This window comes from Lissotriton helveticus, chromosome 8 (assembly GCF_964261635.1).
Source record: "Lissotriton helveticus chromosome 8, aLisHel1.1, whole genome shotgun sequence".
In the NCBI taxonomy this organism is placed as follows: domain Eukaryota; kingdom Metazoa; phylum Chordata; class Amphibia; order Caudata; family Salamandridae; genus Lissotriton; species Lissotriton helveticus.
In genome coordinates this window covers 453,251,902-453,323,990 of record NC_136069.1, presented here as the reverse complement: position 1 = coordinate 453,323,990, position 72,089 = coordinate 453,251,902, and positions in this window count along the sequence as shown.

Below are 72,089 nucleotides of genomic sequence, written 5' to 3'. Positions count from 1 at the left end.
ACCTTAAGCGTACCAAAACTTCGCTTAGCTAAGCTGATTGGCTCTCCGGTGTCTGTCAACATTCCAAACAGTCCGGAGCGGCCGCCATCTTGTCTCTCGGTAGGATTGAGAGACAAGAGGAGGCCAAAACAAAGGCGAAAATGACCATAAGGGGGCATACTAGAACCTCCCTGACCCCCTAGGTTTAATGTGGAGGTTTTAAAAGGGCCCCGCGGGGCAAAAAAAACAAAAAGATTTTTTTTTTTTTTTTGCGTGGGGAGCGCCCGGTCCGCGAACCGGGAAGCGTTCTGGGCAGCGTACTGCAATGAAAAATGAATGATAGACTTTTCAAATGCTGTATGTTAATTGATTGTTGTTTTTGTTGATTATTTTTTATTTTCTTTAATTTTTAAGCATTTTTTTTAATGTGATTGTGTTTCATAATTTATTAAACTTTCTAACATTTCATTGTCAGAAATTTCATAATTATCATGGAATATACATTGTAGTCTCTGAGGGTGTAAAATGTCCTCATTTGCAAGGAGGTTATCTACTGCTTGTACACATTGCAGTAGTTCATTGTCCCAAGTTTCATCGAAAAATTCAATATCAATTTGATCAATTGTATCAATCAATTCTTGGCTGCTGTCTTGCAGGTCCATTTCAAAAGAAACTTGGTTTTCGCCTTCCTTTTTGCCTGAAATTTGAATTAAAAAAATATATATTAGTAGAGATAGGGCAATGTTGGGAATAATTTTAGATAGGCATTTTTTATCAGTGAATTTATCTTTGGGCAGTGTATAGTATCAGAGTGGAAGTAGGAATATAAAAATGTGTATGTGATTTAACGTAAGTAAATTCATAATTATACAAGAGAAGCCTAACTCCATCATTAACTATAACAGAGAAGTCTCTCTAAATCTATAACTACTACAGAGGGATAGTATATATCTATCAGAAAAAGTTTACCATATTAACTTATAGTGCACAATATACTTCAGTTTTTAAAATAAAAACTTACCTTTAGAAAGAAGTTGAAGGAATTAGTGAAAATACTATTGAAATGTACAGCAAGAAGTAGTAGTCAAAATGGCTGTGTTTTCTTCTCTTCCTTTATATATATTCAGGTATATAACCAATGAAATGTCAGGTAAAAAAAGTAGAAAATGAAAGTAACATTTTCATTGGTTGTCAATTCCAACACTTCAGATGTGTTTTGTGAAGTAATTTACCTCAGGGTATTTAGAGAGGTCTACAGGCTAAATGACTAAATGGAATTCCAATCAAATTTGTGAAAATGGTAGGGATTGGTATGTAGTATGAGCTAATCTATATTTGGTGAAATTGTCTCCAGTGGCTTTTCTGTGAACTACTTTCCCACCTTTTTTGATGGTGCGCTTCCCAGGGAGCGACCCGGTACGCGAACCGTTGAGCGCCCCGGTTCGCGAACCTTAAGCGTTCCGGGAGTCCACCATTTTGTGTTTCGGTCGAATTTAGATACAAGATGGAGGGCAAATAATGTTCAGAATGGGTAGAAGGGGGCACGGTAGACTTATCTTGACCCCCTAGGTTTTGTGAGGGTGGCTGAGGAGGCCCATATGTGCGAAAAAAAAACATTTTTTAAAAAAATTTCGCGAGGTTAGCTCCCGGTTCGCGTACCGGGTAGCGCCCCGGGGAGCGTACTTTGTTGAAAATTAGTGAAAATGTTAGAGTAAAATAATAATTGTGAGTGATTAGATGTAGGGTAGCTCTGAGAAGAGCTTTTGGGTTTATGGTACATTTAGGTACTTATAAGTAGGTACCAATGCACATTCTTAAATTCAGAGTGAAAACTCTGTTGCCCTCATCTGAGAAGTGAACTCCATCTCCTCTGTAGATATCTTGCATGTAGTACTGCAAGTTATTGTTGTACAGGGAGCCCATTCCATGGTCTCTCATGTAAGCTGAAACAGATTTGTTTACATGCTTCCTCGACTTCTCAATTTGTGGACAAAATTGGTTTGACCATCTCCATTTCTGTCTTTGGCATATATTTGAATATACCAAGGCAGTCTGAGGAAAAAGTGCCATTAATTGCTCAAAGGTGTCCTTTAAAAGCATTTCCAGACCTACACCAGTCAAAGTGCCCAAGTCATTACCTCCACAGTGCACAATTAACAGGTCAGGTTTGGGCAAATGCATAAAGGTTTTCACCAATGGTATCAATTGGTGACATTTTAATCCTCTGTGGCCAAACCACTTAATTTCCACATCTTGTAAATTAAGGTTAGGTAATTTCCTGTTTTCAACGTACCTTTGAGCCCAGTGAATATAACTATGTCCAACAATCCAGACAGAAAACATGGTGAGAGAAGGTTCTCCTGCAGTCAGATGAAGTGTGGCAATGAAATGGCAGTTGAAAAAATGAGAGTTTAAAATGAAAAAAACTGTGGAGTTTCTGTGTTCATGAAGCAGTAACAGTGATTGGTGGATTTTGATTGCTGAAAACAGAAAGTTAGGGTGCACGGATGTGTTCTTTGAAAGATGTATTTTGAATGGTCAATAAAAAATCATTAAATGAAAGAATGCACTGGATATGCAGGTGCACTGAGAGTTCAGAGTTCAATTGCAACAAAGTTGTGTGAACTTGCAAACACCAGAAGTCTTCCAATGAGGTGGTTGCCATGCAGAAAAGACAGAAAGGGCAGAGGGGGGAAGGGTTTTCATTTGAAAAAAAGTGAGGGAAGAGTTTTGATTGGGTGACATGAGAAATATGTGTGAAGAATTACAGCATTTCTGTGCTTTTGATAGCTGCAGACTCTGGAGTGCATACCTTTTGCTCTGCTGAAGACAAATTGGTGTGTTTCTGAGACTGTTTTCAAACTCAAAGTATTTGCTAAGGTGAGAAAATATTTCTTTAACTTAGATAGAGAATAGTGTGCTTTAAGGAGAAAATTATGAATTATGTGGCGCAAATTGCTTGTAAATATGCTCCCACCTGTGCATGGAAAATTTAGATTTTGAATGTTTGTGTTACATAGCCATGTTAAAAGTGACCCAACCATGCAGGAAAGGCAATCAAAAAACGCTTTTATGTGTCTTAAGGACATTTTAAGTAATTTTCCCATGTGCAGTGTTTTGAAATTATGAATTGAAAATCGTTTTTGAGGTAAAGGAATTGTTTTTAAATTTATGACAAGGACATAATGGTGTATGCTTCTTTATAAGGCAATTGACTGTCCCTGATGTTATTTTTCCCATTTTAATGTAAGACTTTTCTCTGTGGCGCAAATTGCTTGTAAATATGCTCCCACCTGTGCATGGTAATTTTAAATTTTAAATGTTTGTGTTACATAGCCATGTTAAAAGTGACCCAACCATGCTGGAAAGGCAATCAAAAAACGCTTTCATGTGTCTTAATGACATTTTAAGTCATTTTCCCATGTGCAGAGTTTTGAAATTATGATTTGAAAATCGTTTTTGGGGTAAAGGAATTGTTTTTAAATTCATGACAAGGACATAATGGTGTATGCTTCTTTATAAGGCAATTGACTGTCCCTGATGTTATTTTTCTCATTTTAGTGTAAGACCTTTCTCTGTGGCGCAAATTGCTTGTAAATATGCTCCCACATGTGAATGGAAAATTTAGATTTTGAATGTTTGTGTTACATAGCCATGTTAAAAGTGACCCAACCATGCAGGAAAGGCAATCAAAAAACGCTTTTATGTGTCTTAAGGACTTTTTAAGTAATTTTCCCATGTGTAGTGTTTTGAAATTATGATTTGAAAATCGTTTTTGAGGTAAAGGAATGTTGTTAAAATTTATGTGCGCCATATGCCCCCAAATTTCTTTTTCAGGGGTGCAGCAGGGTGTTATTGAGACACCCCTGCAGCTTTGGAAAAATTCCTAATTTGTGATGAGCACATTGTTAATCGCAAATTGCACCTTCATTTATATGAGCCTCCTAGCCCATGGAAATGAATGGGTAATTTGCAATTAGCAATTTTCTCATCGCAAATTTGGAATGGTAAAGAATCGCTATTTATTCCTTAAAATTTGCTTTTTTGGAAATGCAATATAGTTATATGATACATATGGCGGTTGATGTCTAACAAGATAAGAAGCTTAGGCATACATTTATGATGACTGGCGCAATGAAGTAGAAATCACTTACTTCATTGGTAGAGCTTTACATGTATTATCTCCTCTTTATTCTTCATCAAGCGTAACTTTAATCTGCAATCCTGAGTAGGCCTCACTTTAAACAAACCTCTGGATAGGCCACATCTTGTTGTTATCTTGATTTAATCATTTAAAATGCTAGGGACAGATTTATGATAGGTGTATGCCTCTTTTGCGCCACTTAGAAAACATTGTCCATGGGGAAATGACTTAAAATGTCCTTAAGACACATGAATGTGTTTTTTTAAAACGTTTGCAATTTTTTTGGGTCACTTTTAACATGGCTATGTGACTCAAACAGTCAAAATCTAAATTCGCCATGCACAGGTGGGAGCATATTTACAAGGAATGTGCTCCATGGGGAAAGGTCTTATAATGTAATATGGGAAAAATGACATCAGAGACACTGAAATGCCTTATAGAGAAGCATACACCATTATGTCCTTGTCATAAATTTGCAAACCATTACTTTTCCCCAAAAACGATTTTCAAATCATAATTTGAAAACACTGCACATGTGGAAATGACTTAAAATGTCCTTAATTCAAAATGTGCGATTCCTTAAATGCAATGTATCAAACAAAAAATATGTAAAAAATGATATTAAGGATTTGGAAACTACCACCAACTTCTAGTTTGTGGTAATTTGCGAATTCTTTTCAAAAAGCATTTTTTTCCAAAAAACAAAAGGTCCCATATGACGCCCATACATGCCCTTAGGGCATGTAGGTGTGCCATATGCCCCCAAATTTATTTTTCAGGGGTGCAGCAGGGTGTTCTTGAGATACCCCTGCACGCTTGAAAAAATTCCTATTTTGTGATGAGCTAATTGCTAATCGCAAATTGCAACCTTCATTCCTATGAGCCTCCTAGCCCATGGAAATGAATGGGTAATTTGCAATTAGCAATTTGCTCATTGCAAATTAGGAATAGTAAAGAATTCCTATTTATTCCTTAAAATTTGCTATTTAGGAAATGCAAAATAGTTTGATGGTAGATATGGTGGTTGATCTGTAACAAGATAAGAAGCTTAGGGATACATTTATGATGACTGGCGCAATAAAGTGCACATTACTTACTTCATTGGTAGGCCTTTACATGTATTATCTCCTCTGTATTCTTCATCAAGCGTAACTTTAATCTGCAATCCTGAGTAGGCCTCACCTTAAACAAACCTCTGGATAGGCCACACTTTATCGTCATCCTGGATTAATCATTTAAAATGCTAGGGACAGATTTATGATAGGTTTATGCCTCTTTTGTGCCACTGTGCGTCACTTTTATGATGCAGCGGTGGTGCAAAAGATTTGCCATGAGGCGACAACATTACAAATTGATGCATTTAGGCAGATATGTCATGGTGTAAAAAAAACGTACCACATGAAACCGATGCAGCAGTGATGCAAAAGATGCACCATGTCGTAAGACAAGCCTCACTTGGGGCCATATGTATCAAGCTAATTAGCATTCGCAAAGATCAAAATTCTACGAATTTTGGACTTTGCGAATGTTAATTAGACAAATGGTATGTATCAAACAAGTTTGATGCAAAATAAGGAGTAGCAAAATTTGCTATTCCTTATTTTACAATTGCACTGAAGGATTTGCAAATTTTGTGACTACTTAAATGCAATGTATCAAACAAAAAATATGTAAAAAATGACATTAAGGATTTGGAAACTATTGTGGTAAATTGGTGGTAATTTGTGAATTCTTTTCAAAAAGCTTTTTTTAAAAAAAACAAAAGGTCCCATATGACGCCAACACATGCCCTTAGGGCATGTATGTGTGCCATATGCCCCCAAATTTCTTTTTCAGGGGTGCAGCAGGGTGTTCTTGAGACACCCCTGCACCCTTGGAAAAATTCCTAATTTGTGATGAGCAAATTGCTAATCGCAAATTAAACCTTCATTCCTATGAGCCTCCTAGCCCATGGAAATGAATGGGTAACTTGCAATTAGCAATTTGCTCATCGCAAATTAGGAATGGTAAAGAATCGCTATTTATTCCTTAAAATTCGCTATTTAGGAAATGCAAAATATTTTGATGATACATATGGCAGTTCATATCTAACAAGATAAGAAGCTTAGGGATAGATTTATGATGACTGGTGCATCACCAGGGATGTGCCAGTCATCTTGCGCCGCTGTTCCGCCACCCATGGTGTGCTGCATTTACAATGCGGCGCAGCATGGGGCAAAAACGGCACAGATGCTTGACGCATCTGTGCCGTTAAGGTGGCGCATTGCTGGAGTTGTATCGCAAGTGCGATGCAGCTCCAGCAAGGCTCAGGGGTGCACCATCTCCACAATGTTGCGTCAAGACCTATGCCTGCTTCAAGCAGGTGCAGGGTTTTGACACAGGTTTCTCCTATCTGATTGTAAATGCGGCACACCATGGGTGGCAGAGCAGTGGTGCACGTTAACTGGTGCATGCCTGGGGATGTGCCATTTAACATAAATCTGCCCCTTTACATTTAAGTATGTGCAGGGGACACAGAGTCGGTGAGGCTTATCCAAGGTTAAGAACAGATGAGTCCTGTTCAGTGAAAAATTAGACATAGGCTTCACCTGCTCAGCATCGCTGGACATGGCTAAATAATAGCTGCAAAATGTTACTCTTGTTAAACAATTTTACTATTATAATCTGTGAGATTTGTCTCTTACTCTGCAACATCTCATTGTTGTTATCTTTCTTTAAAGATAAAGACAACCTCAACATGAGCGACAATCTGCAATCAGTTGATTTTGACCTCATCATTGAACTTGTAATTGAAACATCAGTGGATGTTGATCCATTGGATGATTTAAATCCTGAGGATGAAGAAGAGCGTGATGAGGATGCAGATTTGTCCGAATTATATGATATAGGATGGGAAGCTGACCTGCTTGAGCCTTTGGAAATATAAACATTTATTTTTAAAATTTATAATTAATAAAAAGTAAAAAGGAAACCGTTTAATTTAAAAATAAAGACACCTTCAAAAGCAGGTTATGTGTAGTGTCTTCAATAAAATATTAAAATATGCTCATAAAATTAGATCAGATTCACATATAAAATAGCATAGGTAACATAAATATAAATGTCATTTCTTTTCTGGTATTTCTGTATTGTAAATTTGCCAACGACTAAAAAATCTTCTAATTAAAATGTCAAGTAGTGTGTTAAGTTTTTTATCACTGTTACTGATTTACTGTTTGGTAATAATGGTTAATAACATTATTTATTATATTTTTCCACAGATTCAACTGCAGATCATTTCAAGATTTCACCATGCCTACAATAGAAAGACAGAGAAAGGCTGCAAAACGTCAAAGACAGCAGGTGAAAAATAATACGCAGCAGTCCTCTAACAAAAAGATTTGTCAAGTCACGAAGAAAGCACCGGGTAAGAGCACAAAACACTTTATAAGAAATATGTGTAATAAAAAAAATATTACTACAGAAAATGTTTCAGTCCATAAAACGAGAAGGAAATCAAATGGAAAAGAAAGGCCAATGAAAAATGTTACTGCTAGAGCAAGAGATAACTCTGTGCATGATAGTAGAAGGAAACAACAGTTTAGGGAGATTCGTAAACGAATGTTCCGGAACAGGATAATTGGCAATTTGTTAAAAAATATTAAGAAAGGTCAACATAAACTAGTTTTTTATAAGACAAAAAAAAAAGTTGAGAAAGTTATTGATCAGGCATTTGAAATTAAACGTAAGTTATTTATTTTGATAATCAATAGAATTAGGAAGCTAAACAAGGCAATTTTTGATTTCAAAAGAAATAGTAGATGGAAGAGAATAGTTAATCGTAGTAATTTTTGTGAAGTTTTTTCTGGAGAATGGATGCATAGTTCAAGCTGTGAGGCATTTTTTAATGAGGAGAGTTATTTCCAGGATAATGATTTGGTGCATGCAGTTGACACCAGTGGTCGTGCTTATGAAGTGAAAGATGGTTGTCCAGTTGAAAAAGAAAAACTTGTGACAACAGAGGCAGAAGAGGTGTTAGGTAATGAGGTTTTAGGAAGACGTGCTAAGGGTCCTGTGTACACCTGGAAGTGTAGTAGTATTTGCAGTGTGCGACAGGATTCCATCAATTTGCTTTGTGATTTTGTACGGTCATTTAATAAGAAAAGTTTGAAGCAGAAAATGATGTTGTTGCAAGAATTAGATCCTTGCAGAGTAAGAGAAGTGACAGGTTTGCATGGACATTCACTGGCTTGTCTTTCCAGGAGAGTATGCCAGAGTGTTTTTCATCATTTCAGGATGCTAGCAGTGCATCATAACAAAGTGAGGAAATTAGTTAGAATGTTGTATTATGCTAAGAGTCCAGCAATTATGCTTAAACAATTATGCGCTGCTCTTTTGCATGGTTCTGAAATAGATGTGAAGAATATATGTGAAGAAATTGAGTTTTGTTACTTTGGAAGTAAAGAGGAGAATGTTGAAATTGACCAAGAAGAAGAGGGTCTTGTGGAAGATAGTGTACATGTTTCCAGTACAGATAATTTCCAGAGGGAAATTGCGACGTTTGAGGTGAAATCAAGTGAGAGGCCGAATTTCACTTGTGTGTGTTGTCGACGCACTTATTATAAGAATCAGACTAAGTTAGTGGATTTATATGCAAAAAGTGAAAGGGAAAATAATAGTGAATGGAAGGATTTTGCAACATACTTGATGGTAGAAAATTGTTTTGATTTGGGATTGGATCAACGTGTGTGTACTTATTGTTCTTGCAAATTAAATCAAAACCAGATGCCTGCTAGAGCAGTTCATAATAATCTGGAATTGGTTGAGATTCCTTCTGAATTGAAGGATTTAAATACTTATGAATCTATTTTGATTCAAAGTATCCATCCCTTTCAGGCTATTGTAAGAATGGAGCCAAAGACAGGGAAATTGCCTCCATCAGATTTACAGAGAGGATTAAAGGGAAGAGTTGTTTATTTGCCTCTAGATTTGAAGAAAAACATTAACACAATTGGAGTAGAAAAAGTGGAAGAGGAACCTCTGGTTATCTTAGTTAATGGGGTTCCGACAAAGAATAAGAAAATATGGCAAGATTTAGTAGATGTTAGGAAAGTTAAAAAGGCAACATTGTATTTGAAAAAAAATAATAAATACTATAAGAATGTATATGTTGCAGAAGAGGAAGTAAGTGAGGAAGAGGATAGCGATTTGTGTGCTGGTCAAATTGAGAAAGTAGAACCCTCTACTAGTGAAGAAATATATGAACATTATAGTGTTCATCCTTTGCATTCCAAGGAAGTCATGGGGAATGCTATTGAGTTGTTTCAAATGAAACAAGCCAAAGGGAGTCCCATTAGTGTTTGGGAGGAAAGTTTGGAAGCTCGGTGTTTCCCACAGCTTTTTCCAACAGGTCAGGGAGGAAGATATGATGAGCGACCTCATCAAATTCCTGCTTCTGAATACCGGACTTTGCGATTGTATGCAGGAGATGCTAGGTTTCGACAATGCATTCCTTATTTGTTTCATCTCCTGTTTGAAAGCGATCTGTCTGAACTGTCATATGCAGTGAACCACATCTTGAAAAGTGGTATACACATGCAAAACATCTCGGCAAGTGACTTTATGGATAAAGTCAATGTCCAAGACAGTATTTTGGATTCTCACCTGATTAATCTCATGGCGTGTCAGCGTGGTACTAATGAGTACTGGTACCGTCGTCATGGTGATTTAAAATGTATGCTGAGGAACTTAGGTACTCCCACATGGTTCCTCACTCTGAGCTGTGCCGAGTATGGCTGGGAAGACTTACTTGAATTTCTACGAGAGGCAAATGCTAACGTAGATAACATCGAATTCAAGACACCCGGAGAACTGTGCTCTTTGGATCCAGTCAATGTATGTAGGTACTTCAATCATAGATTTGAAGCTATGATGTCTTTCATCATGAATAAGAAGAATCCACCTCTTGGAGAGGTGTTGGATTTCTTCTGGAGAAAAGAGTACCAAGCAAGAGGTGCTCCTCATATACATATGTTGCTGTGGATCAAGGATGCACCTAAATTTGGAACGGATCCAGAAGACTCAGTGATGAGTTTCATCCAACAGTATTCTACGTGTGCTGTTCCAAATGCAAAGGAGAAGAAAAGCCTAAGAGAAAAAGTTCTGCGTTTCCAAAGCCATCGATGTGGAAAGTACTGCCGTCGTAAATTCCGAAACAAGGACAAGTTCTACACTAAATGTCGTTTCGGCTTTCCACGACCGGTGATTTATAAAGGAAGAGTAAACAGTTTGATGTCTTCGCTGCGACACAATGTCATGAAGAAATCACCTAAAAACACTTACAATTTGAAGAGGAACGAAGAGTCCAAGTACATCAACGACTACAACCCGGTGATTTTGTCCATGTGGAATGCTAACATGGATATACAGTTTGTGGCTGATAACTGTATGGCTGTGGCTCGGTATGTGACGTCTTACATCACCAAAAAAGAGAAGACAGAATTGAAGGATATGTGGGAGGACATTTCCCATGAAAAGAGCCTCAGCAAGAAGTTGTACAGTTTCAGTCTGAAGATGTTGTCGCATCGAGAAATCGGAGCGTACGAATGTTCTGACCGGTTGTCTTCAGCAAGTCTCTATGCCAAGTCCAGGAGTATCGTTTGGGCGAGTCTTGGTCTTGCTGCAACGCGTAATCGAGTTCTCAAACCTGTGCGGGAAATTGAGTATTTGGCGGAAAAGGAGCCAAACAGTACCGACATTTTGAAGACAAACATGTTGGATACATATTATCCAAATCGAAGCAGTCACCTCGAGAATGTTTGTCTGTATGAGGTTCTGCAAAATTACATATTCAAGAGGAACATCAAAGAAGATACTGAGAAAGGAGTGTATGCTGTAATAGGAAGTGAGGGATGTCTGGTCAAGCAAAGAAAATGCCACTTGGTAAACCATCGAAAATTGAGTGGCGAATCTCCTGAAAAAAAGGAGTTTTTCTATTTAGCACTTTTGCAACTTTTCAAGCCTTGGCGTGCAGAAGAGGAACTGCTTGGAGATTTCCTCTGTTACGAAGACTCTTTCAATGCCGCCAAGGAGACCATAGAATGTCCTGCTTTTCCCAAATATGTAGAAATGTTGAATGCGGAAATTGAGCAGGAAGCAACGATTGCAGCCGAGATTGCCAGAGACAGTTCTCAGGACAGTCAGAGTTCTGCTTCATTGAGTCAGGATCCACTAGGAGGACCTGTTATTGAAAATGAAGCTGCCACTGCTATGAATGAAGTGGAAAGAGCCATGGCACATGCTCAGGAGGATGCGGTTAACTTAGAAGAGTTGGAAAGACAACTTAACGTTGAGCAGAGGAAAATATATGACGAAGTTACCATGCAAATTGATCATGGATTAAGTCATGATAAGAAAGAGTGCTCATGTACGTCGTTGAAGCCTGTCCGACTGTACGTGAGTGGAGAAGCGGGAACTGGAAAAAGTTTCCTCATTAAAGCAATTTCATGCTATTTGCAGGAAAGGACAGAGTCATCGCTGTCTTGTGTTGTCACTGCTCCAACTGGACTGGCAGCACATAATATTAAAGGGATTACTTTACATCGTTTACTGATGCTGCCAGTGGAGCATGACAACAAATTACAATATCACAAGCTATCTGGAGATGCTTGTTTTGAAGTTTCAAGAATCTTGAGGAAAATGAAACTTCTTATCATTGACGAAGTAAGCATGGTTTCCAATGTCATGCTTGCTTTTGTGCATTTGAGGATGCAAGAAGTTCTCAAAGCAGAGTATGATGTGTTATTTGGTGGCAAACACATCATTGTTTTCGGAGATCTTTTGCAGCTGACACCAGTGAAAGGGCAACCTGTGTTCAAAATGCTCACGCATGAAGATACCAGGAAGTGCCTAGGCAGCATTGGCAATGTCAATATATGGTTAAACTTCAATTATGCTGAACTGCATGAAAATATGCGTCAGGCGAAGGATGAAGTTTACAAGACTATTCTACAAGATGTTAGAATTGGAAAAGTGTCCGAGCATGGGAAAGAAGCTTTACATGCACGATTACTGTCAAATTTATATCCAGAACAAGATGTTGTGCCTGAGAATATTTTTCAGAAAATTACTGAGAAGAAATCTGGAATATGTTTGATGCCAACTCTTGCAGAATGTGCCAAATTTAACAACAAAATGTTGCATTTAGAAAAGCAAGAGATTGTGAAACTGGAAGCTATTGATAGAGTAGAGCATATGGGATCAACAATTATTTTGTCTGAGAATCTGAAAACAAAATTGGATTCATTAGAGAAGAGTATATCTAAAACTGCAGGTTTTGAAAAGACTCTGAATGTGTGCTTGAACTGCCGTATAATTTTAAGAAGGAATTTACATGTTGAAAGAGGTCTGGTAAATGGATCAATGGGTAATGTTGTTGATTTTGTGAAATACAGAAATAGAGATGGAATTGAATTTTTAAAAATTAAATTCGATGGCATTGAGGAAGTACAGCTAATTGCTCGTTGTTCTGCTAGATTTTTGCTTGTAAAAGACTTATATGTTCGCCGTAAGCAGTTTCCTGTTTGCTTGGCATATGCGGTGACAATTCATAAATCGCAAGGTTTAAGCGTAGACAGTGCATTGGTGAATATTGGCAGTTCTGTGTTCAAGGAGGGTATGGCATATGTGGCATTGTCACGAGTTAGAACTTTATCGGGATTGTACTTGATTGAGTGTGATGTCACAAACATTTGTGCGGATCTAGATTGTGTTAAGGAGAGAGTATGCGCCACATTTGCCTCAGTATCCTTTGTTTGAGAAACGTGTGGTAGGCCGGAAACGAAGAAATGAGAACAATACTGGGGAGGTTGTAGCAAAAAGACAAAAAGTCAATGAACCTAAAATTACAAGCAGAAACAAAAAGGATTCTGTTGAAGATGTTGTTGGTTTTCAGTTTGAAAACAGTTCTGGTGTCAACTGCTATGCTAATGTAGTGGTAAATGTTTTATTTTCTCTAAAAAATGTAAAAGAAGAGATTGTGGTCAATTCTGATCAAAGATTTTGCAGTTTGTTAAATTCTGTGTTAGAGAAATGTACCACTGATAGAAGAAACATAGAAAGTGTGTCTGAAATTCGAAATCTGTTAGACAGATGTTCAGGCCAAACACAATTCTCTCAAAATATTCAGCAAGATTGTCAGGAGTTTTTAATGTATATGCTTGATGTATTACATGCTGAAGGTGTAGATGTAGATCAGCTGTTTGGGCTTTCTTATCAATGGCAGCATGACTGCAAGAACTGTATGGTATCAAGTACTACTAGTGTAGACTCAGAAAGATTTATATATTTAACTTTGCCAGACAGTAAATCAGTCTCTTTTAATAAGCTAGTAAAAGCAGCTGATCACAACATGGAGTGTAGCCAATGTAAATCTGAAATGATGTCCACATTATTTATACGAACATATGGCCAGTATGTCATTTTAATGTTCCAACGATGTAGGCCTGATGGAACAAAATTGACAACTTTAATAAAAAAATTTGTGGCTTCACAGTTGTCAATATCAGGAAGGACTTTTGTAACTGCAGCAATTATATATCATGACGGTCCTTCAACAACATCAGGACATTACACAGCTTATTTAAAGTCTAGAAATGGCTGGTCATTTTGCAATGATTCTGTTTTAATTTTCCAAAAAAAATTGCCGTATGACCTTAAAAACTCTTACCTGGTGTTTTTAAAACCAAAATTTTAGGGAAAGAATCTCGGGATGTGCTCTGTGGAATTTCAATAAGTTCTAATGGCTCCTACACAATTTGGCCTTGAGGATAAGTGTAGTTCAGAGACATAACTTCTAACCATAGGACTGGACATTATGGAGAAATACGTGCACTTTGAATGAGTTCAGAAAAACTGTTTCTTTTTATAAACTAATTGAAGCAGCCAATCAAAACATGGAGTAGAGGGAATGTAAGTCTGCAATGCTGTCTACTGTTTTACATTGCTTTGTGATTAAAAGTGATGTAGAGAATTAAATAATTGTAGTAGTCATAGGGGTAGTGTAAGTCTGCTTGTATCAGTGTCATAGGAAAAGTAGAACATGACTGAGCAAGAAGGGGAAGATATTACTATTCCAGGATTGTGAAAATGATCTTCAACATTTTAATTCTGAAAGTTGCGGAAATGCCAAATGACGGGATTGGCTTACAAGAAATCCAAGAGTTATCAATGGCTCTGACAAGATTTGGCCTTGTGGAAAATTGTGGTAGAGAGCAAGAAGTCATTTATTGCATGTAACGTGTTTTTAAAAACGATGGAGATTTTCTTTCAGAAAGTGGCGGGCTGAAAGTAATAACAGCACAAAAGAGTGTAAGCTGTTCATAGGACATCCTTGGACGTCATGGAAAGTAAGTTAACTTTAAGGAGTTCTGAATTTTGATTTCTGATGTTGTATAGGTTTTTTAAACACAATCATTTTGATTGTGTTTTTTTTTCCCCGCTGTTACATGATGAATACCTTCAAGTCACTGTTTTTAGTGAATTTTGATACATTCTGAGAACAGCAAAAATAAACCATTTAACATGTATAATTAATTCTGTACTGTTTGCATTTATGATGTATATGTAGAACTGAGTAGGAGGCATGGAGAAGGTGAGGCTTCTGTAAGTGTCAAAGTTGTTGCATGCAGTGCTGCACTTCTGCGTATTCTTTCATATGCTAGACTACATCTGCACAATGAGATACCTAAGCAAAGGAAACGCAAGTGATGTGATTGAGAAATGAGCAAAATAAATTGCACGTATTTCAATTACATCACCTGTGTTTCCTATCATTACGAATCACATTGTGCAGATCAAGTTTAGGTCTGTCCAGGGAAACATAGGAGGTTTCTACTTTGTTGAAGAGTGCAGTGGACATGACTCACTTCATTGGTAGACTTTCACAGATATTATCTCCTCTGTACACTTCAACAAGTGTAAATCTCATTTTGAACTCTGAGTAGGCCTCACCTCAAACAAACCTCTGGATAGGAGACATGTTATTGGAATCCTGAAGCGACACTTTTCTGAAACAAGAGCAATGAAAAAGATGCACCATGTTTTAAGATAGGCCTCACTTCATCTGTATCAAGATACTGTTAGTTTAAAATGTATATCTTTAGGACTGTGTAGGGGACCTGGAGAAGCAGAAGCTTCTGTCAGTGTCAAAGTTGTTGAAAAACTATTTGTCCTTCAATCTTTTCCCTTGTCTTTTGTAATTTTTAAATACATGTTTTAATATTTTTCAAATGTTGGTTCTCTCTTTCACAGATTGAAAGTATAAAAATAAAAAGTGAGTAATTTAACGGCAATTATAAGGTAAATAGTTGTACTCTTTTCGTTACATTTCTATCACATTCACCTACTATTAGATCCACTGCTTCACTTCTTTAACCCTCAGTTTCCTGCCTTTGCTACTTTCCTCATTCCTTTCTCTATTACCTACTTACTCAACTCCTTCCACTCTTTTTCTCAGTCCCTCTGTTCTCATAGTTCCTCAGTCTTGTTCACTCACTCCGTCTCTATTACTCTTAGTGTCTGTGAATTACTTTCCCACCTTTTTTTTTGGACCGCTTCCCGGGAAGTGGCCCGGTTCGCAAACCAGCAGCGTTACGGGAGTCCACCATTTTGTGTTTCGGTCGAATCAAGATACAAGATGGAGGGCAAATAATGTTCAGAATGGGTAGAAGGGGGCACGGTAGATGTATCTTGACCCCCTTGGTTTTCTGAGGGTGGCTGAGGAGGACCATAGTTCTTCACTCTTGTTCACTCTCTCTGTTTCTATTAATGTCACTGTTTCTGACTGATCAAAAAAAAATTTAAAAAAAAGAACAGTAACTATAAGGGAAGGAAACAGACAGTTATATTAAAAGAAAGACAGCTATAGGGAGTAAACTAAGGATACTGTTACCCGCAATCCACTGCTGATGATGTTACTGACCATGTCATGAATGATGTAATATGTGACATCATCAGCAGTGGATTGTAGGTAACAGTATCTCTTGTTTACTCCCTAGAGCTGTCTTTCTTTTCACATAACTGTCTGTTTGCTTACCTTATACTTACTGTTCTTTTTTTTAAAAAATATTTTTTTTGGTTAGCTTCCGGTACGCGTACCGGGTAGCGCTCCGGGGAGCGAACTAAGAGAAATAGAGGTTGGCAGAGTTCCAAATATTCTACCAATTTTTTTATAACGGGGAGGTAGTTCTGAAAAGAACTTTTTTTTTATGTTTTTGTTGTTTTATATTTTTTTTAGTATTTTTTGAACATTTTTTTACTTTTTTTGTATTTTCTGAACGTTTTTATATTTTTTTGGTTTTTTTTTGGGGGGGGGAAACAAAAACGATCCATTGTAAAGGGCTCAACAGGAGCAACAAAAAAAAAAGAATTTATTTTTTGGGGCGTCTCGGACAAACATTAACATGATTCTGAATAGCTCTCATAATCAAAATGATGCCACTTTCCCTGTAGCAGATGAAATCGCCGCAGTGCACGCACACTTGCTTCACGTGCCCAAACAACATTTGAATGTTTGGGATCATCTCCCTCGCCTCTGGTCCCGACACCTCTGGAACAACCGATCTTCTTGCCATTGGGAGGGGATTTTGTTGCTCATCACGTAGCTGGGCAGCACTATAATTATTTGGGTGCCACCTACTCATATGCCGATGCATAGTGTGATTGCCGTAACTGTATTTTTTTTCAGTTCCCCTTGACAATCTATCACCGCATATACGGCAAAACACGTAGCGTGCATTCACTTTTTTTTGCCCCTCAGGAAATCTATAGAATTGTCAAATGTAATTCTCTTTTCGATTGTACCTCCTGGGCTCCTCTGGCAAAAACCTTGGCTCTTCCTCCTCTTCCTCCTCTTCCTGTTCTTCCTCTTCTTGCAAAATTACTTCAGCAGGTGGTCCTCTCTTCTTTGGATTTGGTGGAGGTGGTGGGTTAGAACCAGCTGAAGCTACTAATGAAGCCATGTCAAAGTGTAAATAAAGGGTCTTTCTCTCACCAAGATGAAAGTCAGAGTGAGGAAAGAAGGAGGGGTTTTCATCATTTGGGAAAAGCAAAAGTTCTAAACCAATGAAAAGTGTTCATTTTAGATCACATGACCTAGTATTACATCATTAGGAAACCAAAAGTGAAATGAACCAATGAAAAGTGTTATTACCGAGTCACATGACCTGCTGTGTTTACGTTACGCAGTCGGCGCCGCGCCGCGGATCGCTTCCGGTTCGCGTACCGCTGCGCTTCCGGGTACGCGAACGTAGCACGTCATATGACGTATCACGCGAGAACGCGAAACGTCATGCTGACGCGACGCGTCACGATGTTGTTTTCTAACGCGAGAGGTGCGCAAACGGAACGTTTACCGGTTCGCGGACCGGGTCGCGGCTCCGAATTGAGCTAACGGGAAGCTAACCGGTTCGCGTACCGGGAGCGAAACAATAAAAATAATTTAAAAAAATTGTATTAAAAACATGTAAAAAATATTTTTCGATTTAAAGAAGAATACATTGTAAAGGTTTTGATATTTGCTATTAAAAAACCATTGAAATTCACTGAAAAAACCATAGGTTATAGACCATATATAGTTAGGAATTAGCATTTACAAAACCTTGAAAATTCACTGAAAAAACCATAGGTTATAGACCATATATAGTTAGGGATTAGCATTTACAAAACCTTATTTTACTCACACAAAACCATTGAAATTCCATATATAGTTAGTTGTACTAACTATATATCGCGCACCCGCAATCCACTGCTGATCATGTCACATATTACATCATTCATGACATGGTCAGTGACATCACTGATGACATCACTGATGACATCTCAAATGACATCACTGATGACATCACTGATGACATCTCAATGACATGACTGATGACATCACTGATGACATCTCAAATGACATCACTGATGACATCTCAAATGTCTTACATATTGAAGAATGAGTGGATGTATAAGTGTCTGGATGAAGGATTTAGTAGGTGTGTGACTGACTGTATGAGTGAGTGATTAAATGTGTGTCACTGAGTGCATGGGTTAGTCAGTAAACTGTCTTAATTTGTGCATCATTATGTCTGTTGTTCTGTAAACTGCTGCATGTGTTGATCAGTAGCTATATGAGTAAGTATATGGGTTATTGATTGGTTGCCCAGTATTTGTATGGGAGACTGAGTGTGTGTGTGGGTGGCTGGGAGGTGTATGACTCTGTGCATAGATGTGTAAGCAGTTGATTCACTAGATATATGGATTCAAAAGTGCATGTGGAAACAGGTGTATGGGCGGTTGACTGAGTGCATTGGTGAGTGAATGGATATCTGAGTGCTACATGTCAAAGTAAGAACATATGTAAAACACAGTACATGTGAGAGTTGACATATATAAATAACTGTGCATAAGAGTCCGTGAATGTGTGAGTGGCTGTATTGATCATTGTGAACTTGTATCAGGGATTGTAAAAGAGAGTAAATATGTGTTAGTATATGTTTGAATAAGTAAGGTATGTATAACTGTATAGTTGAGGAAATGGAGGTGTAATTGATTCTTTGCATGACTGAGTAGGTGTGTGAGTAACTCCATGGATGAGTGACAGTCTGTGAGTGTCTGTTTACACTGAGTGTATCTAAGGTTATTTTAGAGTCTGAAGAAGTTCATCGTATTATCACATGAATGATGTCATCAGTGATGTCATCAGTAATGTCAAATGAGATGTCATCAGTGATGTCATCAGTGATGTCATTTGAGATGCCATCAGTGATGTCATCAGTCATGTCATTGAGATGTCATCAGTGATGTCATCAGTGATGTCATTTGAGATGTCATCAGTGATGTCATCAGTGATGTCACTGACCATGTCATGAATGATGTAATATGTGACATGATCAGCAGTGGATTGCGGGTGCGCGATATATAGTTAGTACAACTAACTATATATGGAATTTCAATGGTTTTGTGTGAGTAAAATAAGGTTTTGTAAATGCTAATCCCTAACTATATATGGTCTATAACCTATGGTTTTTTCAGTGAATTTTCAAGGTTTTGTAAATGCTAATTCCTAACTATATATGGTCTATAACCTATGGTTTTTTCAGTGAATATATATATATATATATATATATATATATATATATATATATATATATATATATAATTCTCCGTGGAGGAGCAGCCGTGGTAGCCCCGGGGCAGCGGAAGTGCAACAAACTATGTAGGAGTGACGAGGTCGAGAGGGGTCGGAGGTCGGCTGACCGGGGATCCTATACTCTGCCGTAATTACTCTTTGTGGTTCGTGTCCCGCTGATAGCCTCATTGAGAAGTGTGCGAGATTGGGGCTGACAATACAGATTTTCGGCCCGAGTCGAATAAAAACATTTGGATTGCCCATTGGATGACACCATGATTGCCGACATGTTGAGAAATCGGGAGGAGGCAGCGAATGATATGTTCACAGATTCCTCGGCTGGGGAATCAACATCATGAGGGAGACCGAGCAGTCCTTAGGGCATACAGCCCCAGCTAAAATAACTTTTTAAAGCCCTAGAGAAAGCGAGCACATCAGAGCAAGCTTAATGGTGGGAACATCACTCATTGAGTAAATACCTGGAGGTAGGAAGAATACCTCGAGGATTGCGTATCATGGTGGCACCATCATATGAGGATCCAGACCCCGATATGCTTTTATAGTGGGCGGAGTGCAACCTGGAGCCCTCTCGGCGATTAGTGGAGATTTTAGTAAAATACGTCGAGAGTGACCGGGCCAAATTACTCAGACAAATGAACGCACTTAATGGTGAAATTGAAAAACTGCCAAATGATCCGCTGATTACTAAATACTGGGAGGAAATTACAGTGCGATTATTAAAGGAGGAAGAGATCATAAAGAAAAGAAAGACCTACAAATTCCAAAGAGACAGGTTGGACTATGAAAATGGGCACATTTTTACATTTGCCCAAAAATATGATAACGTGAAGGCAAAAACCAAGAGCACAGCATCAATGACCAGTGTGGAACAACAGGGGGAAGGTGCCCCACCTGAGGCATCTTCAGTATCTGACCTGAGCTCTAATATTGACAGTGAATCAGACAATGATCAACAAAGGGTGCAAAGAGTGGGGTTTCGCAAGTTTACCCTGGCACAGGAATTGGACTGTATGCGCCAGGACCGCGGGCAGACGCTGCGGTCAGGTGTCATAAGTGCCAATTGACACAAAGGGCAAACATCAAACGCAGCACAAGGAGGAAGTACAATAAACAGCGACAACGCGCTAACCAAGCCAACCTACATGAAACAGAGCAAGCAATGGAAGCGCAAGTAAGTGGCACCAGTGTGAATGATTCTAATACTGTCATTAACCTTACAACCTTACCACTGTCGCAGAAAGAGAATAATGTCTTGGCCTTAGGCCTCTCTTACAGTGCTAAAAACATTTTTGACTATGCAAGCTCAAGCTCCGCAAGTACCACATGACTAATAAAACAGAGGCCAAATCATTGAGTGTCCCACCTAGCCTAAGTCCCCCACCGTTAACAGCAGGTGATGCAGAATTATTCAATAAATTATGGCAAATTCAGACTGAAAGCACGCAGACATTAGCTGAACCATACCAAGGAAACCAGATGGGGACAGTATCTACCCGTTTCAAACCAAAATCAACATTTTGCCCTTTGATGCTAAAAGACAATATCGATGTATTTCATGAAAAAGTAGCATCTGATTTGAGGCAGTTACACATGAAAGAGGTAAATGTACATAAAAAACGACAATACCGTGATCTTGCGTATCATCAGTTAATCATGAAAATTCGGAATAATATCAATGTGGTAGTCCGTCAGTCCGATAAAGGCGGAAAGGTTGTGTTGTGGCCCAGAGAAATGTATACGGAGGAGGCATTGGGCCAGTTAAATGACAGAAACTGCCACAAAAGATTAACGATTGTAGAGGCCAAGGGGCTTGGAATGTACTGTACACTAATCTCATGGCATGGAAAAGTAAAGGCTTCATCTCCATGGATGAGTACAAATTCCTAAAAAATGAACACCCAGTGATGCCTACCATCTACTTTATTCCTAAGATCCATAAAGACACTGAGAAGCCCCCTGGGAGGCCCATTATTTCGGTATGCAATTCAATAATGGAGAATACCAGCAAATATGTAGACGTCTTTCTCCAGGAGCATGTCAGAAGCCTTTCCTCATTCATTTTGGACACCAGCGACCAGTTAGAGAAATTAAAGGATATACAATGGCAATCTGATTATCTGTTAATTTCCTTGGATGTATCTGCCTTGTATACCAGCATCCACCCCAGGGATGGACTGCGAGCAATCGAATACTTTCTCAACAGGAGACTAATGAAATTTCATGAACATAACAAAATGTTACTGACAATGATCAGATTATGTTTGGAGAATAACTTCTTTTTGTTCTCAAATCAGGTGTTCCAGCAAGTCAGGGGTGTCGCTATGGGGGCCTGTTTCTCCCCCAGTTATGCCTGCCAGCATATGGGCTACTGGGAGGAACAGGTCCTCATACCGACATTTCCAGACATTATGTCTAATAACATTGTAAAGTGGTACAGGTTAATTGATGACCTTTTTATTATTTGGAAAGGGAGCATGGGGGAGGCCATGCATTTCGTTAACAACTTGAATGCTAATGATTTAAACCTGAAATTCACTAGTGAGATCAGCAACAGTGGAATATGTTTTCTGGATGTGGAGATTTATATCCATTGTAATGACTTGAGAACTAGATTGTATTGCAAATCCACTGCGGGCAATTCTATATTGCATGCCTCAAGCCACAATCCCACACACTTGATTAGTAGCATCATTTACAGTGAAATGCTCCGCATCAGAAGGATCTGTAGCGATGAGCAAGATTGTGCGGAGGCTCAGTCCGACTGTAAGGGGAGACTGTTGAGGAGAGGCTATCTACCAGGATTGGTGGATGAGTCGATAAGAAAAGCTAAGGAACCCAGCAGATCCTTGGCAAGGGTTAATGTTCCAAACCAAAAGGAGACAGAAAAAGATGTAACTCGCCTAATTTTAACATATAGTAACCAACACAAAAGCATTCGAAAAATTGTCAAAAAGCATTGGCCTTTGATTACCAGTGACCCTGCCTTGGGACAGGGAATGGCACATTCTCCAATGATTGCATACAAAAAAGCCAGATCTCTAATCAAAGTCAAAGATCAAAGTCAAAAGATAGCTTCATTCGGTATTTGACAAACACCATATAAGCAAACTCAACAAAATACAATAGGAACACAACATTTTAACACTTAGATTAAAAAGGGAAATCACTGCAACAAGCTCTTCTTCGTTACACTTGTCAATCAAGTAACCTAATATTAAAAACCCTAAAAACATTTCATAAAAACAGTTAATACAAAAATAAATTCCTAGGATTATTAAGAGGGTTGAGGTAAATATAATCATATTTATGTATTATGTGATGTTATTAGGCACAATATAATACTCCAACAAACCCTCAGCCTTCTAATCATTTCTCATGGTTCCTCTACATTTTATAATGAACGACAAGAATTTTATCACCACTACGATAGTGAGCTCATCTTGGAGCAGGTACAATCTATGAAGGGCAGTCTTACAGCTTCTCAAACCCCACAGCTTTAATAATGGCAGCAGGTGTTTTTTCCTCCCCCACTGATAATACTTGCAGAAAAGAATACAATGTATATTGGACTGGGTGGCTACTCCGTCACACGGACATTTCATCAATTTCCCAGACCAATCATTTGGGACAGGGAACGTTATTAGCCTGAAAAAAGAATCCGTCCTCAATCGTGCTAAAAGCATTCTATGATAACTTGCAAAATTTGGCCCCAGATAAGGATGAAGGCCATGATCATGGAGGATCTGGCGATGGGCTATGATGGTAGGCTTATTCCCATCTAGATGATATCTCCTCTCCTCCAGTAGACCAAGACATGTCTCTTTTAATGCTTTTTTTGACACTTGGGCACATGAGGTTGGGTTCAAAAAGAATTCTGGTTGGCCGATAGAATTCAGAAATTTTTTAACATAGGCCAGCCATGGCTGTTTGTCGCCATTAGCTTGCTGCAGGCAGTCATGAATTACTTCCCTATTAAAGGTCGTGTCCTCGCATGTCCAAATCTTGTGCCACAACATGACTGGCGCTAACTTTATCAGATCACTAATGTGGGATCTGTCAAGTTCATTGTGGCATATAGTAGTAGATGTGGAGCGCGGGACACCTAAAAGATACCTCAGGAAAGCATTTTCCACCCTTTGGATTTCCGAGCTATCTGCAAGTCCCCAGATCCCCGCCCCATAGACAGCTGTAGACACACATTTTGCTGCATAAATCTTAAGTAGTGTGTCTACCGGTTTCCCGCCAAGCTTTTTAGCAAATTGCTTGACCGCCCCTATTGAGCGGGCAAAGGCCAGGTTCCGGGAGGTAATCGCTGTGGACCATGTCCCCCTATTGTTAAAAATGATTCCCAGATAAGAAAAGGTTTTAGTCATTGCTATCTTTGAATCGTTAACAAAGGTTTTGCAGTCCGGTGCTTTTTTTCTGGTGGTGCATGACATCGTGAAAGTTTTCCCCACGTTTATTTTTAGGCCTCTAGTGCTCATGAAGGTTGCAAAGCCCATTAATGCCTTTTGAAGTCCCCGCTGAGTGCGGGCCATAATCACCGCATCATCGGCGTATAACAATAATGGGACAGCGAGACCGTTTATCTTGGGGTAATTCACCTCCAGATCGTTTAAAAAAGCCGCTACCTCGTTAATATATAGGTTAAATAAAAATGGCGCAAGAATGCAGCCCTGGCGAACGCCTTTTGCTATTGGAAATTTTCTAGTTCGCTCGCCATTTTTGCCAAATCTCACTGTAGCGCCTGCGTCTCTATACAGCTCCTGGATAAAGCTTAAAATGCTTTTATCTATTCCCATTGTGGTCAGGGTTTTCCACAGTATTCCATGATCCAAACAGTCGAACGCCGAGGTTAAGTCGACGAATGTTAGGAACAGGTTCCCTTTTTTTGAACCAATGTATTTATTCATTATAAGGGACAAATTTAAACCCTGCTCTATTGTTCCCACACCCGACTTAAACCCATACTGGAATTTTGAAAGTATCCCATTGCTCTTGGACCAAGTTTGCAATTTGGTTAGCAACACCCTACCTGCCACTTTCATTAGATTGTCTAGCAGGGAGATAGGGCGGTAACATTTCGGGTCTTGTCTGTCCCCTTTTTTAAATATTGGGATGACTATTGCTTCGTTCCATGTGTGGGGGAAACCTAGTTTAGTGTAGGCGTTCAATACATTTGCTAGTAAGGGGGCCCAAAGATCTACATTCCCCTTGAACAAGTCAATGGGGACTCCATCAGGTCCCGGGGCCTTTAGACTAGCACTCTGGCAAATCGCTTGTTCCAGATCTGCAGGAGTAAACATTACTTTTAGTGGGAAATTTCCCTGAAGCTGTGAAAGAACCTCTCGCCCCACATCCATCTCATCTCCCAAAGCAAGTGATTCTTTCTTATAAAGGGAGGTAAAATAATTGACCCAGACGTCTTCTGATATGCCTATTTCCAGGGAGTCTACCTTCCTATCCAAGAAGAAGGGGGCATTGATTTCTTTCCAGAACGACGTATTATCCCTTAGGGCGCTTGCCTTTAACAGGGCTTCCCACGCTGCATTTTTTAGTTCTTTCTTTCTGGTCAGGAGGGTCAGCTTGTAAGCTCCTTAACTCGGCCGGTATCCCTAGGGACGGTCTTTAAAGCCTGTAAAAGGACTTTATGTGCATTGGTACAGGCTCGATTAAACCAGCCATATAATCTCGTGTCATCCCCTACCTTTAGTTTTTTAGTTAACTTGGCGTTTATTGTGGCTTTAATCCCTTCATACGCCTGTATTATTAGCTCGGGGTCGGTGTTTGGTTCCAGACAGGTGGCAAATTGTCCAGATTCTTTCTGCACTAAATCTTTCAAGAAGTTTGTGGGTTCAATTTTTGCCCATTTGATGGCGTAGCCATTTTTTCTGGCCAGCGCCACTGAACGGCCATGCAGTATATTCATAGTGCTTATTTTCTGAGTCCCCGATTTCCCTAGTCTAAGGGAGATGCTAATAGGAAAATGGTCGCTTATTGCTAAATCCTCCGTATTAAAACCCCTCACCCAGCCTTGATTCCTATTGGAGACCAGAATAAAGTCAATTACAGTGCCTGCCCCGTGGCCAAAAAAAGTTGTCTGAAACGCTACGGGTGGCTGACAAAGTTCATTAGCAAAAGCCAAATCCCATTCATGCATGAATTGATTTAACAAATTTCCCCCTATGGAGTGTTCAAAATGCGTGGTAGGGTCCCCTTTTAAGTCAAAAATGCCACAGTTTTTTGTTTGACTATAGGGGCATAGGTGACAATTAAAATCCCCTGCTATAAGTAAGCAGTCTGCCGCCTGCCCACCTCTCTTTAACAGTAAGTCCAATTCCACTATTAAGGTTTTAACCTCAACTCTTGGCGCGTTATTATAAAGGTTGACTAGAAAAACGGAGCGCCCATTTGATTTAATAAACAGGCCTTGTAACAAGCTCCCTACGCCTGCTTTTGGCCCGCTTGCCTCATGCATACTCTGTTCTACGTTACAGAGGTTAGAAGTAAAGATACACAGTCCCCCAGAACCTCTGCCTCTGTTGCCCTGGATCGAGGGAACGTAAAAAGTGCTAAAACCCTCGATGTGGGTCTCTTCTAAGTCCCAACACTCTTGTAGGCAGATTATGTCCTGCCTTTCCACAAAAGTTAGGAATAGCTGGTCCCGCACTTTTTTAGCCAGCCCTGCAATGTTCCACGATGTTCTTTTAACGAACATTTCTCCCCATTGGATGGACTGGATTCTTCCTGACTAGTTAGTGAGACAATGCCCACGGGCAGGGCTCCCATCTCATTTATAATTTGAGTCTTAGTCTTGTCTACTGTGCTCTGATATGGATGCGTGCTGATGGTTTCAGTTGTAAACTCAAGTCCGCTCTCCTTCAGTGGCTTACTAAGTTTTTCTATTAGATGCTGGCCTGACAAGTTTCCACTACCCGTGTCATGCTCTAATGTAATCTCTATCATCATGGGGTTAGTGTTTTCTAAGTGGGAAGAGACATCATAGATCTTTAATTGGGGGGCTGGAACTTGTGATACCCCTGTAATGACCTTTGTTGGTCAATCGACCATGTCTAAGCAGTCATATCTGTTCCTTATGGGAACCCCCCCCCCAATAGTCAGGATTTGGGTTACCTCTACTATGGTGCCAGGGGCGAGAATCCCAGCCTCTGTTCCAGTAATTATTGTTGTTCCTATTTCTGCTTCTATTAGTGTACCCTACCTGTGTCCAAGGCCAGTCTTGGACTTCATCCCAACCAGTTGTATTCTCATAATTGGGAATATTTAACGGTGGATAAAAGAAGGAGAGACGCTGTACGTCCACCCCCCCCCTTTTTTCTAGCGCTGGCCAAGAAGCGATATAGTCAGCCATGGCAGGATCGTCACACTTGACTATAACACAGTCACCCTGTAGGCTTTTTTTCGTGTCCCCAATCCAAAACACTCTTCTGACTGAATTTATTCTGCTAAGATGCGATGGCTGAATAGGTCTATTTTGACTTAGCCATTGCAGAACTTTGTTCCTTAGTGACCACGGGGGCTCCTCCGAGCCCTCTGGCAGTTCTGACACCCCTGTTAGGACAACAGTGTACGGGGTAGCTTCAGGTGGGAGATGGAACGGCCGCCTGAACCTAGTACCCGTCCTCTGTTTTCCCTGCGATTGGAAGGACTGGGTTTTTTGTGGTTTATGTGTCATATCCTTAAGGTTGGCTAATTGTGTGTTTAAAGCCACTAGGGCTGGGGTGGGTTGTGCATTATCGCTGGTAATATTGAGTTGGCCATTCCACTCTACATTTATGGGGTTAGGGGTATTTTGTGTATTTTGTTTGATACTTTTAGTCTGGGTGTTTCCTTGTTTATCTTGTACATGGGGCTTTGGACACACAACAGGTAAGGTAGGTGGTTGAGCCGGTTTAGCCGGTATAACTGGCTGTTTGGTTTTCCCCTCCCCCGTGTCTAGGGTACTCAATGACTTCTGGATAAAAGCAGGAGTATTCAATTTAGCAAGTTGTTTTTCAATTATCCCTATACTTTTTTCCAGGGGTTTCAGATGGTATTTTAACAATTCCCCCATGCTATTTGTGAGAAAGTCATGTAATGTCACACATGTGGTGCATGGTTTATGTATACCCCCTGCTGCACCTAGTGCATCCAGGTTCCCCAGTGGCGCTTTAATCTGTGGGGGCATGTTAGGGATCACACTGATGGTGGATGGTGGGGTTTGGAGCACTACAATATTATTACTATTCTTATTCAGGTTGCAAAGGTTCACACAATTAGGTGGAACCGGTGTGATCTCGTGTGTAATCAACCCCTTGCTTAGCCTCTTAGGTATAGCACCCTCCCTTTCCCCCGTGGAGTTAGGTTCTAACACCGTGTCTTGGTTTTGTATGAGATGTAAGTCCGGTGTTTTTTCCAGATCCTCCACAGAATCAGATCCTAATGACAATTGCGTTGCCGACAGGTCCACAGTATTTGGAACTGTGTGAACTAGTGCACTTGCTTGATTCAACAGGGGAATAATCGGACCCTTATGGATTGGGGTTTGTGCTAAAGCCAAGGGGCCCATTGACGATCTTTTTCTGGCCATCTCCAATTCATGAGACACCCGTCGATCTATCAATTGGATGGTATTATCAATGGCTGCATTGGCCTTATTTAGAAATAAGTCAAGTGGACCAGTTATGTCAGTGGTTGTATCTGTCTTTTTGCTTCTAGTAGCTCTAGTCATAGTCGCGCGCTGTGCGTCTCAGACGTGGTAAATGCTAGGTCACGAGCAGACAGGTCTCACTGTTGAAATATTGGCTAGGATGTAAGACCCCACAAATTTTTACCAACACAGATCTACAAATGGGTAGGGGGAAACGCAAATACCGTGGCCCAGTCCAGTCTCTCACAGTCTGGAACGGGCTGAAACGGGCCCGCCCTTGGCCCGGGCTTCGCCTCGCGCTTCTCCTCGCGCGCGTCCCGCGTTGCGTGTAATGCGGTTTAATTTAAGGGGAGGTTTGTGCACGGGGGTGTTACCGCCGGGGGAAGAGGCACCAGGTGGAAGAAGCAAAGGCTTCTGGGCCTCGCAGTCCCCCGGTGCAGGCAGCCAATGGAAATGGGTTCAAGCGCTCGCTGGGAGCTGACAGGCACTCCGTCGACCACGGAAGAGCTCCCACCAGCAGCGCGACCTCGATGGAGTCTGGAGACAGGCAGGTGTTTGCACAAAAAGCGCTCCTCGCTTCCGATGCTGTGCAGAGTTCCTCTCCAGGCAGTAGTAAGTTTGTGAGCGGCACCCGCGGAGCGGGTGTCGCGGAAAGTTAAAGGCGGCAGATAGGGGGCGTTACCGCCGGGGGAAGAGGCACCAGGTGGAAGAAGCAAAGGCTTCTGGGCCTCGCAGTCCCCCGGTGCAGGCAGCCAATGGAAATGGGTTCAAGCGCTCGCTGGGAGCTGACAGGCACTCCGTCGACCACGGAAGAGCTCCCACCAGCAGCGCGACCTCGATGGAGTCTGGAGACAGGCAGGTGTTTGCACAAAAAGCGCTCCTCGCTTCCGATGCTGTGCAGAGTTCCTTTCCAGGCAGTAGTAAGTTTGTGAGCGGCACCCGCGGAGCGGGTGTCGCGAAAAGTTAAAGGCGGCAGATAGGGGGCGTTACCGCCGGGGGAAGAGGCACCAGGTGGAAGAAGCAAAGGCTTCTGGGCCTCGCAGTCCCCCGGTGCAGGCAGCCAATGGAAATGGGTTCAAGCGCTCGCTGGGAGCTGACAGGCACTCCGTCGACCACGGAAGAGCTCCCACCAGCAGCGCGACCTCGATGGAGTCTGGAGACAGGCAGGTGTTTGCACAAAAAGCGCTCCTCGCTTCCGATGCTGTGCAGAGTTCCTTTCCAGGCAGTAGTAAGTTTGTAAGCGGCACCCGCGGAGCGGGTGTCGCGAAAAGTTAAAGGCGGCAGATAGGGGCCGTTACCGCCGGGGGAAGAGGCACCAGGTGGAAGAAGCAAAGGCTTCTGGGCCTCGCAGTCCCCCGGTGCAGGCAGCCAATGGAAATGGGTTCAAGCGCTCGCTGGGAGCTGACAGGCACTCCGTCGACCACGGAAGAGCTCCCACCAGCAGCGCGACCTCGATGGAGTCTGGAGACAGGCAGGTGTTTGCACAAAAAGCACTCCTCGCTTCCGATGCTGTGCAGAGTTCCTTTCCAGGCAGTAGTAAGTTTGTGATCTCTAATCAATCACCTTGTCTCTAGTGGCCCAGAGGTGAAGATTAACAGTTCCTGGATGAACTGTATCAAGGGATTTATCAAATACTCTGTATGCAAAGCTTGCAGGTTTGGAATAAATAAAACTGAATACATGACCCCTCTTAGTACCAAACCGACTATCATATATAGCAAGTTGACCTGCAAGACTGAGTACGCGGTATATGTGCTGGAGTGTCCTTGTGGCCTGCGCTATGTGGGAAGCACTAAGCTGCAGGTTCACAAAAGGATACTTCAGCACATACGGGCCATTAACAACGGCGATGCTGCATACCCAGTGGCCAGGCATTTTGGGGAAGTACATAACAAGAACATTTCAGGGCTGAAATACTATGTAATTGATACAGTTCCACCTCAGAGACGAGGTGGAAACCGTGAGGCTCAGCTAAGAAAACTGGAAACTAGGCATATAACTCTGTTGGACTGTTAGGTTCCAAATGGGTTGAACTCTAGTGAAGATTTTTACACCTACCTTCATTAGATTGGTTTCATTATTACTAACATAACTGATTAGCTGTTAACTACCTCCTAAAAAGATAAGAATTATTTCTACACTTTTATAAGGAATGTTTCCTGTTATATAATTTTACACAGGGTTAGCACAATTTTGCACATTCATTTTTTTAAGTACTGCCTGATGCTTGATATACCATGGTTATAGGAACCTTTTTTAGGTTAGACTAGCTTACCCGTCGCGCGTTGCTGCGATCTCATAAGAAAGGAAATTTAAGGAAACTTGTTATGATAACATTCAATTTACATTGTGTCATTTTTATTGAAACTTATTCATTTTAAAATGGAAAACATTTCAAAGAGTTGTTTTAATTCTGTTTTTTTATTTGAGTGCTTGTGGATACACAATATTTTTTGTTTTTCCGTCTGGTGCGTAGACGAATAAATCAGAAGGTTTTCCGACACGTGAGCTGGCCACATACAGTTGTTCATGTGAGAAGCACGGATTCTCCAAATCTAGTCCACACACTTGCAGCGATTGTCCTTGTGCTATGTTGATGGTTATTGCAAAAGCGAGTTGCACCGGAAAGTGTAAACGTTCAGTATTGGAAAGATTATGAGGGCCCTGGGTGGCCGGGGGGCCGATATCTAACACTTTTTTTTTTTTTTGCTAGAAACTTTCACGGGAGTGTACTCAACAACTTTTAACAATTTTTTTTTGTTTGTTTTTCAGCCAGAAACCTTCGCGGGAGTGTACTCAACAACTTCCCAAAGTTTCATGCCGATCGGATGAATGGTGTAGTAATGCATAAAGGACAAACCGACATACTTTGGTTTTTATATATCTATATATATAGATAACTATAGGCCCACAAGGGCTAAATAGATTACACAGCCCATTCCAATTTTGGTGGATCTGTATTAAAATCCAATGGCATCTTGCTTTACAAGAAAAAGGGTTTTATTTTAAGATTAAATTAAATGCACCCTTTTTAAGACTGTTTTAGTAACCATGCACATATTTCATAAATTATTATTGAATTGGCAGTAACATATTCCAACTTTGCGTTATAGAAACAGCAGGAAAATACATATGAATTGATTCGTTTTTTTTTTTTTATTATATATATTTATATATATTTATATTTGTATATATATGTGTGTATATATATTTATATATTTATGTATGTAGATAATTATGCATATAATTCCACTATATATAATATTTATATTATTTATGTAGGAGTAGCTGTTTTTAAACATGCAGTATTATATCATTTGAGTTCAGTATGATTAGTGTATATCATTGTATTTGACAGAAATATATACGAACGCTGGTTGGGGCGCTCCGGTCAGCTCCTATCCTGAAAGTTTCGGGGTGATTTGGTAAGCGGGGCCCGGGAAAAAAGGGGGGTCCCAAAAGGTGTTTTTTCGTTTTTATTTTACATAGTAATCTTTAGACATGGCTACAGCCCAAACTGCTGAAAGAAATTACACCAAATTTGGCAAAAAGGTATCCCTTGTTTCAGAGAGAACTCTTTTTCTTAAATGGTGTAAATCCGTTCAGTAGTTCCTGAGAAAAAAAAAGAGTTCGGAAAATCAATGCCCCTTTTTACACAGATCTGTGGCGCTTACTGGGGGTACCTGGTGAGCTTGTTGGACCCCAGGGACCCTCAGGTTTCAAGGGGACTTAATCCCCCAACTTAAAGCGCGCCACTGGGTGCACTTGCATAGTGATGAAGGGAGGGGGATGGGCCTGCGGTGACATATATGCAAACATGCCCTGTGGTGCGTTTAAAGTTAGGGAATTAATCCCCCTTCAAACCTGAGGGCCCCTGGGGGGCAGCTAACCCACCAGGTACCTCCAGTAAGTGCCACAGGCCTGCTTTGCAGAGAGGTGGTCCAGGCCACGGCCCTTTTTACACCTCTCTGCAACGCAGCTCTGTGGCGCTTACTGGTACCTGGTGGGCTAGTTGGACCCCAGGGACCTTCAGGATTCAAGAGGACTTTATCCTCCAAATTACAATGCGCCAGGGGGCGTATTTGCAGAGTGGTGGAGAAAGGGGGCTTGGCCTTTGTCTACCTCTTACCAATCCCACTGCGTGGGGCTTACTTGAGGTAAAAGGTAGGCTAGCTGGCCACACCCCCTGCAGTGAAGGTGACTTCATTCCCAATCCAAGAGCGTGCCAGGGAGCGCGTTTGTAGAGTGGTGGGCAAAGTGGGCGTGACCTGGTACGAGTACTTACCAATGGTGCTATGTGGGACTGACTGGAGGTAATAGTTTGGGAAGTTGGCCCCCAAGGATGTCCTTGGGGGCCAACTACCTCTCTTGTTACATCCAGTAAGTCCCACACAGTGGGATTGCTAACACGTCTTCGGAGGCCATGGTCCTCTTTCTCTACCACTCTGCAAATGTGCCTCGTGGCAGACTACAGGATGGGGATGAAATCCAATTTAGTTCTGAGGGAGTTTGGGGGCCAAGAATTCCTGCTGATACCTCCCGTAAGTCAGACTCAAAGGAATTCATGAGCGTTGGTTGGACGCCCAGCACCCTTTCCTCACCACTCTGCAAACACGACTATTAGTTAAAGTAGCATATTTCTGCACCTCTGACTTAGAGTTAGTTTTAACCCCCCTGTCCCATTATGTACTAGGGCCTTACAGAGGAGGTCATGCTAATCACACAGGTACCCCAACGCATAGTGTTCCCTAGTGTATGTAGGTGTTTTCACTGTACTCTAAAAGTCTTTTAGCATTGAACAGGCTCTAGGCCTGGTTTGTAAGAGTCAGTACCACCTGTACCCGTCTGAAAAAGTTGTGGGCACAGGATGATTTTGCAACAAGGCCTCTTTCTGCTCCTCTGTTGGTTCTTTTTTGCACATCTTCTCTTCTTCCTGCACTTTTTCTGTCTTTCTGGACTTCTGTTGCCTCTTTCTGCATTTCTTTTGCTTCTTACTGTGCGTTTTTTCTTCTTTCTTCACATGTCCTACCTCTGTAGGTATAATTAGAAATTAGCATTTAAAAAACCTTTGGAATTCACTGAAAAAACCGTAGGTTTTAGGTAAGTTATAGTTAGAAATTAGCATTTAAAAAACTTGGGAATTCACTGAAAAAAACATAGGTTTCAGGGACGTTATAGTTAGTTGGACATTTCACTCATACAAAACCATAGAAATTCCCCCGTTATAGTAAGTTCAGCTAACTATAACTCGCACCACTGCAATGCACTGCTGATGACATCACATACTACATCATTCATGACAAGGTCAGTGACATCACTGATGACATCCCTGATGACATCTCAAATGACATCACTGATGACATCATCCATGTGAAAATCTGATCCAGTGGAGAAGTGTGGCTCAATGGTTAGAGCGCAGACCCTGATGCAGAGGTCTGGCCCGGGACCAGGGTTCAATTCCTGCCTTGGCTGGTCTCGGCGGATCTTGGGCTCATAATACCTCGGACCTGATTTCTCGCCTCGGTGCCTACTCTAAGCATGGGTCCCACGCTGCAACTCTGGGCAATAGCTTGCTTAGTCTCCACAACGGCCCCCTACAGCGCTAGGGATGCCTGGTTGCACCCTGGGGATGCCCAGGAGTGGACATTTCTTGGGGAAAAACCAGGAAGGGTTCCCTAGCGGTATGAGTACAGCGCCAGGACACTCAGGAGTATCAGTGCGCTTTACAAGTACGGCTACATTTACATTTACATCCACCTCCTCTTGCTGTAATATAACCTTAGATACACCCACTGTACCAATTACTACATACACACTCATTGATTCCTAAGTCTACATACACATCCACTGATTCACCCATAGAATCACTCATAGATGTAGTCACTAATCAATACAACACTATCATAAGCACCCATACATCTATACAGACACTTACACACCACCACTCAACCAGATTTGCTCATACACCTAATCAGTCATACAAAGAATCAATCACACTTCCATTTACTGAACTATACAGTTATACACACACCACAACAGTTATTCAAACTGAAACAAATGCATACTTACTCTTTTCTACAATAACAATCACACTCATCCATGTAACCACTCTCACAATCACTGACTCTCATGTATAGTCATTTATATACTTCAACTTTCACTTACACTTCCTTCTTATATACGTAGTTACTTGGACATGTAACATTGACACATCCATTCTCTCACCAACACACCATAAACACACTCACACATACAGCTGTTTACACATGCACTCTTGAACCTGTACACACAGTGAATCAACCACTCAAACATCTATGCACAGACTCACACACCTCCCACGCACCCACACACCCACTCAGGCACCCATACAGATACTCAGACAACCAATCTATAACCCATATAGGTCCTCATTTAACTACTCACCTACCCATGCAACCCCTTACACACCAACTGACAAATTAAACTGTGTGAATATCTATATCAGTCACTAACCCGTGCATTCAGTAAGACACATGTAATCACTCACTTAAACAGTCAGTCACACACCTACTAAATCCTCAATCCAGACACTTATTCACCCACTTATTCTTTAATACACCTTGGCATATATATAATACATATTTAAACTTTATAGAAACACACATTCACTGGATTATGCCATCAGTGATGTCATTTGAGATGTCATTAGTAACGTCATCAGTAATGTCACTGACCATGTCATGAATGATGTAATATGTGACGTTATCAGCAGTGCATTGCGGGGGCACGAGTCATAGTTAGCTGAACTAACTATAACGGGGGAATTTCTATGGTTTTGCATGAGTGAAATGTCCAACTAACTATAACGTCCCTGAAACCTATGTTTTTTTCAGTGAATTTCTAAGGTTTTTTAAATACTAATTTCTAACTATAACTTACCTGAAACCTATGTTTTTTTCAGTGAATATATTTATATATTCCTTACTTTTTCATGTGTAATTAAATTGGTTTGTTTTTTAAATGTTTTTCAGTTTATTCCAGTAAATTCAGTATTTGTAAAGCGCGAACAGCTTCCCGAAGGCATCCCGCCCCTGGGGGCCACCAGGAAGATTAAGCAAGCTATTGCCCAGAGTCACAGGGTGCTGGGCTGACCTGCCGCCGGTGATCGATCCGCGAGCCCCAGATTCCAGCATCAATCGCCCTGGCCACGGCGCCACAGCTCTTCCCTAATCTAAGTATGACATCTATCTATGTATGTACACGATTACACAATAAATTGAAAACCATAACAAATTAACTTGAAAACATTTTAAAAACAAGCCAATTTAATCACACGTCAAAAAGTAAGCAATATAAAAAATCCATATTACTAGAAATATATTATATATTACAAACATCACTAATTAACATATATCATTTTAAATACACAGAAACACACTAATAATATCATTTTCAACAATATGAACAAAACTTTAATATTCTAAGAATAAAACATAGACTATTCCCACTCCAGTCTGTGCAAAAGTAGGGAAAGTGTTAAACTCAGGAGGGGTACAATTTACTATTCCCACTCCAGTCTGTCCAACAGAAAGGAAAGCCTTGGACTCATGAGGGGTCACATTTACTATTTCTACTCCAGTCTGTGAAACAGTGGGGAAAGTGCTGGACTCATAAGAGGCCAGATTTACTATTCCATTGCAGTCTGTGCAAAAGTAGGGAAAGTGCTGGACTCAGGAGAGATAAAATGTACTATTCCCTCTCCCATCTGTGCAACAGTAGGAAAAGCGTTAAACTCAGAAGGGGTAAAAGTTATTATTCCCACTACAGTCGGTGCAACCGTAAGAAAAACGTTGGACTCTGTAGAGGTAAAATTTACTATTACCACTACAGTCGGTGCAACAGTGGGAAAAGCGTTAGACTCAGAAGGCGTATATTTTACTATTCCACTCCAGTCTATGCAACAGTAGGGAAAGTACTTGACTTCAAACACATAACTTATTTTAGTACTAGTGTTATTTTCCTAAAATTATAAAAACCATTAACTTAAAAGTGAATATATATATTTTCTTTAATTAAAAAGTTTTAATGATTATTCGTTTTTTTTAACAAATAGCATAATAAAACATGTTATTTAATAATGATTTCACACACTATAGTGCCACATAGCTAGCAACAAACATTTAACATATATCTAAATTAAAATATTATAATAATAAAAAATCATAATTAATTTACAATTAGTTAATTAATAATAAATAAATAATTCATAATTATTCAATTCTTATTTAATTACCTTCTCACCCTATATCCCTACAAACCCAACAACTCTCACCTAAAATATAAATTAAAACATTATAATAATTACTCGATTTACATAATTAATTAACAATAAATTAATTCATTAATAATTCATCAATAATCACTAATTAATCAATTATTATTTATTTAACTTCCCACCCTTTACCTTTACACACCCAACAAGCTGCACCTAATATATAAATGAAAACAGTTATAATAATTACACAATTTACATAATTCATTAACAATTAATTCATTAATAATGTAGCAATTATTATTTATTTTACTTCCCACCCTACAAACCTAACAACCCACACCTGAAATATAACGTAAAAAATATTGACACAATCTATTTAATATTAATTAAAAAATATTATAAATTAATTATACTTAATTAACTTCTGGCCCTGTACCTCTAAAATCCTCACAACCCAATACGACACAATAAATCACTATTTTGCAATTAAATACAAAATATAAATAATTTAAAATTATAAACTATATTTAAAACCATTAATACCAATTACACAAACAACATAAAACATATACAATTAAAATATAATTTACACATGTAAAGAAACTTGAAAAGCTATATTTCTTACCTTAAAAAAACAAACCTCTTGTCAACAATATTTATGTACACAATATTTCCGTGTCACAATCTTAAAAATTCAATATTTCTGCAACTTTGAATTCCATATTTTGTCCTAACACTGACTCATCATGGTTAGCTTCTTTTTCCAGAATGGTGCCTAGGTTTTTAGCATATTCAGTGGGGGTAGGAGTAGGTCTGTGTTCTGAGGGTCACCAGGATGCACCCATGGGCGCTTTTGTTTCTGAAAATCAGTCACTCTGTCTTGTCTGTGTTCAGCTTCAGGAAGATATCTGTCATGCAGTTGTGGAAGCTGGTATTGGTGTTGGTGGTGTCTTCAGAGAGGGAAAGGATAAGTTGTGTGTCATCGTCATAGGATATGATGGTGAATCCACGGGTCTTGGCGCTGCTGGCCAAAGGTGTAATATAAGTGTGAAGTGGTTGGGACTGAGCAAGGATCCTTGGGGTACTCCATAGATGATTACTTTGGGCTCAGAAGTGAAGGGGTTAGGCAGAATTTTTGCGTTCTTCTGGTGATGAATGAGGCGATCCATCTGAGAGCTGCTCCTTGGCTACCTCTATTCTGCAACCTTGTGATAAGTGTGTGGTGGGTGACTGTACCGAAGGCTGCAAACACGTCTAGGAGGATCAGAGCCGCAGTCTTTCCTCAGACAAGTAGGGCTCGGATGTTGTTGATAGCCGCACCGAGGGCTGTGTTGGTGCTGTGGTTGAGGCAGACTCCAGATTGGGAGGAGTTGAGTGGGAGGTTCTGTTCCAGATGTTAGGAGAGTTTTGGTTGTTGGCTTTTTCAAGTACTTTAGCTAGGAGCAGGGAGATTGGTCAGCAGTTGTTGAACTTGCTAGGGTTTCCGAATGGTTTCTTTAGTAGAGCGTCAACTTCTATGTGTTCCTAGAACTCGGGGAGGGCGGCCAATTGCAATTGAGGTGCTGAACAGTGTGGTGATTATGTGGCTGATTCTGGTTTCACCTAGGTTGAAGATGTGGTGAGGGACTATTTCGGTTGGGGCCCCTGAGTGAAACAAGTTCATGATGGAGGCCATGTACTGTGGAGCAAGCTGGTTCCATTCGGTTAGTCAGATGTCTGTGGTGGTAGCGGAGTGATTGTTTTGCTTGAAGAAGTCAGTGGTCTTGGGCTGGGGTTTTAAGTTTCTGTAGATGCTTCCAATCTTGTTGTGGAAGAAGTTTGCAAAATTGTTGCAGATTTCCTGGGAAGGGGTAATGTTGTTTGTTATAGCTAAGGGTTTTGAGATTTCTTTGACAATGTTGAAGAGTTCTTTAATCTTAATGGAGCTTTATTCGATGAGTGAGGCTAAGGCCTTTTTAATGTATTCTCTGAATTGTCTGTGGTAGAGGTTGAGGGCAGTCTTGAAGGGGGACTTGTCGGTCCTGTCCTTGCTGGTGAGCGAGCTCCTTTCCAGTGTTGTTTAGCAGTTCTGAGGTCTTCAGTGTACCGCCTAGCCTGCTTGGTGGACCTTCTGTGGGGGTTTTTGTTGGTACAGTTTGTGATCCAATTGTTGAAGCCAATAGGTATAGCTTATGAACGAAAGAGGAGCCTTTTGTATCATTGATGGGTTTAGGTACTCAAACAATCATCATATATGAACTGTTTCACTCATCTTCACACTCACACATCTGGTTTAGAGGATGGTGCACTATAGAATAAATGAGCAGCAAGAAAACAACCTATTAGCACTGCCTTGAGAGCTGCTGGAGAGTTGTAGTATTCTCTTAGAAACATTAAGATAGAACAGAGCTGACCCAAAGGTTCCTCCCCCCACACAAACATTTATCACAAGATCCTGGAAGACAACTAAGAAGAGATTCTAGCAAGAATTATTAAAGTGCAAATGTTTCTACCCCTGGACTCCTGGAGATGTTAGCTTTGCCTGAATGGGTCTGTATGACTGCAAAGCACATTGCTACTAAAGAGGGGTGTTACAGAAACCTGAAAGAATGGTCCAAACAACTGCCAAGAAGAGGAAGAGCAGGGAGTGGGGGAAACCATCCCCAGACTTTTCCACTGTCCAGGTTGACAGGGCGCCTGAATAATGCCCCCTGAGACTACCAGGGAGGATGTTGTCACCCTAGGAGACCTTCAGCAACTTGCTGGTTTGCAAGCTGAGGCTGGGGCCGCAAGGCAGGGATTCTGAAAAGTGCAGAAAGAGTGCTCCCTCTAGAAGGTTTGAGGCAACAATCTGAGGCCCATGCAGCAGATGATACCTCTGGAGATCACCTTCTTCACCTTGTCTATCGGGATATCAACTCCTATACAGAGAGCCTGGGTTTCCCCGACCTGGGACAGCCCATGTGCTGGTGGTCCTGAGGTGCTGTAGGTCCTTCCTACTGAGTGTGGCTCCTGACATACCCCTTGTAGGATATCTGGGACAGCACAAGATATTTGCCATGCTTGTCCTCCACTTCAAATGGCCCTGGATGAGGAAACAAACAAATTGGCTTATTGAGACATTAAACAAGACCCTCAAGGGAATTATTGTGGGCCTGCTGGAGCCCATGGGGCAGAAGTGGGACATCCTATTACCATGTCTACTGGGGCTTGTTTATCCTGTTTGAGCTCCTCTATGGACACCTTTTTAGGGGACCTCTCAGCCTTGTGAGAGAGGGTGGGAACGAGCTCCCACTAAACCCCCTCAGGAAAAAAATGCAGCGCTTCTGGAAGAAGGCGAAAGACAATCTCCAGGCCAATCAAAAAGTGGTGAAACGTGGGTATGACCAGAAGCCCACTTTGGTAGTGTTGCAGTCTGGCAAGAAGGTGTGATTAATAGAACCTGTGTATCCTAGAGCTTTCCAATATTGTTTGATAGGTCCATATCAGTTGAAGGAGAAGAAAGGGGGTGGCCACCTACCTGGTGGGTCTCAAGACCCCTTCAAACTCCCTAATGGTACTCCACATAAACTGCCTCTAACCACATTTTGAGAGATCTGAAGTCATCATGCTCCTGGTGACAGATGATGGAATGGAAGTGGACAGTAAACCTCTCCCTGACCTCCTGTCTACACATGAGCATGATGGATCAGTAGAGTGCATTAACCTCTCCCCTACACTGGCCTCAGAGCAGCAGAGTACGTTTCTGGATCAGTTTTCTGCTCTACTTTCACTTACCCTGGTCTCCCACACTTGTGTACCCATGACATGCTGTCATTAGGGGTGATTGAGCCCTTCTACCGTCCCTGGTATAGCCCAGTTGTGCAATTTTCCAAGGCTGCCCCACCGTGTGCCAACCCAGAGCTCCGGTTCTGTGTGGTCTCCAGGGGACTCAGTTCAGTCACCAAGACTGATGTTCACCCCATCCATCACTTGAGCTGATAAGCTCATAGACATTTTGGGTGCTGCCAAATTTCTCAGTGCTTTTGAATTCATATCAGGGTACTGGCAGATTGCTCCGACTAAGGGCCAAAAGAGAGGTCTGCATTCCGAACCCCAGAAGATCCCTTCCAGTCAGCTAAGTCTGAACCAAACGAGGGACTCGGCAGAAAGCTCAGAGTGCCTCCGGACGGCAAAAATTCCTGTGCAGTAATCTACGCCTGCACGGGAATTTTTGCCGTCCGGAGGCACTCTGAGCTTTCTGCAGAGTCCCTCGTTTGGTTCAGACTTAGCACTGAGATTTCGAACCGCCTGTCCAATCACACCTTAATGCGTGACACTGACCTAGAGTACAGACAATTGGGATAGCAAGTTCACACGAGGTTCCAGGGAAACTCGATAATGGGGTCCTGGAGGTAGTCTGCCCACTCCAACCTTCTGTCCTGAGGAAGACCCGTTATGTAAGGGTAACTTTCCCTACCCAACCCAGGGTCGAAACATAGACTACTTACTCTACCCGTACCAGCTTCTACCCCCGAGCAGGATTGACACAGCTACAATAGAAGCCTGGTTTTTGAAATTGTTGGACTCAAGCTGTTATATGTGTCCCCATGACGGGGAACCACGTGAAATTATGTTTTAACTAACTGAAGAATTGAATTGAATTGTTTGTTACGAACAAGTACACTTTTTTCACTTTTCACTGAAATCCCCTCACAGCACCTTCACTCCCTTTCCCCTCACGTTGTGCATGTGGGCACACAAATGCAACAAGAAAATATTGAAAATTGTAATGCATAACCTAGTTTATGATTGCTTGGTACCTTGTGAATAAAAACATCGTACTTTCCTATCTATCTCTTTTGATTATTCACATCAATTTTCTCTCTAACTCTGTCCCCTCTTCCCAGTCTGGGACCCCTTCAGATATAACGTTCTGCTACCCAGGTTCCTTTGACTTTGTTTGGGTTAACCCTTTTTTACAACACACCTTTCAGAGGTTGGCAAACAGAGTCCTGACTGGAAAGGAGGCATTTGGTGCTGCCTACCTAGAAATCATAGCTGTTTTCAGCTACAGCTGAGAGAAACATCTGTAACACCCCCAGGTGGTGCTTCAGGCCTGGCAGGAGGAGGGTTCAACTATTAAGGCCAGTAAGTGGCAGGTAGGGCAGGGTATTGTGGTATATCTGAGCCACACGGTGGGCGGGGGCAAGATGCAGCCCCTCCAGGACAATGTTCAGATTATCCTAGCCTGGCTACCTCCCAAAACTAAGAGTGAAATTAGACCATTCCTAGGTCCCACAGGATATTGCAGGAATTTCTTTAAGGGATATAGCACCATTGTCACTGTCTCAACTGAGCTGACTTTCAAGAAGTAGCCCAACAAGGTGATCTGTACATAGGCCTGTCAAAAAGCATTTGACATCCTCAAGGAGGCCATGTGTAGAGCACCTGTACTCAGGGCTCATGACTTCTCCAAGAGCTCATTGTACAGACAGATGATTCAGAGCATGGTGCAGGGCCTGCCTAAGAACAGTTAAATGAGGAGGGCCTAGACCAACCAATAGCCTTCGTTAATAGGAGGATGCATCCCAGGTAATAGAGGTTGAGAGCTACTGAGAGGGAAACCTTTGCTGTGATCTGCATACTGAAGAAGCTTAGACCATACCTGTTTCAGACCCATTTCTGCGTTCAGACAGACCACAGGCCATTCACATTGTTCATGCAGGTGTGGGGTGAGAATTCCAGGCTGTTAAGGTGGTCCACCTCTCTTCACGGAATAGACTTTATGGTGGAGCACCATCCTGGGTCAGACCACACCAATGCTGATGGTCTCTCTAGGTTCTTACACCTTAGTGATGAGAACTCCCAGGAGGATGGGTAGTTCTCCCCACTTTCAGCTAGGAGGGGTACAGCTGTTGGACCTGTCAGCCTTTGGTGTGTCTTCTGCCAAACCTTTTGCCTTGCTCCTCTATTTTTTTGCCTATCTCATTTTTGCTGCCTTAGAACTCTGTGCCCTTTACCACTGCTAACCAGTGCCAAAGTCCATGGGGCTCATTAGGATGACGGGCGGACTTTGACCGCCCGCCATCCTGTTGTGGGAAGGGACCGCCCGCCATAAGGGCAGGGGTCCCGTGCGTGGAATTAGGATGCACACGCCACAGTAGCGGGTGCATCCCGCATTTTTAACATTGCGGCGGGCGGTGCTGAAAGCACCGCCCGCCTCAATGCTAAAAATGCATGTTGTGCTTTTCAAAGCACAACATGACAGGCACCGCGCGGTGCCTGCCATGTTGTACTTTGAAACGCAGACCCCCCATGTGCAACCCCACCCCCCCGGAGTCCATGGGGGCCCGCAACGGGCCCACAGAGCAGACTCTGCTTGTGCCGCCACGGAGAGGCATTGACAGGCGCCCATTGTAATATGGCTGGCAGTGTCTGATAGACACCGCCACCATATAAACCCTTTTCTGCCCCGGTCGCAAGGCGACCGTGAAGGAAAAGTGGCGGATGGTTTTTCCGTCCGCCACGGACCCCCCAGCCATACTAATATGGCGGGCGGTCATTCCGGAGCGGATGGCGGGCGGATCGCCCCTGCCAGGCCGGTGGTGGCTACCGCCCGCCTGGCGGGGGCGATCCGCCCGCCATCCTAATGGGCCCCCATGTGTTCACTCCCTAAATTTGTTTAACACTGGCTTACATCAAATTGACTCATTTAAGTTGCTTGTAAGCCCTTCGTACAGTGGTCCTACATGTACCCAGGACCTGTAAAATAAATGCTACTAGTGGGACTGGAGTGCTTATTGGGCCACCCACTTCAGTTTTAAAAACATGGATCAGGCCTATTGAAGCCTGTGTGTGCAGTTTAAACTGCCATTTTGGCCTGGCAAACTAATCCTTTTGCCAGGCCTAAACTTTCTAATTTTAATACATATAAGCCACCACCAAGGAAGGCGCTAATCCTACACTATATTAAAAACTTTGGACATATACTTTTAACTTTTACATGTCCTGGTAATGAAAACTCTTAAGTTCATTTTTCACTACTGCAAGGCCTTCCTCTCCAATACGAAATCATTGGGTCGCCATATAACAATTAGTGAGTAAAAACTTTCAATTGAGAGCAAGTAAGAATGTCGATCTAGTGTCTAAAGAATTATAATTAGGGCTCCCAGTTTGCTGTTTTTACGGATTTTTACATATAAATACAGACGGAAAAGTATTTTTCCTTTGTCTGTATTTATATGTAAAAACGGCAAAATGCGAGTAAATTTTGCCGCACTGCCTTGTTCTGAGTTGCCGTGCCACGCCCCTGTTCCGGTGCTGGGAATTCCTTCCAGTGACGTACTGTAGAGTACTGTGGTTCAGGGTCTTGAAGTGACCCTGAGCCAATCCTGGTTGTTTCGAAGCGTCACAGTGTAGGCGTGCTAATACCTCCAGCCCTGCCTTTAAAGCCGCTCCTGCCTCTCTATCCCTCTGCAGCCTCGGGCTCCTGCCCTCCCTCCCCCACCCCACATATGAGGTGGCACCAACAGCTGTTCGCATCCTTGTGTTTATTTTCGTTTTTTTCTTGTGCTCTGCTTGGCTGCCGCACTGTAACCCCTGCTGGAAAAAAATAACTCTTTGCTGTTGAATTTTCAGAGTTCTACCCGAGGTTGGGCAAAAGTGTGCAAGTGTTTGTGGGGGCAGGGGGCAGGGCAAGGGGTCTAAGTCTCCCAGCACACACAAGAGTACAACCCCCCCTAATTCTGGGGCTTTATCGCTGGCCTCTCTAAACTGCCTCTCTCTGTTCGCATCCTCGTGTTTATTTTTGTTTTTTTCTTGTGCTCTGCTTGGCTGCCGCACTGTAACCCCTGCTGGAAAAAAGCACATTATGGGGTCGATTCCGATTCGGGAAAAAAACTGTTCGTACGATTTGTATCCGTAAGAATCGTACCCGTCCGTCCGAGTCGCGTAGTACGATCCGTATTCCGCGAATCCGTCCGAATCGTCATGGTCCGTACGTATTGCAAGGCTGAAACCGTAAACCGTACGACTCGTACACACGCTGTACGACTCGTACACATGCCGTCCGACTCGTACACATGCCGTCCGACCCGACGAGAACGAACCGGACCGGGGTTGAGGATGCGATTCGTACGGTCCACGTCAGGTAAGGGCAAGTCGTATGGAAAAGCACACAAACACATACACACCGTACGGTCCGTACACCCCATGATCGCAGGGGTACGGCGCGTACCCCGGTGATCATGGGGTGTACGCACCGTACCCCATGTACGCTGGGTGTACGCATCGTACCCCATGTACGCTGGGTATACGCACCATAACCCATGTACGATGCGTACACCCATCGTACATGGGGTACGATGCGTACACCCATCGTACATGCGGTACGGTGCGTACACCCATCGTACATGGGGTACGATGCGTACACCCATCGTACATGGGGTACGGTGCATACACCCCATGATCGCAAGGGTACGCACGTACCCCTGCGATCATGGGGGGTACGCACCGTACCCGGGGCGGCCGTGCCATACCTGTTTTGGCGCAAACTCTGCTTTTACGGCTGTTTTCAGCTCCCGCAGAAAAAGGGTTGTACGATGCGTACCCGACACGTATCGTACTTGCTGGGTCATAAAAACCAGCCACGAACCGTACAGATGTCGCGTACAGCAGGTTCCGAGGGAGAATCGTACGGAGATCGTACGCACATTTTGCATTCTATTCCATTAGCTATAACTGGAGTATTGACCTCTCTATTAAACAAGGCTATATGCTCGAACTCCTTCCCCTCAATCTGGAAGAAGGCCTGTATCCGCCCGATTCTGAAAAAAGACTCACTCAATCCCTCCGAAACTAAAAACTATCGGCCCATCTCCTGTCTGCCTCTACCAGCTAAAATCCTCGAGAAAGCCATGAACTTAGAACTGATGACTTTCCTCACGAAGAATAATCTTCTTGACTCTACGCAACATGGCTTTCGAGCATGCCATTCAACTGAGTCAGCCCTTATCATGGCAACAGAAGATATCAGGAAGACCATGGATGACGGTGGAAGAACGGCCCTCATATTACTTGATTTAACCGCGGCGTTCGACACCGTCAATCATTCGGTCCTACTAAGTCGTCTGGAAAATCTGGGCATCTCCGATGCCGCTCTAGCCCTCTTAGCATCATTTCTGACAGGCAGAATCCAACAAGTCCACTGGGATGGACTTAAATCAGAGGAATTCACTCTTCCCGGAGGAGTTCCACAAGGGTCGGCATTATCACCAACCTTGTTCAATTTATATGTCACCCCCTTGGCGAAACTGATAAAATCCCATGGCTTGAGATTAGTGTCTTATGCAGACGACACACAAATCATAGTGTCGGTCTCCGATTCCATTGAAGCAACCGCAGGCCGTTTCAGGAATTGCCTTCTCAGTGTAAAAAACTGGATGAGCCAAAACTTTCTCAAACTAAATACTGAGAAGACTGAAATCATAGAATTCGGTCAAAAGCCCTCGATATGGAGTCAGCTATAGTGGCCCCCGGAAGCCGGCTGCTGTCCTATCCCAGCCGAGAAGGTCAGAAACCTCGGATTCTTACTGGACAAAAACCTCTCCTGCACAGCGCAGGTGAACCAAGTCACTTCAGCTTGTTTTCATATGATGAAGGTACTTAGAAAGATCTTGCCTTTTATTCCACCCACCTTAAAAAAGACTGTCATTGCTGCCCTAGTAATGTCTCGGGTTGATTATTGCAACTCTCTCTATCTCGGTACGGGAGAGAAGCAATTGATCAAGCTGCAGGCTATCCAGAACGCGGCCGCCAGGGTTCTCCTGAACCTGCCAAAGCGTCACCCCACTTCCCAGGCCATTCGAGAGCTGCACTGGCTGCCAATCAAGCGCAGAGTCCAGTTTAAAGCCCTCTGCTTGGCCCACAAAGCCGTACACGGAAAAGGATCAGACGATCTGGCCAAACTTCTCCCGCGCTATGTGCCCAACCGAACTCTAAGATCGGCTAATCAAGACCTGGTCTGCGTGCCTAGAATCCAGAAAGTGCGTTGGGGTGGAAAATCATTTTCTAATCAGGCCTCCAAACTTTGGAACTCATTGCCTGTCGAACTTCGCTCACAAGCCTCCAAACTGAGATTCAGAAAATCCCTGAAAACATGGCTGTTCTCCCTGCCCTGATCTGTCTCACATCACCTTTTATTCTACAGCGCTGTTGGACTTGGGCCTTAGGGCAGGTTCACCCCTAATCTTTTTGCTTTTATTTGTGACCCTGTGTAGTGATTTTTGGGTCTTGGTGCACTTTTTCCCTGTGTCCCAGAGTAAAGTGCGTGCGTGTAGTATGGCTGGCCTGCCCTCCCATAGGAATGCATGGAGAATGTGTGGGTCCATGTTAGTTCCTGATGCGTGGGGAGTGCAGGCTCGAGTTTAGTATGTATGAACTCGTGAGAATGAATGCTGCGCAATGGTATGTGCGGCTTGTATGTGTCTAGAAGGGAAGTGCTACTTCTGGACATTGATGTATGTGTGCAGTGAGGATACTGGAGCGTGATTGGCTGGAGCTGGCTGGCATGCCAGGCTCCAGGAAGTCTGGATGGGTCTGCCCGGTGGTGAGTGTGAGATCAGCATGAGTGATGTGTGGGAGGAGTGCACCTGGGTCCTGGATGGGCTGGGTTTTCCCCACACAATGCTGGCTCCGCCCCCCTGTGGTTTGTCTAACGACCCAAGCCTCCCCAGTGAATGAAAGGGGTGATTGGGCCATCAAGGGTACTCCCAAGCCAGCTGCAACTGGTTTTCCCCCCACCCTGCACCTCCTAACAAAGGATTTCTCTGTATAAAAATGGGGCTGTGTCCCCACAGAAATTGTTCTACTTGTGGATCCTTGCCAGAGGGGGCTGTTGCTGCTGCTGGGGCCAGGAGGACCGCCACTTGGCTTGTCTCCCTGCCTGGAGACCCAGTGTGCTGGCTCTGGCCCTGCCTTGCCCCCCTGCCTGCCTCCAGACCCTGCTGGAGCCTTTGCTTCACTCTTAGCGCTTGGGAGCGCTTATTTGCCCACTAGCGCTGTGGAGCGTTATTCCTTTTCCTCCTAGCGCTGAAGAGCGCTTTATTTTCCCCCTAAGCGCTGGGTGCGCTTTATTTTGATTCTAGCGCTTTGGAGCGCTTTGCCAGGCCAAGCGAGTGCCTACCTCGCTTTCTATTTTTATTTGAGGCCGGTGCCCACCCGGCATTGCCCCGTTTCATTGAATTTGAGCGGCTGCCCACGCCGCATTTGCCCGGGGAATCACCGCCGCAGCCCGGAGGAAGCAGCACCCGCCTTCAGGCCCAGGCCGCGCTGGGATTGGCCCAGCCGGCCGAGCCCCTTCCGCGTCATCGCGGGGGAGGAGGAGATCGCCGGAAAGCAGGAAGCGGCCAGCGCGTGTCCCTGAGGCTCCCGTGAGAAGAGGAAGCCCCGCGCTACTGAAGAGGTGAGCCGGCAGTGCTTCCCGCCCCCCGCAGCACCAGTGAAGTCCCGGTGAGTGCGGGGGCGGGTTCTCATAATCCTTCGAGCGGCCCCGGTTGGCAGAGGGCCGCTCCAACGCCTGCCGCATTTCTTTACAGAGCCCCGAGAGGCTCTCAGCCCCGCATTTGTTGTCGAGCCGCCTGAGGCTCTGGGGGCAGTATCTGTGTCTGAGTCCCCCGGGAGGGACTCCATCGTTGTGAAGGGACCAAGGGGTGATAGAGCAGCCCCACTTGGCAGCGGGTCGCTCCCCCTGGTGTCGGCCCATTTGATTTACGAGCCCCGAGGCTCGAGGGGGCATGTTATTGATCTTTGAGCCCCGAGAGGCTCTGGGGCCATTTTAACTGATTTAGAGCGCTGAAGCTCTTAAATCCCAGCCCACATTTGTTTTGCGAGCCAGAGAGGCTCAGGGGCTCATCTGTTCTTGAGCCCACGTGGCTCCAACGTTTGCCTACCTGCTATTTACAACTGTCCAGCACTTAGTGGACAGTTGCTACGTTTAGGCTTTTGTTCTGTGCTGCCTGCGCAGCCTTCCCTGACTTTGAGACTCAGGGCATTTCAGCCCCTTTCGAGGCCAGTTGGCCTGAGGGACCTTTCTAGTGTTGTGCCATGTGCACCCTGCGCAATTTATGATTCACGTGCTAATTTGATTTCTGCGCAAATGTTCTACCTGCACCTCTGAATGTGTTTTAATGTTTCATGTGCAATTGTTGGTTTTATCACCTTTGCTAAAAGTGACCTGCTTAGGTGATTCTTTGTTCTTTTATTCCCCTTTGCTAAAAGTGACCTGCTTAGAGGAATGTTGATGTTTGATTGCCTTTGCTAAATGTGACTTGCCTAGGTGATTATTTTAGGTTTCCTTCCCTTTGCTAAATGTGACTTGCTTAGGTGATAGGTTTTCCTTCCATAGGTCCTGATGTTAAGGTCCTAGTTCCCTGCGTGATTTCCCTACAGTGTTGAGGGTGGCGTAGGAGGTATTTACCCTTTACCAGTAGTTACTGGTTGTATGCTACATTCACTATTTCTGTGTTACAGTCAATGTATGTTGATGTGCTAAGTGTTATACCTACAAGTATTATTTCTAAAAAGTGCATACCCCTGACAGTGGTCCAGGTGGCCCTGTCCTGTACATAATCCCTTGTAAATCTTGCCCGTGCCTGTTGGCACATTGTAAAGTGTGTGTGTTATCTAATGTGTTTTTATTATTATAATACAAAGGCTATTTTTGATATAACCTTGTGTGGAGTTTCCTTTGTGGTGGGCCTTTGGTTGTTGTCGCTGGGGTGCGCGCGCAAACGCTTTACACATCGCCTCTGAGATTAGCCTTGCTGCTCGCGTCACGTTACCTAGAGGGTGAGCTGGGGTTATCTTGGTGTGTGACTCCCTTGCCCTGACCTTAGAAGTGGTGATCCCTGACTGACCTTGGCGCAAGCCTTGGCCAGCCAGAGGTCCCGTTTCTAACAAGCGCCAAGACGCCGCGGCATTCGAGCGCTTAATAAAAACTTCAGTCAGTCAGTCATTAGAGTCGTACGGTCTCTGTACGACTCGTACAGAGTACGGCTCCTGGTACGAATCGTACTTCGTCGTACGTACGGGGGACGTTGCAGGGTACGATTCGTATGGGAAAAACGCTCCGAACGGCTATTCGGAGCGTTTTTTCCCGAATCGGAATCGACCCCTATGTGTTATTTATTGCATTATTTTATGATTTGGAAAATACATGTTGGACTGCCACATGGTACACGCAGATGCTCTTTCATATATCGGGCACGGCCACAGCCATGGAATAGTTCAGCACAATTTCTCAGCTTCATTTCATACAAAAGTGCATTGTTCATGTCTTGACTAAGCAATGGCAAAGCACATGCCCAGTTTCTTCATTATATGCCTGTTGCTGTTTAATAGCAAGCCAGATGTAAATCAGACTCTCTAACTGTGCACATCGTACCAACAAATGGGGTAAATACTGCTTATCCTTTCGGCACTCCAAGTGTATGTCATTGGAATTGGTTTAATGATGTATCCAATGTAAACTGAGTGGGTGATTGTCGAGCTGGCCTTCAGATAAGGTGAATTAGAATCGGGTGTTAAGAAAGTTGAGTGAGCTCTTTGTGACAGAGTGGAACTTATTGGCCTGCCAAAGCCACACAGGCTGGTACATCTGATCTAAGGCCAGTAAATTAGCATGGAGATTCCAGTTTTTCTGCAGCTGTACTGGGTTTCTCTTCAACATTTCTCACATGCATATTTTGGAAGTGAATTATAACAATATTAAGTGTAATCTCAACATCTAATTCTCACTCTTGTTGCTGCGCTTCTACTGGATAAATACTGCTGCTAATTTTTTTCTTGTGCCAGTAGATTTTCTTTAGGATAGTTCTTCGGTTTCCTTAGAGGTGGTCCTAGTACAGAAGTTGGAGTGTAGCATTGGAATGTGGCATGCACGGGAGAACACATTCCCCATGCCTCCAGACATGCCATGAGTTACATCAGTGGAGCAACATTTCAAATTACGAAGTAGGAGTGAAGCAAAACTCAGGAAAAGGGTACTATGTTGGTTCATTTGTGTAGATCCAAGATTTTAAACTCCAAGGGCAGGGGTTTAAGAGTTGGGCATGGATGACATTTCCATTTCTCCTGCGTAATCTTGCGTACTTTCATATTACACTTATATTACATTTCAGAAATTATGCTAGTACTCCAAATTGTTTAGTTATGTGCTGCTCGAAACAAAATAAAGCACACAGGAACAATGAGAACGGCCAGAATGCTGAGGGCTGCTGGTTATGGCGCTTGTGGTTTTTTGCGCTATTCTTTAGTGCGAAATGTGTTCTCATAACCAAACTATGCAAGGACACATTTCACTCTGAAATATAGCACAACTGCAATGTAATTATTATTAGTATTAGCGCACTGTTTAAAAGAGAGGTTGTCAATTTTGAATCAGTGGGCCCACTTGGTCTTTCATCCTTATCAGGTCGATAACACACCTAGTTTTAAGTCAGTATGGTGTATGCTTACGGAGAAGGTAACTGTTCAGAGAAAAAGCACATCATAAAACAACAAAAAAACACCATTTGTCTAGTTGTCACCCCACTGGAAAAATTAGAATTTGAAACCTTAAATAAAGCTTTTTTTAACTCTGAGGAAATCCGGAACAATAAGGCAACCACTGCACTTCATTAACAAACCAGAAAGAGCCTCAAAGTACTCAAAGTCTCTGAAATGCACATGTGCTCGTACTACAATGGCAACGTTTTCAGATGAATGTATTGTGTTGACCAATAACAACCGGGCGCAGGTTTGCCATGTCATTTTAAATAAATGTGGAAAAATACTAGCTGTAACATCGTCTTTTGCTTGTGGCAAAAATAAATGCGGATACATACAGAAAAAATGGTCAAAAAATAAATATGGATAAATACAGACGGAAATGGCAAAAAAAAAATACCATAAAACCGGGAGCCCTAATTATAATTTAAAACCATTTTTAAAGATAAAATTAGATTTTAAGTCACAATTATGAAAATGCTATTTTGTCCCAGCCATTTGGTGCCTGCAGCCTGTATCCTGAGAACATGACTAAGTATAGCTGGCAGTTAGTTGGTCCGATGGGTCTGCTGAGGGCTTCTTGAGTAGAAGTCTGACATCTGTGCATTTCCAGTTGTTGGGGAAGGTGCTGGTCTTGAAGGTGGTGTTCATGGTGTGTTGTAGTTCGGGTGCAATGGTGGTGGTGGTTCTGTGGTAGATATGTGGTGGGCAGGGGTCTGTGGGGGTCCCTGAGTAGATGCCTTTAATGGTTGAGGCTGTTTCTCCGTCTGTGATCGGCGTCCAGGAGTTCAAGTTCAATATTTGCATAGCGCACTACTCACCCAGAGGGTCTCAAGGCGCTTAAGGGAGGGTGGTACTTTACTTATCGAATATCCAGGTTTTTAGTTGTTTTCTGAAGGAGAGGTGGTTATGTGTAAGGCAAAGGTGGGTGGGGAGAGAATTCCAGGTTTTGGCCGCTAAGTAGGAGAAGAATCTTCCCCCCATGGTGGATCTATGGATGTGCGGGATTGCGGAGAGGGCTTGATTGGACGATCGCAGTTGGCGGGTGGGGGTGTAAAAGGACAGGCGCGTGTTGAGGCATTCGGGTCCTAGGTCGTAGAGGGCTTTGTGTGCGTGGGTGAGGAGGCGGAACGTTATTCTTTTGTTGACGGGAAGCCAGTGGAGGTCTTTCAGGTGACCGGAAATATGAGCTTGGCGGGGGATGTCGAGTATGAGTCTGGCTGAGGCGTTTTGGATGCGTTGGAGTTTTTTCTGTAGTTTGGCTGTGGTTCCGGCGTAAAGGGTATTTCCGTAATCCAGTCGGCTTGTGACCAGTGCGTGGGTGACTGTCTTTTTTGGTTCGGTGGGGATCCACCGGAAGATTTTTTTGAGCATGCGTAGGATGTTGTAGCATGATGATGAGACGGCGTTGATTTGTCTGGTCATCGAGAGGGAGGAGTCCAGGATGAAGCCCAGGTTACGTGCGTGGTCTGTCGTTATGGGTGCGGATCCCAGGGCCGGTGGCCACCATGAGTCGTCCCAGGCAGAGGGGGATGAACCTAAGATGAGGACTTCCGTTTTGTCCGAGTTCAGTTTTAAGCGGCTGTTCTTCATCCACTCGGCTACTTCTTTCATTCCTTCTCGTAAGTTGGTTTTGGCGGTGTTTGGGTCTTTGGTGAGGGAGAGGATTAGCTGGGTGTTGTCTGCGTAGGAGATGATGTTGAGGTTGTGTTGGCGCGCGATGGATGCGAGGGGGCTCATGTACACGTTGAAGAGGGTGGGACTGAGTGATGATCCTTGTGATACGCCGCAGATGACTTCGGTGGCCTCTGATCTAAAAGGGGGGAGGCGGACACTCTGGGTTCTTCCGGCGAGGAACGAGATGATCCAGTCCAATGCTTTTCCTTGTATTCCGATGTTGCTGAGGCGTTGTATGAGGGTGCTATGACATACTGTGTCGAAGGCTGTGGAGAGGTCAAGTAGGATGAGGGCAACTGTTTCTCCGTGTCCAGTAGTGTTTGAATGTCCTCTGTTGCTGCGATGAGGGCGGTTTCGGTGCTGTGTTTGGCTCGGAAGCCGGACTGTGAGGGGTCGAGAGATTTGTTGGATTCGAGGAAGGCGGCGAGCTGTCTGTTGACGGCTTTTTCAATGACTTTGGCAGGGAATGGGAGGAGCGAGATGGGGCGGTAGTTCTTCAGTTCAGTGGGGTCTGCTGTGGGTTTCTTCAGAAGGGTGCTGAGTTCGGCATGTTTCCAGCTTTCCGGGAAGGTAGCGGAGTTGAGGGAGCATTTGATGACGTCTCGGAGATGGGGTGCGATAGTGGAGTCTGCTTTGTTGAAGATGTGGTGGGGACAAGGGTCGGTTGGTGATCCTGAGTGGATGGAGTTCATCAGGCGGATGGTGTCTTCAGTGGTGATCGTGTTCCAGGCACAGAGGTTGTAGGAGGGGGGTTTTGGTTCGGAGGTGGGTGGAGTGGACTGGTCTCCGGACTGGTTTTCAAAGCTGTTATGTATGTCGGCGATTTTGTTGTGGAAGAATGAGGCGAGGGAGTCGCAGAGTTCTTGGGAGGGAGTGATGTCGTTGGTGCCGGCGGTGGGGTTGGTAAATTCTTTGACGATGTTGAATAGTTCCTTGCTGTTGTGGGAGTTGTTGTTAAGTCGATCCTTGAATGCTGATTTCTTGGTGGATCGGATCAGTTGGTGGTGTTTGCGGGTGGCGTTCTTGAAGGTGGTCAAGTTGTTAGTGGTTGGGTTTTTTCTCCAGGCTTTTTCGAGGGTGCGACAGAGCTTCTTGGATTTCTTAAGGTCATCGTTGAACCAGGGGGCTGCTTTTTTGCTACCTCGCTTGATTTGATGGTTTTTCAAGGGTGCTAGTACGTCGACGCTGTGGGTGATCCATTGTGTGAGGTTGGTGGCTGCTTGGTTTGGGTCCGATGATTTGGCAGGAGGGTTTTGGTGAAGCGATGTGAGGAGCTGGTTGGTGGTAATTTTGTTCAAGTTTCTTCGGGGGATTGGTTGTGGGTCGTGGTCTTTTTGTAGTTGAAGTGAACGCAGCTGTGGTCCGTCCAATGGAGAGCTGTGGTGTGATTGAAGGAAATGTGCTTGCTGGAGGTGAAGATTGGGTCGAGCGTGTGACCGGCATAGTGAGTGGGGGTGTTTACCAGTTGTTTGAGTCCGAGATTGGCGAGGTTGTCCAGAAGGGTGGTGGTGTTACTGTCGTTGTTCTTTTCCAGGTGGAAGTTGAGGTCTCCCAGTAGAATGTAGTCCTCGGAGAGGAGAGCGTGTTTCTGATTAATTCAGTGATGTCTTCGCTGAATTGTGTGCGGGGTCCTGGTGGCCTGTAGATGAGGGTGCCTCTGAATGTGGTCTTGGGGTCGGTGTGGATCTGGAAGTGAAGGTGTTCGGCGACTGCGAGGTCATCGTCGGAACTGGTTGTGATGCGGATGGTATTCTTATGGACGATGGCGATGCCTCCTCCTGTTTGGTTGATGCGGTCTTTTCGGATGATTTTGTAGCCGTCAGGGATGGCTATGGCGATGTCGGGTGCTGATGAGGCGTTCATCCAGGTTTCTGTAAGAAAGGCGACGTCCGGCGAAGTGGTGTCAAGTAGGTTCCAAAGTTCAGTGGCGTGTCTGTGGACCGAGCGGGTGTTGAGCAGGATGCACTTCAGGTGGTTAGTGTCGGAGCTCTGTTTGGGGTTTGTGGATTTGGTGCGGGTCCTGATGCAGTCGAACTTGCAGGGGTGGCAGGTGAAGGGTCCATGTGTGTGTCCTGGGGTGGCTTGGTAGCAGTCAGGGAGACGGCCGGGGTTGAGTGCTGAGAGGGTGGCGGCGTTGTACGTTATGCGGGAGGAGTGGGTATTGCGGGGGCCAGGGGGTCTGGCGCTGGGCGCAGTCCAGGCGCGGACGGGCGTAGACGGGCTTACCTTTGGCGCACCTTTGGCGCGCATGGGGCGCGTTTGCTGCGCGTGAACACTGCGCGTCAGCTGTTCGTACATAAGTGGATAGTGAGGGGGCGGGGCGAGGGAGGGTCAGCTGGGAGGCGGGAGCGGGGTGGAGAGGCGGGCTGGGAGGCACAACAAGAAAATGGCAGCAAAGCGAAAGTGAAACAGGACGAGATAGGCACAAGCAGGGAATATCCCAAAGATGTGGGCAGAGGCACCGGCACAATCAGGCACAAATTGAATCAGCAGCAGGCAATTTGAACTTTGTAAATAACGCTACAGGAATAAACAAGCACTCGCGCAATGTGGAGTCAATGAAATATAGCGCTACGCTATTAATCAGGCGCTACAATAATTACAGTGAATGAAATCAGAGCGCAATGTGGAATCAATGCAAAATAGCGCTACGCTATTAATCAGGCGCTACAATAGTTACAGTGAATGAAATCAGAGCGCAGTGTGGAATCAATGCAATATAGCGCTATGCTATTAATCAGGCGCTACACTAGTTACAGTGAATGAAATCAGAGCACAAGGTAATGGCAGCAATTGGCAGTCAAGCGCTACGATACCCGGTGGCCAGCGTGGGGAGCGACCGCTTCTGCACGAGTCAGGACGGTCAGGAGGAAATGGTGGGCTGGACGGTGTTGCCAGCGGTCAGGGTGGCTGAGGAGTCGGGTTTGTGGTTGTTGCAATTGTCATAGAGGATTTTGATTTTCAGGTGGAAGTAGGATCCGAGCTTGTCACAGAGGTCCTGGAGGGAGGAGGTGATATTCGTGGCTTCACTTCGGGGCTTGGAAAATTCATGAATGATGCTCAAATGTTTCTTGAAGTTGCTGGAGTTGGAAAAGATTTTGTTGTGGGTGAAGGTCCTCCTGGTGGTTCTAATGCGTTGGTGGTAGTTTGTCATGGCAATGGCGTCCTAGGTGGAGTAGTTTTCAGATGTCTTGTTGTTTCTCCAGGCGTCTGCAAGTGCGTCTTGTTTCTTGGAGGTCGGTGGTGAACCAGGCAGCTTTTCTGAGGCGCTCATTGTCTGGGTTGAGTAGCGGGGCGAGCCTGTCTGTGCAGTTGAAGATCCACATGTGGAGTTCCCTTGCTGCAAGGTTGTCATTGGTTGCAGTGATGGCGGTTGTGTGGTTGAGGGTGGAGTTGAGTTGCTCCTCTGTGACTCTGTTCCAGTTTCTTCGCGGGGTCGTGTAGCTGGTTTGGGTGGCTTGGGTTTGTTGAACAGGAAGTGTATGGTTGGTCCATGGAGGTTGCCTGGTGTGACGGAAGCGAATGCTGTTTCCTCCTGCAAAGATGGGGTCGAGGGTGTGTCCTGCCTTGTGGGTCGGTGATGAGTTGTTTCAGTCCGATGTTGGCGAGGTTGTTACAGTGGGTGGTGGAGTTAGGTTCACTGGGTTTGTCATGGTGAAAGTTGAGGTCTCCGATGAGTACGTAGGCCATGGCAGCGATCATGTGGGGTGTGACAAGGTCGGTGATGGTGTCAATGAAGAGGGCCCGTGGACCGGGGGGTCTGTAGGCGAGGGTTCTGCGCAGTGTGGAGTTTGGGGTTGGTCTGGATCTGGAAGTGCAGGTCCTCGGCGGTGGGGAAGGTTTTGCTGGAGGTGGTGAGGCAGAGGGAGATTTGTGTGCGATGGCAAGGCCGCCTCCCGGGTGGTTGGGGCGGTCCTTCCTCTGGATCTTGTATCCTTCTGGGATGGCGGGGGCGATGTCCGGGGCATAGGAGGCATTGGTCCAGGTTTCCGTGAGGAAAGCCACATTGGGTGACACTGAGATCAGAATATTCCACATCTCCACGGTGTGTCTGTGCAGGGAGCGTACATTGAGGAGGATGCATTTCAGGGCATCAGTGGTGTTTGCGGCCGGGGCATCGGTGGTGTTGGCGTCCGGGACGGTGGTGAAGGTCTGGCGGCAGTGGCGGCAGGAAAACTGAACATGGGTTGAGTTCGGCGTGGACTGTTGGCAGTTGTTGTTTCTTCTGGGGTTTAGTGCGAGGAGGGTTGTTGCGTCGTAGCAGTGGATGGTCGAGATCCAGGGTTCCTAGCGCTGGTTGTGGTCAGGAATCAGACGGGCGCAGACAGGCTTGCCTTTGGTGCGGCCAGGCCATTAAATAGGATAGGGGGGGACGTGCAGCTGGGAGGCAGGAACCAGCGGGGAAGAGGGGCTGCAGGGGTAGCAGCGGCATGGAGAAACAAGCAACAGTAACAGAGTGCGGGTAACAATGGGCACAGAATGAAGAAGGGCACAGCAAGGAAACAGCCAACAGTGATTAAAAAGGGCAGGATACAGAGTGGGCACAATATCTGAATAAACGAGCACAGAACAAAGAAGGGACACAATCAGATACAGGCAGCAATAATAAAGAGTGGGCAGGTTACAGAGCGGGCACCATACCTGAAAGACGGGCACAACAATGTCACGTGTCAATAATTATGAATCCTCCTAAACTTTTCTCTAAAGAACAAATGTTGGTTTTCTTAGGATTTACACAATTCTATACTAAATACATACAGAATTATGCTACTAGGGTAGAATCTTTGAGGTCAATCATCAAGAAAAGTCCGAATTTTGTTTGGGAAATTTCACAAAAAAACATTTGAATCCCGGAAGAAAGAGTTATGCAAAACTGAACATTACAAAATGTTTCTGTGGGGAGCCAAGTTTGTAATAAGGACAGATTACAAGCCATTAATCAATATGTTATCACGGGGAGGGGGCACATCTAGGACTGGGAGACTGGCAAGACTTGCTTCTAAACTACAAGCCTTTCAATATAAAATAAAACATGTTCCAGGATATAACAATGTGCATGCTGACTGCATGTCTAGATTACCTATCATAGAGAAGTCTGATGATAATGAACTTGAGATTGAGTCAGTGAATTGGAGAAAATCATGTTGGTTTTTGTGCTATATCAGAGGAAGAATGGTTCAATGAAAATAAGAATCATGAAGTGTTGTTGAAAATACAGCAATATATACTTGAAGGTTGGCCAGTGGAGAAAGATGATCCAAAGGATGCATCTCTCCACATCTCAACGCAGTGTAGCTCACCAAAGACTCTGAACCAGCATGATGCAGTTTGTCCTTGACGCGAACGCGTCACATCGCAAATTCATGCAAGCCCTGGTGGCTTAATCTACGCCCATGCATGACATTACGTCTCTTCGACAATGGCTCAACAAACTGTCACTGCATGATGGATATCAACTCTCGGACCTTGCATCGCATCTCCTCGTCGATGACACTTTGAACTTTGCATCTCCAAGCCCACTCCCACAAGGTACCCTTCTAAGTGGACCAAACTCAGTCCTGTATCTGGCCCAAGCTCATCATGGTCAGCCTGAACTTGTGATATGAAGCAGGTCTACTGCAACCAGATATCCGTGGGTGGTGTTTTTTGCTTCTTAGCGAAACATTTTTACGAAACCTTTAAAAGTGCATATTTCTGGTTTTACTAATTGGATTTTTGTCACTTTTGTCTCAAATACTTTACTAAGTTTTACTCTATGTCTCTATTGTTGTGTTTCCCCTTTATTATTGTTTGAAGTGCTGCATAAATACTGTACACATTGCCTCTAAGTTATAAAGCTTGACTGATTTGTGCCAAGCTGCCAGAGGGTTAAGCATGGGCTAATTTGGGGTTGCTTGTGACAGAAATTGTGGTTGCTACCTGGGTAAAGTTTCATTCCCCTCAACCAGTAACCCACTTTCCAACACCAGATTGAGTGCCCTAAAATGACACAGTATACAAAATTACAGTTGGTAAAGCAAAATTCTATCTCTCTCAAGAAGATTCTAGTAAAATATTGTCATTTGAAGGGCATTCTGGGCAAGAAAGATTCTGACAGTGCATCTTCTAGACCTCCTGTAACAAAACAGGTTTGCCAGAGGCGGTACCAAGTCCAAAACCCTTGCCTAATACGGTAATCTGTGAGATTCCATGTAAAGAAATACCTATCTGTAGGCTTTAATGTAAAGACATAACAATCTACCCTTTAATGACCATTGACTTTAAGATGTGCTTTTCAAATCTATATGTCAGTCCTACTGCCATTATCGTCACTTTTCATTATAAACAATCAGGCCTATAACCTGTTTTATTGGATTGACATTTTAACCAACTCAGGCATACAGTGTTGGCCATAAACCTTCCCAAAAGACAACCATAGTTATACTATAATAAAATTACAAATATGTACAAAATACGGGGTTCAAAACAATATAAAATCTCTACTAACAGACGGGCACATGCATCAAGGTAAGATTTTGAGAGTCCTTAATTGCGTTTATTAAGGAATTGCGAATCACAATTAAGGAATGGCTTCCCATCCATTCCTATGGGCCGGCTCATAGGCATGAATGGGAAATTGCATGCGCAATTTGTGAGTACAAATTGGTACTCGCAAATTGTGCATGACAATTTCAAGGGTGCACGGGTGTCAAAAGCACACCCTGTTGCACCCTTGAAATTGTACTGTGCACCCATGTTGTGCAGACACATGCCCAAAGGGCATGTGTGAGTGTAACATAAAACTTTGAAAATGCACTTTAGTGCATTTTTCAAAGTTTTTGCAAATTACTGTTTTGTTTCATTTTACGGTAAATTGTGGCCACAAATATCGAAATCTCTATTTGAAAGTGTTTCTTGCATTGAATTTAAGGAATCGCAAATTGCGAATCCTTAAATGCAATCGCAATTTGGAAAATCGCAAAAAATTGCGATTACTGAAATTGCGCATGCCAAATTGTTTCATGCATCACAAAAGCCCATTTTTGCGAATGGCACCGTTTGCGATCGCAAAAAGCTTTGATGCATGTGCCCCAGAGTCTAGTACGTATTACTATAGTGCAAATTGTCTATCCCCATGGTTTGGTTGAGTGGGTCAAAAACACCAAAACCCTTGCTAACTATGCAAGATTCCATGTAACAAAGTAACTGCCTGCACGCTTTAGCACAAAGTAATAAAGACCCCCTTAAAAGCCTATAGCCTTTAACACATGCTTTGCACAATGATTAATAAAGACCTACTTGCTTTGTCATAACTTTTCATTATAAACATTACATCTAAGGAATCTGACATGACGTTTTGCAGTAAACCAGTAAGGCCTCTAGCCTTCATCAATGGCAACACAGGCCTACTAAAGTGTGCATAAAATGGCAACCATTAGGGATACATTTAAAAACATGTACAAAATTGTGTTTAGCAAAACAAAATACAGTTTCTCTCAATAGGGCGTAACAAGAATCATCATGTGTGAAATTCTTCTACCAGGTTTGTCAGAGTGAGTAACCAACACCAAAACACTTGCCTGCTATGGTAATCCATGAGAGTGCATGTAACCAAATACCGTAACCACCTCAGGGATACTGTACTAAGCACAAGCTTTCCCACATGGCAATCATAAGGCATAGAGTCATAAAATAACACATGTCTAAAAAATTAAAGTTGGTAAATAAAAAAACTGTCTCTCCTAACAGAACGTAACAAGGATTGTTGTAGAGAATATCTTCTGTCTATGATGTGTGTCCTGGTGAATCATCAACGCATCAACACCAAATCCCTTGCCTACTATGGCAATCTGTGATATTCCATGTAACAAGATACCTGCCTAAAGTCTTAGCAAGGTGTAATAACAATCCATCCTTGAAAGGCTATTGTCTTTAATATCTGCTTTTCACAATAAGTAAGCTAGACCTACTGGCCTTGTCATAACGTTCCAAAATAAACAGATCAAACCTATGAAGTCTGGCATTACTTTTCCCAATGAAGACTGTGCTCTTTGCCATAGGCTTGCAATCTTGCCAAACATGGGCCTATTCATATGCGCATTAACTGGCAACCATCATGTATATAGTTGTGGAATTACAAATAAGTAGACAAATACAATATAATAAACAACCCCTCTCAGCAGTAACTAACATCAATCATCACAGTGAAAACCCCTAGGGTTGTTCAGAGTAGATGGCTAACACCAAAAACCTTGCCTACTATAGTAATCCATGAGATTACATATAACAACGTAGCACTCTGTAGCCTGTAACACAATGTGCTTTAACACACACTTTTCATATTAAATAAGCTAGTTCAACTGCTTTTGTGTTCCTTTTGGCAAAGCTATGTACTCAGTCCAAGCAGGAACCAAAATCCTAGTCAGGGTAAATATAGTACACAGAAGGGCCTCATTTATGAGTTTTTGGTGCAGGGCAGCACAGTAATTCACTTTGCTGCACTGCCCTGTGTCAAAAGGAAGGGGCAGGAATGCATTGTATTTATGATATACAGTGCATTCCTGTCCTTTCCTACGGTGTTGGCACAGTTTTTGCTGCCCTGCACCAACCCAGACACCCTTGTACTATGGTGCTAGGGTGTCTGAATTGTAGGAATGATTGTTTTTGTGCAGGCAGGAACACCTTCCTGCACAAAAACAATTCCTGGAGGCATTTTCCTTGGTCTATGTGCGCTGCAGAATGCAGCACACATGGAAAGGAAAAAAGAAGGAAAATGAAAATTTTTTCCTTGTAACGGTTGCGCTGGAGAGGCATAAGGTTTTGGCGTATCTGCAGGTCTACATGATTTTGTAAATCTGGGGCTGTGTCAAAATCCATGGTTGTTGCTTGGGAACACCCAATGAGATACGCATGGGAAGCCTCCTTGATGCAGAGTTAAGACAATGCAGTACCTTGCACTTTTAGTATCCTACTCCATATCTATGAGGCCATGCAGGGTGGCTTTGCGTCGCCTCATAGATATGATCGAGAGGCCTGCACCACCAGAACGTCAAACAAAGTGACACTCTGGTGGCACCGGCCTCTTGTAAATGAGCCCCTAAAAGTTTACCGTGCTCACTTTCTGGTAATTTGGCACAGAGAAGTCAGGCTTAACTAAAGAGGCAAAGTGTAAAGTATTTGTGAAAACACACACAAGCAGTAATACAGTGAAAACACCACAAAAGTACTCCACACCAGTTTAGAAAAAAAGCCAATATTTATCTATTTAAAACGACAAAAATGATAAAAGTCTAACATATACAAGTCAACATATGAATTTTGCAGGGCTAAATACAAATGTAGTTCTTAGGAATAAATAGCTTCAACTGGGGCTAACTAGTGGCCCATGAAAAGGGCAAATCCAAAAGTTCAATCTGACCGTGATTGAGCTTGGGCCAGATATGAGTCACGCAGACCCGCTGACAGCAGATATGTTGATGCTCGGGGACAATGCATTGAAAAACGGAGGCAATGCATCACTGTTGCAAGGTGATGCATCATTTAGGAAGTCGGGCAAAATCTTTGATGCGTCACTGTCAAGGGTGTCGTGCCTCATTTCCAAGAGGTCAATGTCGAACCACTGGGCTGAAGACAATGCATTAGCGCACAGCCGTGCAGGGTTACGAATTCATCAGAGTCTGGAACGGGTTATTGCAGATTTCAGGAATATGTTGTTCGAGACTCACACAGCAACGGTGATTCAGAGATGCTGTGCCACAAGTCAGGGTTGCGTTGTAAGTCAAGGTCATTGCGTTGCGCACTTGGTGAGCGGTTTCTGCAGCTTTGGTGAAGGCAGCGGCATGCATCAATGTTACAGGGAATGCGCTGGTTCTGACTGAAGCTTCGGTGTTGATGCATTGGTTCCTTAGGTTGCAGCATCAAACACTCACTTCCAAGGGCCCAGGGCTGGATTTGGCACAACGTGGTAGAGCAGAACTCACAGCAGAGGGGCCCAAATGTTGATAGCAAGATGCAGGTGAAGTCTTTGATATTCCTGAGACTTCAGAAACAGGAGGAAAGCCCAAACAAGCCCTTGGAGAACCTTAAGAGAAGCAGGATGTAGAGAGTAAAGTCCACACCTCTCACTCCCAGGCAAGAAGCTGCAGGCAGCAGGCCAACACAGAAAAGCAAGCAGCAAAGTGGCAATCCCTCCTGGCAGTACAACAGCTCTTCTTCCTGACAGAATGTCCTCAGTCCAAGAAGTATTTTGAGTCTATGGTGTCAGCAGTCCAGTACTAATACCAATTTTGGCCTCTGAAGTAGGGAGACTTAAAAGAAAGGTCTTTGTAGTGTATGCCCGAACTAAATGTATGCCTATACTTACATTCTTCTTTAGTGCAAACAGTGGCCGCTCACACATAGTGCCCAATTTTGAAATTATGTGCCAGTTTTGAAGAATTCTTTTTTTGAATTGGTTTGTGGGCCGAAAGTGGAAACACAGACCATTCAATCAATAGGGAGTTGTGGGAGTTGACATCTACATACAGGCAACCCATAAAGTGGAGACAGGTGCCTGATACCCAGAAATAATTAGTTGGCACAACACTTTGGTTGCAAGAATTTGGGAGTCCAAAGAATTGAGGCAAACAAATTGGACTTTAAGTGTAAAAAGCTCAAGACTGGTATAAAAGCACACTGTGTTGTGTTGGGGTTAATTCTTGGTTTCAGTAAATTTTGCAAATGATGCAATATTGTTTCGATGTAGTTTGAGTATCAGTATCAGTATCATAAACTTTATCCTTTTTTTATACAAACCATAAAAGTTACACACAATATTATCACAATTTAAAAGGCAGGACTTGTGCAAAGAAGAGGACCATATAACAGTAAAAACGTAATAAATACATTATTGATCCATATAGTTCCTGTAATTAACAGAAGCTTTTAAAAATCCCAATATAAAAAATAGATAGTCATCTTTCAATAATTGCAGGTATACCAATGCAGGACAGGCCTGTCTAAAATTCATTCTATTTAAAATTGGAACCAGGTATCGTTTTCGAGGAAAATCATAGAAATTACATAGGAACATAAAATGCAGCATATCCTGCGGAGACTGTTCCTCACAGCCGCAGGGAGCTGCCACCTTGCCTCTAGTAAAACATTTGGGTCTGGCAAGTAAAATGTGAAAGAGGTTCAACCGAAACCTAATTAACAAAATGTTTTTGTGTGTAGACAGGGACCCCATAAGGTATCGCTCTGCCCTAGGAGATGTTTTAAGCATAATATATGTATGCACACTAGATTTCTCAACCTCCTTAGCTTCCCTTTCCATATTCCTTTCTAACAAAAAGGCTACCTTAATTGCCTCCACGTCCTTCTTCACAATACAGTCAGGGTTACTAAATAAATCCCCCCCGTCCCTGCCTTTCTAGGCTTCTCTTCACATAACTCAGGCAGGGAATACATGCCGAGTTATCAAGGGCCATACAATCTCTTAAAATCAAGTGGGTGAGAGGGAGATCTATATTCAGCCAACCTTTTAACCAGCAGGTCAGGGGTCGCAAAGATAGTACATCATTCAAATAAGGGACCCCCAGCTCCTCGTGAACTACTAAGTTAGATGTACCCCGTGGGACACATAGTAACCATTTCAGAAAATCATTTACCGATACTTGAAAGCTCAGACCTGCGTTGTAACCCCATATTTTGCTGCCGAACGCTATGGCCAGGCTTTTCGCCTGGTACATTTGCAGCATAGCTCCGGTGGGCTTCTTCCCTAGTTTGGGTGCGAAATTGAAGATTGCTGAATTCGCTCTCACCAGGCCGCCTTTTGTTTTCTGCAGTAAAGGGCCTCAGTTAAGGTTCTCATCAAAGAGGACTCCTAAGTAGGAAAACACGCTGGTGCGGGGAATCTTTGAATCTCCTAGTCTAAATTGTTAGTTCTTCTTACCCATCAACCCCACTTGCATAACATATGATTTAGAGTAGTTAATTGACAAATCCCTGTCTGACATAAAACTAGCAAAGGCAGATAAAAGCATTTGTAGCCCCTTTTCAGTCTTGGATATCAGAATGGCATCATCTGCATATAGCAGAACGGGAATCCCATGTCGTCCTACGCTAGGATAATCAGCACATGTTGCCCTTAATACATTATCCAGTTCATTAATGTAGAAATTAAATAGGAAAGAGACCAGTATACACCCCTGCCTGACTCCCTTTTTAATGTTAAAATCCCTCGTTACACGCAGATCCTGTGAAAACCTCACATTGACTTTAGTGGATTTGTGCATGTCCTCCAAAAAATTAACAATGCTGTTTTCCACTCCCATAGCCCTCATGGACTGCCATAGCTTGCTCCTAATGAAACAGTCAAAGGCTGATGACAAGTCCATGAAGGCAAGGTGGATTGTCCCAGAACGTGCGACAGTATACTTGCTCAAAATCAAAAACAAATTAAGACATTGAGCTACAGTAGACCGTCCCCATACAAAACAATACTGGACTTCCGACAAAATCTTATTATCCTCAGCCCAGGATGTTAATCTCTGTAGAAGGACCCTGCCTACCACCTTTAACACTGAGTCTATTAATGAGATAGGTCTGTAACACAGGGTGCTATTTCTGTCACATTTTTTAAGAACAGGAACTATTGTGGATGTTGCCCACGACTCAGAACAACCATACTGTGCTGCTGCATTAAATACAGATTCCAGTATTGGCGCCCAGAAAGAGGGATCTGACTTAAAGAGATCTGGAGGGATACCATCCGGCCAAGGTGCTTTACCAGCCGTTAAACCTATTATGCCTTCTATGATTTCTCCAATCTCAAATGTTATCACTGCTGCCTGTGAATCATAAAAATCCCTGTCACTATGCCCAGGCCAGCTATCAAACATGGTTTCAAAGTATGTTACCCACTCATCTCCGGTAATGTGGGATTTGAGGCCCACCCCCCCTTCCTGTGTAAACAGGGGTCTATTCACAATGCTCCAAAACTTCGAGCCGTTTCTGAGGGTACTAGATTCTATCAGTTCCCTCCAGGCTTCATCTTTTAATGAACCCTTTCGAATGGAGAGGGCCACTTTGTATTCCCTATGGCAATTTGTAACCTCAGACTGAATTCTAGGTTTATTAGTCAAAGCTTCCCTCAGCCTCCTTGCAGCTTTAGAACATTGGGAGTCGAACCATCTGGGCCCAGACCTAACGTGTAAGATAGGCATTACTTGCAACTTTCAGTTAATAGCCACAGAGATGTACGTGAGTTTAGAGACACCAAACTTGCTCTTCCTTTTTTCCCAGTTGGAAGTTACACTTGTAAAGGTTTACAAGGCAGTTCCAATTCTAACCTATGGGGGAGATAGGCCTTCCTTTAGTGAAAAACAAATCTAGAAGTATTTCACTACCAGGATATGTAAAACTCCAAAGTACATGTCCTACTTTTTAAATAAACTGCATGTCCATGGGCATAACTAAGGCGTACCTTAGGGGTGACGCATATGTAACAAAAGGGAAGGTTTGGACTAGGCAAGTAGGTGAACTTTCCATGTCGAAATGGCAGTTTAAACAGCAGTGGCAGGCCTCAGACTGGTTTGAAGGAAACTCATGTAGGTGGCACAATCAGTGCTGCATGCCCACTAGTTGCATTTGATTTACAGGCCCTGGACACATGTAGTGCACTGTACTCAGGACATATCAGTAAATTAAATATGCCAATCATGGACAACACAAATGCGTTTACATTTTAGACACAGAGTGCATGCACTTTAGCACTAGTCAGCAGTAAAAAAGGTTACAGAATTGCAAAGACAGCAAAAATTAAGTTCAGCACAAGAAGGCAAATAGTCAAAGGAAACCACACCAAAATATGCCAGCTCTAACAGTAAACTGTTCCACAAGGGAAAAAGAAGGCATGCAGTCCTAAAATTAGAAAGGTACACAAAATTACAGTTGGTTAAACAAAATACAATCTATACTACTATTATAAAGAGAGAACTGGAACCTTTGAGGCGGGTAAACTGAAGAAGTACAGCACCAATCACAACACCCAATACACCATTGTAAAGGGTAGTTTCAGCAGATGGACATAGGCTATACAGCTGGCCACCATATACATTAGAAAGGTCAAATAACATTAGGGGTAAAGTAGTCCCTTGTGGGCGTTGTCGTGGGCGTGTTAAACTCCAGTGGGCGTGTCGTGGGCATGGTCCGTGGTGTGTGGCGTCTCATCAAGCTCCAAGTTTGCCACGTTAACTCCAGTGGGCGTGTCGTGGGCATGGTCGTGGGCCGTGGCGTGTGGCGTCTCATCAAGCTCCAAGTTTGCCACGTTACTCGTATGGGCCTGTAAATGGACGCGTACTATAGTAAATGGGCGCGTACTATAATCAATGAATGTGGGCGTGTAGTGGGCGTGGTCGTGGGGCATGGCGTCACATCAAACAAGATGCGCAGCCGCATCATGCGCCCCGTGAATCATATGGGCGTGTAAATGGCCGCGTACTACAAACAACCCAACTTAAAAAGATGTGCCGCCGCTTCATGCGTAAATCGCCGCGTACTAACAACAATATGCAAGCCCAAAATATAAATTTGCATAAAAAGGGGCGCGCCTTGCAACAGCAATGTCCCCGCACATTCACGCTCCAACATACCCTTCTCATGATTGGGCGCGGCAGCGTTGTCAGAGGGGGTTGCAATACAAGGAAATTTTTTAAAAAACAGCGGCTTCCGGAAACATTCACCATCCGCCTTGCCGTGCCAAATAGACACAACATAAACTTTCACTCATTTTGTCGCTTTGCGTATTAGTCAAAAGGGCTCCGTCATACGGCTACACCGAGCCAGGCAGCGTACGCCGGCCAATGATTAAAAAACAGGACGCACACACAACGAAGGGGCAGCAAATACAAACAACAAGCTGGAACTCAAACCAGCCCTCGCAAACGCACATTTACACCTACCTCAGGACGCACACACAACGAAGGTGCAAGAAATACGAACAACGCGTTGGCACTCAAAACAGCCCTCGCAAATGCACATTTACACCAACCAAACTCTAAGCAGCCATCGCAAGCGCATTTACACCGCCCTCAGGACGCACACACAACGAAGGAGCAGCAAAAACGGACAACGCGCTGGCACTCAAACCAGCCCTCGCAAACGCACATTCACGACGGACAAATATTCAAAATCATCACGCACACACAACAAAGGAAATAAATATACGGACAACGTGCAGGCACTCAAACCAGCCCTCGGAAACGCACATTCATGACGGACAATGATTAAAACTCAGGAGGACACACAACGAAGAAGCTAAATATAACAACAACGCGCAGGCACACAAACCACTACTCGCAAACGCACGTTCACGCCGGCCAATAATTAAAATCTATGCAATGGTTCACGCCTACAAGTTACACATCTTTTGCCATATGTAATTAAAGCTATTATTCTCTCTGGACCTGCAGCAGGACAGTTAGCTCACATTCCCCGAATACCCATGATACCTACTGATCTACCATTTCAATGTAAACGCTTGCAGTTCCCTATTAACATTGCCTTTGCTTCTACCATTAACAAATCTCAAGGTCAAACTTACAGAGGCATAGGCGTAGACTTAAGACTGCTTCACTCATGGATGTTATATGTAGCACTCTCTAGGTCCGGCAATGTACTAAATCAAATTATTCTATGGCCACATTCCAATGAAACCAAACATGTTGTATACCATGAAATCTTAAAATAAATTAAACTTTAACATTACAAACATTACACACATACATTTTCATCCCCGGACAACGTCGGGACGGGCTGCTAGTCTCTGATAATAGGGCCTAACACGGATTCTCACAGAGCAAACCCTCTATATCCATGGTTTGTCACACAGACAACCAACAGCAAAGCCCTTAACTACTACTGTAATCTGTGATATTCCATGAAACAAAATACCAATATGTAAGCTTTAATATAAAGTAATACAAACCCACATTTAAATGTCTATGGAATTTAACATATGCTTTTTACAATAAATACATCAGGCCTAGCGCCTTTGTCATAGTATTTCAGAATAACCATATCCGGTCTATAACCATGATCATTTGCTTGCTGCCATAGCCAATTCAGTCCTGCTGCATTCTGTATATTCTTTGCTTAAATGCCAAAAAGTGCATTGCACGCAGTCTTTTTAGTGGAAGCACTCACATTTAGCCCAACCAAATAATTAAAGGGGGGAACCAACATGTTTGTGGAGCCTAAACCCCTCTCAGTATTACTTTGAAAGCTCTGGTACATAAGGTCAGGCAGTAGCTCCATTGTCAAGCCAGACCTAAAAATCCATCTAGATTTGTGTAGTCATAGACATTCCATATTGCTCCCGAAAACAAAACTACATTCTAAAGTTTAAAGATAATGATGGAAGTTGAGAGTGCTGGTAATGCAATATATTTATCATGACTGCCCTCCTGCCATCTGTGCTTCTGCCAGAGAAAATACTGTAAATTGTCTAGTTATTTAAGCCACTTTAACATCATTACGGAGCCTTGTGCTTGCCCCCCAAAGTTCAAGCTCGTGCAGCCATACTGCTGCTGGCTCAGGCAGCTTGATAAAGAAACAAAATAATCACAGGGGCTTGGAGAGGAAGCACTTTTTTTCTGTGGAAGAGCTCAACTTCTGCCCAATCAAACATGTACTCCTACCTACCTGTAGTGTCCTCTGACGCGGGGTAGCAGTGCAGTCTACCCAAGTCGGAGGCTTCACGTTAGCGCTGGCGCGTGTCGTCACGCCCCAGCTATAAATGAAGGGGTGTGACCAGGCTCAGGCAGTCGGGACCATGCGGTAAAGCAACCAAGCTGTCTCTGGTAATTACTGCGGCTGCGGTGCTAATTACACACGCGTGCGCGGCCCCTCCCCCATCACACTGGTGACGAGGAGCGGAATCGAATTCATTTGAAGCTCTTAATGGGTTTGTGCTCTCTGGATGATTGTGAGCCTTTGATCTTGGCCTTGAGTCCACGGAGGTGCTGCCCGCCCTGTGCAAGCCTGCTGTGTGCCCCTGGCAAGTCTGCTGCATCCAGGGAAGGCCCTGTAGCCCCTGAAAGTGCCTGGAATGAAGGGGGGCTATCTCTGCTCACCCTGTTGGAGCCCACGCACGTGTGTGCTCCCAGCCTCTGGAAGAGGAGGAAGCTACAGTGAGGCCTAGCACCCACAGGCCACACGAGAAGACCCCAACATCGCTGTCGTCACCCTCGGCCAGGCGGCTACCACTGTCTCTGGTAATTACTGCGGCCACAGCGCTAATTACACAGGCCCCTCCCCCATCACACTACCAACACGTGGACGTGACCAAAGCCCCTCTCTGTAGGACTTCAGAAAGCTGTTTTTTGATTGATCACATTATGTCTCGCCACAGCTCAACTATCTACCCAGACCTACAAAAGAATCACTGTTAAGTCATTCCGCAAATATAAAAGGGGTGTTTTTCAACTGAAGTGGCTCTAGTCGAGTGACATGTTAAAAACTTAGCATAAGGACAAAGCAAGTACAGCTGTAAGGTAAACAGAAGGTAAGAAAAACATAATCTCGCTGTATGTTGTACAATCACAGCATGGGAAATGTTTCGAATCAGGACAGTGTTGCTAAGCCATATTCAATGCGTCTCTGTGAAAACAATAAAATACCCGTTACCAGTTGTAAGGCTGCAAACAGGGCCAAACCGAATTAGCTTCTATAAAAATTCAAATCAAAAAGTATTGGCACCCAGAGGTGACATTTACCATACCGAAAAAGTTATTCTCTGCATGGAATGATGAAAATAATCAGGATTTCAGGGTGTAAATCCACTCATTCAAGAAGCATTATCTGCCAGCATTGCGGACTTGGAAGGATAATGTACGATTTAAGATGAAAAATCAATAGGTGTATCAATATGACAAGGCAGCTTTCTCCAAAACATGGAGGTTGAGTAACAAAATCAAATATGTGAGCAAATTACTTTGGACCAACAGAAGTATTCATTGGTTTGTGGTACCTGAAATTGTACGTGTGTGTGTGTGTGTGTGTGTGTGTGTGTGTGTGTGTGATATACACCTTAGTAAGCCATCGTTGTACCCATGTGTTTTTAACTTTTTGCATCTGTGCATTTCTTCCACATTGCACATTTCAGGCATTAGACCTTGATAAATGTGCACTGGTGAACAGTTTACACAAGTGGTCTGAGTGGATAATGCGTAATGTCTGTGTTCTCATTTCCCCCATATTGCTGCCCTAATATGCGGAACTATTACATTTATCTACTACACATATCACGTTCCTAAAATGATCCATATTGTTCTCAACGACATGTTAATTATAACATTAAAATTCAAATTTTTTTTTAATCTAGAAATGGGCTAATTACAACCTACAGTGGCATAGCATCTCCAATGAATGATTTATATTTACTTCACGATTAATCATATAATAATCTAGCAGTCATAAAAAAGTACATAGTAACTAAATATAGTGGTCTTTAAGTAAATGATAATGATGAGTAATAGCAAGCAGTAATTTAATTACAAAAAATAAAGTACAGCTAAACCAGTAGCGACTTAGTGGGGTGCCGGTGATAAACGCATTGGTGCTCTTTTCTATGTGATACACATGTGTGATAAAGGTGATCTAGTGCATATCAAAATTAGCAAGAACGGCATTGCCCATTTAATATAGCCTTAAAGCCTGCCGTAGCAGGCTATACTGGCTATTAAAGGCCCGCACCAGCATCGGCCATGGCCTTCAACAAAGGAGCGGGACTTTAATAGCCGGTATAGTCCAGCTAGGAAGGGCTATAAGGATATTAGAACATTCTGCCACTACAGTGATTTAGTCAACAACGTTTCAATCCCATTAGGAATGTGGGTTCATCATCAGGACTCAGAGGAATGAAGAGCCAGAGATAGTACTGTGGAATATAAAGAGTAGAGACAGGGGAGGAGTAATTAACCATTTTCACATTCTTTCTTTTCAGAGACACTACTTCCATACTGATCAGCCTTTGTGCCATCCATTATAACCAGAAGGTGAGATACGCACCATTTTGAAAACTCTTGTGTTACAAGGGAAATGTCTCACCTGCCTAACAACATCTTCCATTTTTCTCTCCTTTCAGTGCCTTTCAGTGTCTTCACAACAAAACACACCATTTTTCAATTTATGTATTTAAGGACTCCTCACATTTCTCTCCTATTTCATTCCACAGTACTATTTCAGGCTCTTCATTCCTTTGCTACGTGCTTGCGTGTACTTTATTTTTTTGTGATTAAATTACTGCTTGACTTTTACTTATCATTATCTTTTCCTTTGGGACCACTGTGGTTAGGTACTACTTAATTACCCAAGGTTCCTTGTGATTCTTGGGTCTCTGTTTCAAACCATGATAAGTACATGGCACAAGATCCTCCTCATCATCTGTAGCTTGATCAAGCTGCTTTTCTACAGCAATTTACTTCATGATGGAAATTCAAATAATTATCAAATGGGTTTATGTAGCAACCTTGAGAAAACCCATTTCGTGGACTAGCAGAAACTGGTAAAATATGTCGGTTCAACACATTCTACAGAGCAACTTAAATTGATAGATTGGCTATGTTAATGCATGTATTACTTTAGTGATAGTAAGCACAATGATTGGTGGAGTGAGAGGTTGTTTTACAGCTTCCTATGATTATGTGTACACAATAAACTAGCCGAATGGCTCTTTCTCAATCCAAAC